General features: G+C 35.4%; 3 protein-coding genes across 4 annotated transcripts; 1 reads left to right on the forward strand and 2 right to left on the reverse strand.

Moving 5' to 3' along the window:
* Positions 1–2,683: 2,683 nt before the first annotated feature.
* Positions 2,684–17,386, reverse strand: LOC111640762 (protein snet-1-like). Its single transcript, XM_023386815.1, has 5 exons — positions 16,938–17,386; positions 14,895–14,969; positions 3,111–3,185; positions 2,945–3,038; positions 2,684–2,884 (listed from the first exon to the last, which is right to left on the reverse strand). The coding sequence occupies exons 2-5, from the start codon at positions 14,960–14,962 to the stop codon at positions 2,810–2,812; spliced, it is 312 nt and encodes a 103-aa protein (XP_023242583.1). The 5' UTR covers positions 14,963–14,969; positions 16,938–17,386; the 3' UTR covers positions 2,684–2,809.
* A 1,474-nt stretch (positions 17,387–18,860) lies between these two features.
* LOC111640761 (tetraspanin-3-like) lies at positions 18,861–20,797 on the reverse strand. 2 transcript variants are annotated; one of them, XM_023386814.1, is made up of 6 exons: positions 20,663–20,797; positions 20,402–20,593; positions 20,258–20,332; positions 19,845–19,949; positions 19,573–19,758; positions 18,861–19,514 (listed from the first exon to the last, which is right to left on the reverse strand). In XM_023386814.1, exons 1-6 carry the CDS (start codon positions 20,720–20,722, stop codon positions 19,383–19,385), a joined length of 750 nt encoding a protein of 249 aa, XP_023242582.1. In that variant the 5' UTR covers positions 20,723–20,797; the 3' UTR covers positions 18,861–19,382. The 2 variants fall into 2 exon arrangements, with proteins under 2 accessions (XP_023242582.1, XP_023242581.1); XM_023386813.1 differs by having other exon boundaries at positions 18,861–19,758.
* Positions 20,798–21,037: 240 nt separating this feature from the next.
* LOC111640760 (HORMA domain-containing protein 1-like) lies at positions 21,038–55,525 on the forward strand. The gene is made up of 7 exons (XM_023386812.1): positions 21,038–21,178; positions 21,275–21,353; positions 31,106–31,250; positions 46,280–46,380; positions 46,598–46,618; positions 55,008–55,034; positions 55,402–55,525. The coding sequence occupies exons 2-7, from the start codon at positions 21,309–21,311 to the stop codon at positions 55,465–55,467; spliced, it is 405 nt and encodes a 134-aa protein (XP_023242580.1). The 5' UTR covers positions 21,038–21,178; positions 21,275–21,308; the 3' UTR covers positions 55,468–55,525.
* Positions 55,526–64,768: the final 9,243 nt, after the last annotated feature.

Below are 64,768 nucleotides of genomic sequence, written 5' to 3' on the forward strand. Positions count from 1 at the left end.
GGCGTTGTTGTCGTAATAAGTTCTCCGGAACAATGCGTGACCGGCAAAGATTTCGTCCACGTATTTTTATTCTTGTAAAGTACGGTCTTTGTTTTTTCGCCTGGCGTTTGAATTACTAATTTTATTTTTGTAATTAATAGTAAACGGACAGTTTTTCGTTCGCGAGGAAATTTTGCACCGCGACGTGTTTTATGACTTTTTCGTACTTTGGCAATTTAATGGCGTAACGATCCTTTAACGACTTAAAAAACATACGAAGGTTTTGCCATTTCGTTTTTTTTTTATTTTAATATTTTGCAAAAGAGATCGTAATTAATTTCTTCTAATCGTAAACGTTTTACGCTCAATAAAGACGGCGATAAAAAATTAAATCGGCAATTCCTACCTTAAAAATATAACCCGGTAATAAGAATTTTGTAAAATGAAACTGAAATTCCGGTGCGCAATTAGTTATTGAACGGTGCCACCGTCCGCCATATTTAATTAAAACAATCTTCCCGTTTTTATTGATTAACTATAGAAAAGAAACAATTGTTCGGTGGTCGGAATGAGGTTTACGCCTTTTCCGAGGAAACGAACGACGTCTGAGGCCATGGGTTGGAGATCCGTCTGTTCCGGTGTTGTCGTGTCTGTTAAAATTCGCGATAGTATGTACTCGAGAATTCTGGGAACGCCACTTCTGGATACTTTCTGGTCTTCGGAGGAACTTGCATATACTGTACGTAAATAGCGAACGAGTCGAATATCGCCTTCGCTTTTGAACGATAACTAACCGCCAAACCGGAAATACTTAACCGTCCGACGGCGAGTTTCCGCTTCCCAACGATCCGTAGCATCAATTAGCGTTTTAACAATTAACCTCCGTCCTCGTCAATATAACGCATTTAAGTCTCTTAAGTGTCTATTGTCTCGCTTTTTTCTTCGTTTAGATTTTAATTTTTATATTCGAATAAAAATTAATTAAAAATTTAGGCCACTTCCTCGTGTTTTCTTTTCTCTCTCTGCCGTTTTCCACGGACAAAAAATTTTTGGGTAGAATCGTTAAAAATCGAATTATTCGTTTATCGTCGAACGGCGGAAACTCGGTTATCCGAAACCGCTTTAAAAAATAAAAAACAATAGAACGTGTAGGTTGTGCCAACATGCCTCAAAGTATAACACGGAGATCACTCCACGTAACTGGAGATTACTACTTTATCCGTCGATTGCAGCGCCGCGAAACTAGATCATACAGGTAACACTACGTCAGATTTTGAGTAAATTAATTAAGGATACTTTCAAAAATTGCAAATTCTTGCGCGGGGCACGAGAATAGCTAATTACGGCACTGCCACAGCCTTTTCGGATTCCACAGCAAATCAGTAAAAGTTATATTGAGTCGAATGGAAAATTTTTGCCTATTTTAAACAGCCGTTGTTACTTAACACGGTCGTGTGACTTAATCGTAACGGTGGTGAAATTTAACACATTATTGCGAAAGAGAGATCGTATTCTTTGTTTAGAAGCTCATTTTAAACTTTTTACTTCATATTTTGTTTGAATAAAAAAGAATGGAAATATCTTAATAAAAAGTATATCTATGAACTTCGCAAAGGATATAACGACGCACAAACGGTAAAAAGGTTATGGGATGTAAGGGGAATATGCAAATGTAGTTCAGAAAGATCGGTGGGCAAATATCCAACTAACGGATAAGCAATGTAAGGTTTTAATTCGAAAGACGTCTACCAAGAAAAATTGCGGCAAGAAGTTGTTAAAAATCGACGAAAGACACAATAGAGAGGTTGCGGCCGACGTTTTCATGGCGAAAACGTGTACGTCGGACGTTCGGCGCCGCCTTCCTGTAAGCCTAGAAGTTTGACAATGGCGTTTGGAACGTCAGTGGAATCATGCTCGACGTTCCAAACGCCATTGTCAAACTTTTAAGCTTACAGGAATGCGGCGCCGAACGTCCGACGTTCACGTTTTCGCCATGAAAACGTCGGCCGCAACCTCTCTAATATAGATAACTAAACGTGCCGAAAGCGTGCGCATTTTCTCGGTGCGTGCACGGTTCGAACTCCGAAGCATCGTTCGAAATCCCAGGCAAATTTATGCCGAATTTAGCGTTGGAAGTTCTAGGTACCACTGTAATTAAGTAAAAGTGTATTGATGTAATTAATTATGTCAAGCTTTGCCTCCCGAAAAATTTTCTGCGGACTCTTACAACAGTATCATAAAGTGCGTTTTTGCTTTCGTCACGTAAACTTAAGCTACCGTTAGGTTTACTACACTCGAACTGTAACTAACGGGCCCGGTGCTGGCTGGAAAAGAGAAAAATAGCAGTCGGAAGTCTTTTACTTCGCTCCTAAAGCGCCTCTCTATGATTTATTCCCGGCTACCGGGCTGCTTTCAAATAAAGTATTCGTACGCGCGGTGCTCGTACCCAAAACACAAAAACAAGCGAATTTCTAGATTATCCGGAATTTCGTCCGCGAAAGCCCGGATCCATCGAGATCGGATAATCGAGTTTTCGCCTCGTCTGTCGGGGATGCCAAACGACTCGGTATCTATTTCGCTAAGGGGTTTCGAGGATTTACGTAGTGTGACGTAAGTGGCCTTTTTCCGGTCCGAAAGCCAGACGGATCGGTAAATTCCGTTCGGGTGGAGAACCGAATGTTTCGTCCGACGCGAAAGTTATGGACTGAGACCGATCACCTTGAGCAGATTTACTGGAGACCGTTTATTAATATCGGAAAGCTTAATGATCGACGAGCAGGGTGGCGGGGAAGGAGGGGTGGAATCGGACTAGCGGGTGGGGGACGCGTCCTCAATAGTCCGCCACCATTCCTCCGCGCATCCAATTCTCGGCCGACGGCTCCCGCATCTGTCTCATCCGTCCGTCCTGCAAGAAAGATACCGGTCAGGGGTCGTCTCGGCACTTCCGCCCCCCGTCCTCACTCACCGTTCTTTCGTCCGCTGCCGCATCCGCGTACATTTCCGGCGGAGCCGGACGCCAGGGCTCCACCGATCGGTCCGGGTCCTGGATGGGGCGGTGCCTGGAGGAAAACGGACGAAGTCAATCCAAAGTAGAAAGAGACCTCTAGCGGAGGAAAATCGGCGGTACTTACCTGGAGATTTCTCTGGGGTACGGTAGGGATCTTTTGGCGCTTATCCCTCGGCACAAAGGTGCGAAGACGAATTTTCTGGAATAGAAAGAGAGTTAATCGTCGTCTAATATAGAGTACGCGCGCGTTTCTGCCACGGCCCGGCTAAGCTTCGACGTTTTCTTCTAACAAACTGGACTTACGAATAGAAAATTCTGCGCACCGTGGGTTACAACGCCGAAAAATTCGGAATCCGACTGTCGAAAATAAAACGTTTGTCCGTGTTTCGTTTACGGTCTACGCACAAAATATTGCAGTTAATATAAACTAGGATTAAAATAAACATTTATTTCTCGAAAATCAAGAACAAAACAGCGGCGTTTGTAAAATAAATTAAGAACCCAGTGCGGTTAGAATAAAATAGATAAGAAAAATTTAGTCCATCCGCTCTGTAGCGTCATAATTTGCTCGTCCGTTATCTATTAAATTCATTGTAGTCGGTTTATCGCGTAAAAACGCGGTTCCTGGTATGGCTTGTCGGGTTCACCGAGTCCCGCAGATAGCGAACCGGACAGGTTACACATTTTATTTAACTTTAAAGGAAAAACCAAAGAAAGGACGTACTGTACGGAAGATCTCTCCTTCTCCACTTCTCTCTGTCTAGACCATAAAAACAACTCAACTGTATTTTATTTAAAATGTTACAGTAACAAAATGCCGGCCATATTTAGCCGTTTTTAACTTTTTTCGCTTGACGGGCGCAAAGAGGACCTCTTCGGGCAGCCCATTACGGGTCGGGCCCAGCCGGTAACGGAGAGACGAAAGAAATTTTTTTTTTTTGAAAATGAATGGTAAAACAGATTTCACATCCTGGCGCCGCGGCGCAAGAATTTCTTTCTATTATTTAAATATCTGTGAAAAAATAATAGAAGAATAGGTCGCAGTGTAATTACGCTGGAAATCGTTTAGAATAAAAACGGGAGCGGCGAGCAGACAGCGCGTTTAGGCAAATCGAACGTCGACGCGTATTAAAAATCACTTCCGTTCGTCGCATCGATCCGCTCGGCCGTTTCAAATTATCTGAATAATTCGTTGGAAATAAAGCGACGAGTTCGGACGCTCCACACCTCTTCGCCTTTCCATTATTTGTTACAATTTACGTTCTCTATTTTAAAATGTCGCCACGTATGCACCGATCTGCCAGAGACGACTTTACGTAGCAACTAACGTTTCCGGTCCCGGACTCTGGCTTTTAAATTTTACATTTACGCGGCGGAGACAGGATATTTAAACGTTATAGTCCACCGGATATTCGACGTAAGAGTGGCAAAATCGTAGGATCGCGCGCGTAATTTTCAGTCGCGATTTTTCGCCAAAGGATGGACGGGCCCGTCTAATCGCGAATCCATTGGCCGAGTCGCGGGCGAGGTTGCCGAAAATGCCGCGTTTCCTCCGAATATCCGAAGAATCGCGCCGTGGCCCGGCCCGGAAACGAGGGCTCGGCGTATTGTATAAAAACGCCTAAGCGACGGGACGATGCGGGTAATTATCGATCGATTTTCACTGGAGACGGGGGAGAAGCCGAAGAGGAAGAGAAGGAAAAAGCGCCAGTTTATTTGTTTATTTATCCGAAACGTTCGACGTATTATTAACCACTTTGGCTGCTCTGGGTGTTCCGAATAAACAAACGAATTGGTTTATATATCGATCTCGTCGATAAGAACCGACTAATTATTTAAATCATTAGCGAAGTTCTAAGTGGCGGGTATCCGCGCACTCTTTAATTACAATTAACGAAGCCAATCGCCGAGACTTAAGGGACATTCTCGAACGGACGAGTCGAAAACCATTCGAAGGAGTATACGTAATATCGGACACGCGTTGCCGGCGTAGACTACTACGTAGCCAAGCGAACGGAGACTGGGTTCACTCCGATAGAGGCACGATACCAAAGTCGAGCGTTTACTTTATTCTAAGTACAGAAATTATCCGCCGTATACGATTTTATCGTATAAGCGATTTAATGTCGCGGCCGGGACCGACGATAATTCGAGTTGGTTTCTGTTGCCACGCTCCTACTTTTATCACTTTTTAAATTAAATTTGATTATTTTTCGATCGGTGTTACCTGGCCCGGACCGCACCACCCCGTTTCGTAACCGAAGACCGTCTGGCGAAATGCGGAGGGTGGATAAATCTTCCGTTATTTCTTCGTCGATAAAGGAAGATTTCGCGGATAAAGAATAACAAATAATTAGCCAAGGAATATTTTAAGTTATGTTTAATTTTAAAATATTAAGCGTCTTTTTAAATCGTCGCGGCCGAAGGACCCGCGATATCGCGACTTAAACTGGCGAGTGTTGTTGTTCGGTATCGATTTCTTCTCTTTCGGTGTATTAAAAATGTAAGGAATACACGAGGCACCTTCCTTTGACTTATTTACCCTCGATCTTCCGTCCGTTTTAAGTTCGTTTCGAAGGAAGCGGGTAATTCGTTACTCCAAAAATTCGATTTCCAATCCAAATGTTTCGTAGAAAGTAAACAGATATTTCTTTATTTATCGAACGCTAAATGAATAATTCCTTATTTTTCCATAATATTTGCCGAGATCTTAACAATCAAAACACTTTTTACCCAATTAAATTTCGAAAATATGTAAAGAGAAAAACAAACGAAGGTTGTTTACTTACTTCGGATACGGCACTGTACATAATAAGGTATTATAAATAGAACGATATCCATCCAATTGCGCGTTAACGCGTAACGAGTCTCGAGAAAGTTTCGAACGGCAAAATCTCGCCAAACGATCGTTCCCCGGTGAAGTTTGTCCTTTTATTTTTCGCCTTCTTCGTTTTCGAAGGTAGAAACAAACATTAAATCCACCAAAATATTATTTTAAGCTGGATCTAACCGTTTACAATTTGTATCTTTTCCTTCGTTTCTCAATTGGCGCAATATCCAGAGCCGACTCGTCTCGTTATAACGCGTTATTTTCGTTTGGCCAGTACAATTCTTTAAACGGGACCTGGCGGAATGCCGTTTACCACGCGATTAATAATGTAAATCGTTTGGAAATATCGTTTTCCCTCGTCTTCCGGATATTTTTAACGCGACGGGATTCCATCCCGGCATTCGTCGATGCAATTTCGCGGTGACGGACGGTGTCGTAATATATTAATGAGGCGTAAAAGTTGTCGGTCGAGTATGTTTCCCGAGTACATACGCGTCAAAAATATCCACTAATGGCCGCGCCGCTTAAATCAATATAACGCTCGGATGAATAGAACATGATCATAAATACTGCAAAATCTGGATACAAAAGTTCTCCATAAATGCCATTTAACCCAATATTTTTGGAGAAGGAAAGATGGATTCTCCTTCCCCATCTGGCAATCTCCGATAGATACTCCTCTGGTAGAAAGGGGTTTTTTTGTAGGATACAATCTTTCCCCGATGGAAACCTCTCTCGTAGGAGGCCATCTTCTTCCGTAAGATGGAATTTTTCCTAAATTCCCAGTGTCGATATTAAATTAATTAAATTTTGGCCAAAAACCGCATTTTCCGTCGGAAGGATCCTCCGAGTTAACTGCAATAGAGGCGAATTTCGGTAATTCGTTGCCACAAAAATCGGCGTAAAAAAAATGGAAATTTAACTGGAAAACACCTCATTCTACTTTATTATTTTAAACTAAATTAAAAAATACTATAATTACTTTAATTTATTAATTACGTATCGGGGAAAGAATCCAAAAAGTAGAGATTAAATCGAGGCTTTCGGCGGACGAAATACGAAAAGAAAATGAATTTACATGGGTTAAATTAAAGAAACGTTGATAAATTTGTATTAATTTTCGACGTAACGCCATGTGAAAACGTTTTGTTGACTTAACCTAACTAATTGCCGTAATTAAGGGCAATAAAACGGTATAATGTCAAAGTTCATCCCGCCAGGATCTCCTATTCCTCGCCAAGATAATTGGATGTCGAATGACGATAAAAACGCTTCTTTCGTCGTCTTCTCTACGGTTGTTTTAAGTAAAAGTTTTGTAAAGTGAGGCGATAAAATTTGTCATCGATTTATTAAACGAAGAGACGGAAGAGGAGAATAGAATCGGCATTTATAAAATGGAAATCCCCTCCGTATCGAGTTTGGAAACATTTTTCAGAAATAACTACGCTCAAACCTGGATTTAGACACTAAATAGCCAGTGGACAAAAATTATGGTAGGCGTAGTAACGAAATCTACGTACGAGGAAGCCGCAAAGAGCGTAAAGTTTAAACGTCCGAAGGGAGCGCCCGACATCGAACGCGTTAACACGTATTTATATGCGCATGTAGTCGACTAATAAGTAACTAAGGCCGAGCCATCCTTTGCTTATGCATGAAGATTTCGAATCCTCCGAGAATCCTTTCTATACGATATATTATATTAAAATCGGTACGTCCTCTTTCTTCCTTCCGATAAAATTAGATAATCCTCGCATTTGGAAAAAGTTCTTTCGCCCGAGACTCTGTAGGCTGGTCGACAATTGTTTTTATAGACGTTTTATTATTAATTCTACTAAAATATTAAGCTCGTGTAACGTAAAGAGAGGTCTCGTCCCTTACCCGCGACAGAGAAGCGCATACATAATGCACGTTGCGCATTATTTACCATTGCAAACGGGTTTCCGACGCTTTCGGTCTTCGCCTATCGACTGACAAAACGAAGCTGTAAATTAGTCAAAGTGTCTTCTACTTTATCGACTACACCAGTCCGTTCTGTAGTATACCGGAAGAAAATTCCAGAAACACTTTATTATAGATTTACGAGTAAACTAAAACGAATATTTTCTTCTTTCTTCCATCGCCTCGTAGCGTTAACGTTGGTGTTTACGAACGACTTTGTGTGAAATGCCGATAAACTAGGAAAAGATTTCGAGTTTTATTTCCTGGTAAATTAATTCTTTTAGGTGTAAATTTCTAATTCCTCTTCGCCCCACGGTGGATTCTTCCTTTCGCTTAATGTATGGCGTGGACCAGGAACACTAAAAGACGGGACGAGGAATCTTCCGGCCAAGGAATGTGGCCGTAGACTCGACACCACTTATTTCTTTTCGATTTTAATTTAATTAACACTGGCTCGACATAAAAACCGCTTAGGTAAGTGTTCCGTTCGTTCGTACGTCTTCTAAAGAGCTGGCCAATCCCGAGTTAACTAGGAGCGGGTTGCGAAGAAGGAGAAAGGAAAGGAGCGAAAGAAAAAAAAAGGAAAGAGCCAGGAGTGGAAGATGAGAACGTAAATACGTTGTTTCTCATTTATTTATTTCCAATCGCGCGTAATATTAAAAATATACGCAAATTCGAGAGAGAACATCCATAAAACATCACCAAAACTACCGGTCGGACACATCGACCCTCGGGCACTCTTTTTTAATACGAGAGAAAAATTGATCGATGTTTTCGAAATACTTTTCTATACACTGAAATTAAAAATTTCCGCGGGTAGAATATTTGAATTTCTTAATTATTTGTTTATTTTGCGCCTCTTTCTTCGCCCGCCCTCTCTCGTTTCCGGTTCTTCCGGCTCGAAAATAAATCGAGAAGAGAGTAAAATTACGGAAAGTGTGGTCCAAGTCTCTTCTAAATCTGTCATTCTCTTCATTATTTATCCTCGATTCAAACCGTTGGAGCGTCAAAAAGTCTTATTAATTATTCGAGACAAATGGAAGAACAGAAGACCTCTTCCGTCCCTATCTACCCACCACGCATTAATTATCCATTCGCACTTACAAAAAATTAATTAATTATAGAGAACACCGGTAAAGTAGTTACACGCGGGGGGGGGAGAATTGTAAGTTTTCTCCTAGTATGTGGGGGGAGGGAGAGCGTCGACGGGAGGCTAAACATCCCGACTATCGATCTAATGGCAACGAATCTGGGTCTTGGGAGTGTCGACAACTTCCAAATATATTGTGTCAATCGTGTCTTTTTACCGCGTGGATCGGCGAGAAAAACGACACAATACGCTCTGGCAGAAGTTTATTTACGGAGTGTCCAGCGGCGCGAAGTCTGGCTTTTGTGTATAAACCGAAGAAGTTTAGCCATGTTTAATTTGCGGGAAGGCCAAGCCCAGTCGAAAACACGGAAATTTTTCCGTACACAAAACTCTTTCGGCGCAATATCTGTGGATAGAGAAAGAAGTCGCCCCTTCGAGAATAAAAGGAGCGACTTCTTCCACCGGCTTCTCTTTAAATCGACTGTAAATTCTTAAATGTCACTCCGAAGTCCTAACACAAATTCTATTATTCCAAGTAGGTAAACGCTTCTTATAGGAGCGACGTTCGGTTAATCCGGCGAGTGACGCAATTTATATTTCTTCACATTTCTCCTCCCACGTAACGAAAGTAACGAACATTCAATATTTCTTCTATAATAACCGGTTATTTTCTTCGTTTTATATAATAACTTTCCATTCTTCTGTTTACGAAATGCGTTAATTGTCTTTAAAGGACGTATCTAAATTTAGTTTCTACAATTAACGGAGCGGCTACTTTAAAGTACAGATCGGGCCAGAAGTCGGTCGACCGCCGTAAATACTAAATCGCCATTAAATATTCCCGTACAGACCGTAAATTTTTAAATCCGTTCCCACCCAATTAATCGTTCGAATGTAAGGAAAAAGTGACGACAAATAGGGAATTTTTCGAATCAAAGTTTTAAACGGTAATTACATTAAACTGGAAGAAAGGCGGCATTTATTACAGACTTAATACTCGGACTATCGACGTTGCCGAAAACAATCGATAAATATTCGGCAAACATTTGTAATTCTGTCAACAATTCTGTATATTTAATGGCTTCGGGAGAAAGAGAGGCGATTACTGGCAATTTCCATTTTTATTTTTTTATTTGTAAACATTTCGAATGCCAAAACACCGGATTCCCTCGGCCCCCCGTCTCGTGTGATAAACAATCGCGTAATCACTAGCGAAATTAGCAATCGCTTCCATCGATATCCGACGAATCGCCATCCGTCGACGTAATCGGATCGTTTATCCGGTTAAATTCGAACTAATTTAAAGGATAAAGGTGGTAAAATTAGTTTATAAAAGTGTTTCCCGGCCGACATTCTTCCACCGCGGCCTACGCCAGAAGTCGAAAATGCCGGAGATGGAACGAGATAGAATGCGGTCCCCTCCCGGAATACGTAATGGGAGATAGTTCGAGTCCGTTTCCGGATGGTTTAAAAACAATTTATGACGAAATTACGGACGCTTCGGCCTTTATTAGTAAGTCGGCGGAATGTACGGAAGCGTCCGACCTCCTATAGATTACGAATAAAGTATCAAATATTAATGTCCGAGTCGGAAGTAGGTCTGGCAGTTAATTGGGACGTTGGATAAAATATTCAGAATATTTTAAGTAGGAGAAAAGCTTTAGATTGGTCGAGAAACTTCCTTCCCGAGAGCCTCTATTCTCGGGGATACGAGTCGAGAGATCCTAACCCCTTATTCTCGAAGGCGAAGGCTTGGTGCATTCGTAGGCGAGTAACGGCCATTTACTGGGTCGTATTTAACCCCCGTTTACCGTTTCTCGCATTTAACCGTGCACCGAGTAAAGCGGCGGTCGGCTTACGTCACGCGCCTCGACTCTAGCCGATTTAACTAGTTACGAACATTTTGCTTAATGCATTAAATCGGTATTCATTAATACATTTACGAGTAGGGATCGAAGGAGAAAGTGTTCCAATTAATCGAGCAATTACGGAAAATGATATAACCAGGGAAAGACCGGTGGAAAAGGAAAGAAATAAATGGCGTTTTACTCGACAAAACCGGTCATAAATTAGTGTTCGATGCCGGTGTTAGGTAAGATTTTCATCGTCACGCGTCTACCAATAGGTACCGCCTACGTGGAAGTATTGCCCGGGCCAATATCTGCTCCGGGCGAAATTGGTGGAGCGTTCGAAAATTCGGAAGAGAAAGTCTGGAAACGTATTTATTGCATTCCGGAATCCGGATACAATCCGAACGGAAACGCGCGAGGGATGTCGACGCCTCTCGCCTCCAAATGCCGGGCCAAATTGTTCCTACTCCCAAAATTATATCGAGAACGCGGAATAAATAATAAAATAGTAAACGCGTAATTGGAATTAGAAGCCAGAAAAAGTGGCAAAATTACTAAGTTTTATTTGCCAGCCGTAAATTTCTTACGTAAAACGATGGAAAAACTATATTTAATACGCCAACGAATTCGATTCATCGACGCTATTTAAACAGAGGGCCCGTTACAAATTATTGGCTTCCTTCCGTTTATTGCGTATTATTACTACTAGAGATTTAAAAGAGTAAAGATGCCAAACGCGGGAAGGAAGGGTCGATTTAGAACCGGCGAAACGTCTTCCGTCCAAGGAGAGGTTAAGCGCTTCCCGGCCATATTTTTTGGCACCCTTGGCTTTCCGCGTCTAAACGCAAAAATAAGACTCCGGTTCGAACCCGCGTTAAGCCAAGAGCCAGACGATCTAACGGACTAATTAAAATACGCACCCTTTTAAGTCGGTTAACCGAGGTTTTAGGAGAAAGGCGTGGTAAAGATCGAAACGAAGAATACAAATTTGTAAATTATAAAGTAAAAGGCAAAAGGAAGAAACCGATCGAAACAATTAACTAAATTAAGCTTTATTATTATTTTTTCTGAAGATTTCCCGGAAAACAATCGAAGCGGCGGAAGATTCGTTTTCCTTTTTGTCCCCCGTTTTATCGACTCTTTCTAAACCCTAATGATTACGTTACGCCACTCGATCCTATTTGTCGTCGGTGAAGCTCACCACCCGTAAAATGCCGCCGTCCACGCCAGTACACGTTTCTGTATCGTTTTCGGATGGCGGGTTAAGTAATTCACCTTTATTTTAGTTGTCTCCGATTAATAACGGCCGAGTCGTCGATTACTAATCGACGGTTTACCTATTCCGATTGGAACGACCCGCCAGCTTCTTGGCCGGAAAGACGAAGAAGACGGGTGAAACCTCGAAGAGCGGAAGATAAGAAAGGAACTTCCGAGGTTCCTATCCGAAAACTGCCAAGAAGCTATCGGGTTTCTTTTATTGTTTTTCGTTCTCCAAAGTTCTCGCAGCCGTCGCCTAAAACGCCCCTCTTACAAATACGATACAACGGAATAAATGCAGTATGTTATTGTTAACGAGGTTCTCGCATTTATACTTCTTTCCGGGTCCCCGAAGAGCTCCACGCCTAGGCCCTCTATAAAGAGATTTTATGTAACTCCTATTATCCATTTAATATACGGCTTTATCCTACCAATAAGGTACAATTTCGATTATTCCACGTTTCGTTTCTACCCAGTCCGACAGCCTACAAATGAGGCGGGATCCGCGCTGTCGACGGCGCATTTTTATTAATGATAAGCCAAAATCGAATACGATGTTCTGTAAATCTATTCATTTTCGCCTGTTCCGCACGGGCGGACAACCGGACTTATCCGATAAATTATTATAATTCGATAGGAGAATGGTAATATGTTTCTAAAAGGTGTATTGTCGAATGGTGCCTGCGTTAACGCCTCAACCACGCCATTCTAACACATGCGGTGCGTAGGAGCGACGAGTAAATTTCAGCACGCGATTGTTTGAGGTATTCTGGCAGACCCTTGGAAGTAGGGATCCTTACTAAAAACTTTGAGAGACCCTCTCTAGCCAGGGATTTATTCGGAAACGGATCGAAGGGCTTCTCGGAATTCTCTATCGAAGAGGCCCCAAATTGTTCCGCGAATCTATAGCGGCCACGTATAATTATTCGGCTCTAAACTCCTTAAAGCTTCCAAATGTTCTATTTGGGGTTCCCGATTCTTTAAATCCGCCCCTCCGAGTAAGCTAATTAAAAGTAAGAAAACGAGAAAGTAGATAGCAAAATCATTTAGAAAATATAAAATATTAGAACTTAGAGTGGCTTAAAAGTCGGTTAATCCGTCTTATTAAATCGTCGTCTAGTGGGGATGAAAATGTCGAGAATTACGGAAGAGTGGCCAGGATCGAATTATGTCTACGAAAGATTAGAAGGTCCCGGAGCTGCGAGATCTCTTTTGCGTTTAACACTTCGTAAACAATCGATATTATAATTAAATCCGGGACCGGTTCTAACTGTAACGCGTGTCGTCACACAGCCATTAAGTGTCCAGATGTTCCGTTACCGAACATTACCAAACCGTTGCGTATTATATCCTAAATACGAAATTTCGCGCAAATGAACATTCGGTACGGGAGAACTAGTTACGTGTCACCAATACATTCTTGTATTAGTGACGATATTCCCATTTATATTTAAATTTTGTTATAATACGCGAAGACAAAGCAGTTACCAGCACTAACCGGCAATTCCGAAATCACGTGATACGTTATTTATGATTTCGGAATCATAAATAACGTAATTGCCGTTACCCCATAACGTTAACGTTACCCCATTCGTATCTTATAATTAACCAAATAACGTTACCCCATTCGTATCTTTCCGGGCATCGGAACTGGCTAGAAGACACCCGAAACCAGCGCGTTATCGCCAGCCTTCGATTCCGCCAGTAAACCATGTATTATTCACGGACCTGTAACGAAAGTTTCACCCCACTCTAACGCGTAATTCGATTGGCCCGCTCGAAATTCGGAAAAATGAAATACGGCTCCGCCTTTTCTGGATCGGAACCCTCCCGAATTTCGGGTAGGGTCTACCTCTTCCGCCCGCGCCACGCCGCGGGTGACGATGAATGTTTGATGGAGACCGGAGTTAAGTGGTTGTCTCTTGTATTATTCATCCTCTCCCACTCGCTTATGTTTTCTGTCGCTTACTCCCGTCTTCTTCTTCCCTCCCCCTGTCCGAAGGATGCCAGAAAGTATCTTAGCACCCACCACCGGCGTTAATTACGCGCCGTCGAATGGGATCTACCTTTAATGAAAACGAATGACCCGGGTTGAGTGATTTTCAAAAAAAGGGGGCTCTTTATTAACGAAGGAGGATTTACATTCTGCCACCTCCCCGCGTTTCTCGGGAGTTTTGTCTTAATAGTTGGATCGAAAGCGAAAGTATCTTTTTTTGAAACCTAACCGCTTTAGCGCCTTCGAAAATCTTTGGCATCCGAGGGTCAAAGGTGAACTGTGGAAAGGACGAGCGTTGTTTTCTGTTTAAAGAGAAAGATGTGGCAGAACGGGGTCCTTGGTAAATCCTTTAATCCATAGACACGTGTTTCTCGTTTAGGGCCTTGTATTCTTAAGTTCATTTCTACGCGGTGCCCTACTTTAGACCCGCTTCTTTCGCCGATGAATTTAACAAAAAAGAATTACGAAATACCTCCACGTAGTGTTGGGGTATAGGTTTTAATTCTGACAAACGCGTGTAATTTTTACTACAATATGAGAAAGAGAACTGGCGCGAAACTGCCCAAGTTATTTAAATTTGCATATTAATTCCTCAATTACTAACAGCACTTTAAAGTTTCGTCTGTGTAATTATAGTCCGCAAGTAAAATACGGTACTGTACAACGCGTGTATGTATTTTACTCACGATTGCTTATAAACACGAGACGGCGCTCTTCTAATAGACCCTTAATTGCGAATGTGAAGGAATTGAATTACGGTAGTGAAGAAGAGCGAACTTTTCAAACATCCCCAAATATTTTCCGGTGTTAAAAGTCCAAATTTCAACTCGGAGAACAGTGATTTTCAGTTCGAAAGGTGCCGTCGTAGTTCTTTCTTTTGAGGGCGCGCATCGAACGGTCCGTAATGACGGAGCGCGAGGGTGGAAAAGGAGCGGAACGTGACTTACCTGCAGTCGAGAGCGTGCACGGTGACGACGTAACAGAGCAGCAAGCACATCCGCCCGGTCCACCTCATGTCTAGGCTGCAAAGACAAAGGCCCTTTTATACGTTTCTATCTCTTCCAGGCCCGCGTGATGGGGCGGGCCCGACGCGCGTAGCTCGGGTTTCCGACGGGGAGGCCCGCCGCAGAATTTTAATTAAAGACGATCTCCTCACTCTTCGGCGCCTCTTCTTTATTAACCGGCTTTTGTTTCCGGATTTGCGTCTAAATTACGATAAATGGACGTTCTTTGTCTTGCCAACGACGTCGGATTACCGCGCCTCACTCCTCCCCTCACTCCGTTCGTTATTAAAAGTCGTTTCGGCCCAGCGGGCCCCCGCCACGCGCGAACCCTCGGATGTACTCTCCACTTTCCCCCAAAAGACTGGCGTCTGCTAAGAAAAAAGGGCCTCTTCTTTAGACCAGGCCCTTTCGTCCGATGGGGACAAAAGACAGGGATTAACCCGACTTCCATTTATCATCTCCGTCGGAATTAATCGACCTCTTTCGTCGAATCCGAAGAGACTGGTTTTTATTTCGTTTCGGCGCTCCCCCTCCGCAAAATACACTCGACCCTTGCTGGAAAGAACACAAACGAGACCCTCTCCATTTTTGTCTTTGGAGCCGATCCGCCTGTCCCAGGCCTCCCGATTCCGCCCACTTCTTTAACGCGGGGTCGCGTAAAAGGAGTGATTCCCAATTATTCGGAAAAATGAATTCCCAGAGACAAACACAGAGTATTTATGTCGAAATTACAAGAAAAATAACCGCTTTGTCTCTAATTGCGTCTCTGTTCTTCATCTTCTCTCGGATGCCCCCGAGTAGAGTCGAAAGAAGACGTTGACTTTTTAATCTCCGTTTTTCCAATTAAACGGAAGGGGTCGTCCGCTTCTTAATCGGGCCCTTTCCGATTTACAACTCCCATCTGTTTCCCTCCCGGGGAGAAGGAAAGGGGAGGGCCATTACCGACTTCCATTCGTCCGATTGAATGAGACGGAAATTCGTTTCCAGTAATAATCGAGAGCCGCGGGTGATGATGTCACCGGAAAGACCGCTTCCTTCCCCTTCCGGTACGTCACTCGTACGCGTCCGATTGGGCGGGGGCCGCCACCCCGTCGTAAAATGACTAAACGAGAAGCCGGGATTATCTTCGAAATCTTTCTTAGGGAGATCCCGGCGGCAAAGGGTGGGGTTCGAATTCGAAGACGGTTAAAATCTCCCCCCCCCTCTCGTCATTCCGATTCGTCCTAATTGAAGTCCGAACGGGGATTAATGCGTGCGCCTCTTTGTGTGTTTGGGAATTTATCGTCCCGATAAACAGGCTTCGAAAATATATTTGTTTATCTTTTGCAATCGATGCGGCTCTGCCGTTAGTTGCAGTTTCTAATGTCTTTCTAAGTCTCCTACGGATCTCCAACCAAAGGATGAGGACGAAGGGATCCGAGTTCGAATCTCGTCCCAACTAACGCCATTTCCCGCGAATGTGTTAGGAGTTTCGTCCCCATTTATTCATCAGTTTCTTCAGAAACATGGCGAAACACCGCAAGTAGCACATCCAATCATCGGATGGATCGAAACGAACTTCCAAAGAACCTATCTTAAGAATTCGTTAGTCGATTTCTTCGACGTTAATCGTAATCGGGGCCCGTGTTCCTCTACAGTACACTCTTACTAAAGGGGAATACATCCCGCACGTCTTGTCTCTCGGATTTTCCTAACGTTCTTTAAAGATTACCTTTCGGATTCGATTTCTATGCGATCCACGTAAGAGGAGTGGGTTCGAACCCTCATCCGTAACTCGTATTTACCATTCCTGACAGCGTTTCGCGTGTTCGTAGCGAAACTATTAACACAGTTGGCTTTGATTCGGTGTAGAAGTAACTTCGAACGGAGAAGAGTCGGAGTTTTCGGCAGAATATAGGACGCGACCCTGAAACGAGACCCGCATGATACCCGCATGGTCGAACGTGTCGCGAGATCCACCCCCTTATAACGATTACAAATTCTTACCTGATTCCAAACGAAAGGTGAGTCCGGTATAGCGCGACTGGGCCGCTTCGACAGTATCGGGGTGGCACCCGCACTCTTTATATATATCTATATTCGGATCACGTGCGCCACGCGCTCCTCTGTCTATTGGAGTGCGCCCGTGACGTAACCGTCTTTAGCCTATCGATGTCCCATCTTTTTTATGTTAATTCGAGACCGTGAAGATTGCGTGAAGTGTACGCGCGGCGCCGATCGTAATAATTAATAATGTACGTGTAGGAGGAAGACTCGTTCTCGGTAATTCGGTAGGGGAACCTCTTCTCCGATTATCCACCCTTTCTCGCACTTTCCGTTTTACAGAAATATCCCCGCGTTTTATAGAAGGGGCGAAAATTAGCTATTACCGGATTAGAAGTTTGAAGAGAAAATTTTAGAAACTTTCAGAAAGGAAAAACAAAGCATTTTCGTAGCTCTCGATGCTCTTAAAGTGAGCGAAATTCGGAGGAAATAGAGGGGATGGATGATCGCACGCGCGCTCCACGTAACAAAGCATTCCGAGAGCAAATGGCAAATTTTGAAAGGTAGAAACTTAAAGCCACGTTCTTCACCTTTCAAACGATTTTGTAAACTTCCCGTCTTTACGCTTTATTTAACCATTGTTAAAGGTTACGAGTGCAACGTCGACGATTCTCCGCACGCGCATTTTGGTTTACGGGCAATTACGATGACGAAAATAGACGGGGAAAGATTAGAAATTAATTAGATTCCCAGGAAACTTGGTCCGTGACGAAGGGGGGTGACCGTTCTCAATATTCCAGGACACGGGTTCGAAGTGTCTCGTAGTTTACTCGCCTCGAGCGAGCGATTCCCTTATTCCGAGTCGTAAGTAAAAGGGTGACGTTTTAGGTACGACCAGACGGAAATGACGTCTGTGAATTTTCTTCGTTTTTATTAATGGAGAATCAAAATTTGCCGAAGTGGTTTGTGTTTTAAGTAGTAAAATGAAAAATAATCCAATAATTATTCATCCCGAATTAATAGCTAAAATGTATTTTCAGAGGATTACCGGGTTCAAAGGATTAACAGAACTTTTCTCTCGTTTCTAGTCAACAAAATTTCCTAACGACCGAGTAAACACCGTTTCTCGCTCGCCCGAACGCGTTACGCAACTTCCGGTTCCTTTCCAATTCCTCCCGGAAAGGGGAATGGGGGAAAGTCTTCTGTTGCGGAGGGTGGGAAAGGGGTGAGGAGGACCGTGGCGGTAGCCGTTTTGTCTCCTCGCTCTCGGCCCTTTCGACGCCCGCGGGTTTTAAAGAAAGAATCTATTAAAGGTAAAGTAAATCACGCAAACAATAACGGGACGGACGAGAGCCTATTTAATAAGCCGAAGCGGGAGGGAAACCAAACACTTAATCTTCCTTTTTTAAAAGTGAAAAATTGTTTAATATTGGGTCAGAGACGTAAACACGAGCGGCCAATATTCACACGCATTCATCATCTCGGCGTATAATTACCGCGCGCGGGAAGTGCCCGACGGTATTGTGACCGCATCTCCGCCTTATCTCCCTTCTCCACCCACTTCGATTTTCGCCCATGGGCTTCTCGTCGTCGACAATCGCGCTTCCTCCCTCGCTTTCTCGTCTCCCGGGTGCGCGAGGCACGAATTCGAATGAGTGTTTACTCGTATTCGATATTAAAAAACATCGAATTCCGAAAATTGGGCATTAATAAAATATGGCGGGCGAGTGCCAGCGCGGGTTGCGCTTTAATAATGCATTCGCTTCCATAAATCATTTCGCTTAAGTGCATCTCGCGTCCTTCTCGGACCGGAAGAGGAATCGCGAGTTCCCTCCCTAACACCCCGCTTGTCGTGACGTCACGGTTACTTTACCCCGGGCATTAATTTACTTTATCCTTAATTTATTTATGAAGTCCGAATCTGTATTCCGGTTTGAAATTCAATTACACTTTAATTTTTAGCTATTTGTTTACAAAGACTAACAAATTGAAAAAGAAGAGGAAAAAACAAGGTGGAGAGGGCATTTCCCAGCTCCCATCGACGAGAAACGCCTCGTTACTTATAGCAGAATCGAACAAAATGAAATTTCAATTATAAATTAGAGATCCGGACTCGAAGACACTAAAAACGGCCATTTCGGTAGTGAAAGGTGTGTATTTCGTTATAAACCCCTGCACAGTACGTATTTGACTCGACGCCTGTTTACGAGACACACTAATTGTAAAATCAAACGGCGAGGTTTGTGTAGGGAGAATAAAGGAAACAAGTCCGTCGATGACGTAACTAGTGTTTCCGTTGATCTCGTTAGGCTAACTTTGGAGCGAGTTATCGATCGTCCGGAGCGAGAAGCAACAGGCTTTGATCTCTGCGTTTCGCTAAAAGTAGCATTCTGATTAACCCGGAGGACGTAACACAAATAAAAAGACGAAACGTTTAATTGCGAATACTCAGCGCACCATCCACATGAGATAAATTGTGCAGACGATTCCTCCAGAAAACAAAATGACAAAGGTACTGCTCAGCAGCACGAATAGAGTCTGTTTGATTTCTGCCCATTTGATCAGCAGGGGCGAACATCCCTGTAAAGTGTAACGAAGTAAGCCAAAGCGGAAGAACGGCGGAATACCGAACACTTACGTAAATGTATATTTCTAATTTGAAGAAGACGTCTCTGTAAGGAGGCAATCCCGTGTTACACGCGTCGAAGTTATCTCTGACGCAACAACTAAGGGGTACTACCGCCGTGCCGTTTCTTCTTCTTTCTTCTCTCCACCACTTCGATCCCACCCAGTCCAGGTAGTCCCGTTCTCCGCAACATTCGAACTGAAATTGAAAAATCCGTGTCATTTTTCCCGGTTAATTCACCATCCGGCGCCATTTTTTCCCGACTAATTCGCTTCTCGACTTACGTTTCTTTGGGTCACGTCCATAGCTTTAGACGAGACTGTACTTTTTTCTTCGGAGTAATAGCGAGTTACCGTCGCTCTGGTGAAGTTTTTTATGTCACCTTCTAACTGAAACAAAGTACCGAGTTTGACATCCTCATTTTTCTCCTTATCTGGAGGAAAATAAAAGCTGAGGCCGTCTCGTAAGAGCTTTAGGACTTAACGATCTTGGAATATTTAGAATTTATTGTCAATTTTACCAATTATTGTCGCGACGAATAGCGGAAGGAGAACCCCGATTGCCGACGAAGTTTGCTTCTCCTCATACTCGCGCGTTACGAAGAGGGGCGGAATTTCACCGCTCGACGCATCGTAACACTAAGCAAAATGCTACTAACTTACTCATTACCGTAATATTTGCCACTAAAATTACTCACTGTTTTCTTCCAATCGAAGAGTAAAATCAACGTCAAAATCTGCAAAGCGATTATAAGAATGGAGGCGACGGTGTACTGTAAGAAACCGTATAAAATGTCCAGTTTTAAGAGTTTCGCCACTCGAATTTCGAATATTATACCCACCAAGCAGAGAGCGACGCGTTCGATATCCAAAGCGCCCCAGCAACCGATCACTCCGAAAAAAGTCACGAGAATGGAGCAGGACAGCAAGAGTACGAAAGAATGGCGATACGAAATGTTGTTCACCATAACTTCTATAATATCGTCGTCCGATTGTGTTAGGGCGTAGTAGAATAGAACCACGATGGAGACCGACTGCAAATAAGTAAATTTTTAAACCGTTCTCCGCCGTTACGTCTATAAATTCGAGTTACTCTTTCGTACCCAATTGACGGCGCTAAACAGAAACACGCAAATTCTCAAACATTGCGTTTGATTCACCATTATCGCTCCGAAATCGAGTTCGATCGATCGAAGTTTAACTCGTTTTAAAGTAAAGAACGGAATAAGAAATAAATTTTCAAATTTGCTTACGTCACGGGATAAGGCGGCCGCGGCCAACTATTTTAGATATCTATGAAAATATTTAAAAATTGTTTTCTCGCTAGTTTGCCTTATTTAATAAATTTAAATTATTCCTCGATTCGATCATTATAATAATTTAAATTGTAATTGAAAAGAATCGTTCGATCAAATCTCAAAGCTACGGAATATAAGGCGAAGAAGACAAAAGGGTTATTTTAACGTCCAGAAAAATATATAAAAGCGTAAATTATAAATAGCGAGATAATTAAAGTAGCAATAAAATATTATTATCTAGTAAGTACTATACCGTAATATCTCGCCAATATATTGGCCAACAGATGGCGGTTTAAAAAGAACAGACGACTTTGGAATAAGGTTAGTTGTATTTTCGAATTGACAATTATCGGAAGTTTTAAACTTAGGCTTTAAATTAATAGGCTTTTTTTTTCTATTTAATTTTGCTATTTGTAGGAAAATTAAGCGTTTATACGAAGTTAGTTGCGACATGAGCTGCGTCGCTCAGAAGATGAAGCCCGCGGCCGCTTCCGACGTAAATATATTTCTTATTTATTTATATAATAATAAGAATTTAATCGCTTAAAATGGAATATTTCCATTCAAATTCGATCTAACTAGGGAAAAGTAAATAAAAAAACCACACACTCTTTTACTCGCTTTACGACGACGAAAAGTAATCGATGGTAAATTGAACTTATGTTTCCCAATACAAGTCGACCCCCCTATAACAGTGTTGATTATTCCGTTTTATATGAATTCCATGTTGTATGAATAAATTAGATTTTACAAATACATCAGCCGGACTGTGAACGGCTCACGTATTTGTAAAATCTAAGTGACTCGTACAACATGGAATTCATATAAAACGAAATAATCAACACTGTTATGGGGAGTCGACTGGTATATACTTTAAATTACACAATATGGCAAGCGGATGCCCGACTAAAACATCTTCCGCTTAAATTTGCTATTTACCGCAACTTTAGAAATTCCTACCCGTCGTTAAAACGGGAATAGTGAAACCGACCGTCGTAAAACGAGACCTACGGCGTAATTCGTTCCGATATTTATTCCGGTCCAAAAAATCGAATCAAAATTTAATTAAATTAGAAAGAGTGGGTTTGGAAATTGCGCTTTCTCGTATCCATTAAAATATGAGAATTACGAGTTTGTTTCGAGAATGTAACTGCGGATAAATCCATATACAGTGGGTGATCGATCAACGAACATAATCCCGTTCCAAGACTTTGTTCGTTATCCGAATTGTTCGTTAACCGATTATCGATTTACCATAGGTTTTTATGGGAATTTCATTAATTCGTTCTAGACCCCGAAAAATAAAAAAAATATATACTTTTTTACTACGTTTATTTATATGTAATAGTTAAAATCTAAATATATAAAATTACTTGACTGAGTGAGTCACTGATTCATCATGCCCACAGCAAACCGCTAAACCTAAAGAGGTGAAATTTGGTATACAGTTAGGGTACGTCGCGAAAACGCGCGCTAAGAAGGGATTTTTCGAAATTCTTCCGCGGGGGAAGAGGGGGAGCGTTAAGGCTTAACCGGAAGAACGGCTTCTACTTTACTATTTTAGATGGGATTTTTATTTTTGGTGGTAATAACGTAATTTCCAAACGTACAATATTTACGTGTTACGATTTTTTATCAAATGTTCGAACCGTTTTAAATTCGAATTTGTTATTGCGTATTGGTTCGATTATAGAACGATTGGAAACGTTCTACAGAATTGATCAAATTGAAAACGTTCGATTGCGTTAGAAGATTCTCAGCAATAAAGGGTATGCGTAACGCGAGTAATTTTATAAATTTGGGGCTCGAGTGAGGGCTATTTCTATCAAATTGCAAAATTCTCGCGGGCAAAGCCGCGGGTAACAGCTAGTACATATATATGCAGTCTTACATTTTTTTAGTCATGTTTTTTCCGTTTATGGGGGTTAAAGAATCTGTCCAATGTCGATTGCTTTTCTCTTTTCTTCGGGATTTTTCAGAAGTAATTAATAGTATTGTAATTGTAGAGATCCCCAACCCCGTTAACCTTATTCTGGTTTGGATGCCACTTGGATGATTGGATGAATACTATCTGATTGTTCTGATATCCTCCCATTTCTTCAAAAGATCTTTAGTAGCAGATGTCGACATTGGTCCTCTTTCGTCTTCCTCTTTTTCAAAAGAAAACACATCTCGCGAGTTTCTTGGTATTCTTCATTTGAGAGTTCTCGGAGTTCTTCTGTCATCAGATCAATTTCGGGTTCCATTATGAGCTCTAAAATGCTCTTTATTTCTCAGATGTGATTTTCATTACTCCATTAGCAGCTCAAGACTTCTCGATATATCTTTCATAGCTAAGATTGTGACTAGTGTAGACCCGTTCGAGCCATACTACCTAGCAGCATCAGACATCTCGCGCCCACGTTCTACCTCGGCTATTATCTCTTACTCGGTTTCTACAGTGAGCGCAGTTCTCGACATTCCTCCTTTTAGGCTCCACAATATTATCAGTTTCTTTTTTAAATAAAAAGTTCAGAAAAACACTTACAAAAATTCAGAGAACAGAAATCGACTAGCCCACAAAAACGATTTAAATGCGAGGCCCGGATGAAATTCGAAATTTGGTATTAAAACGTTAACGAATATCCGATGAGACACTTAAACTTTCACCTGTCGTAAATAAACCCCGACGCAAACTTAACGAGTGCCCGTCCGACAGTCTCTCGAATACTATAAAAAATTATTTGTCAGAAAGATAAACAAAACGCTGGAATTACAAGGGAGAGTTTCAAAATTATAAGGAATACTATCCGATCAGTATCGGGTTGAGCGTCGATGTTGACGTCTCACGCGCTCCGAAGGGTTTCGAATTGTTACCCGAAGACGACGGAAAATCAATCGGTATTCGTTATTTTCCGTCGCTTGTTTTTATGTTTGTTCAGTAAAGCGTTCGTTGTCCGATCATAAAAATCTTTCGCGAAAGTGTTCGTTATCCGAACTGTTCGTTAACCGATCACCCACTGTATAAGTTAATAAAAATATATTCATTTTATTTAAAGAATTTTCATCATTTTCGTTACTTTTCTCACATTTTTTTAAAATTAAAATTCGCACCATAAAAAAACTCCAGCAATACAGTATAAGTTTTAATTAATAAGACCTAAGGGTTATCGAACCATCAAAAATTTGAAGAAAAAATAATATAAATGAATTTAGAATATAGAATAGAACATATAAAATTTAAATCGAAATTACTAAATTAAAATAAAAAAATAATCGATAATAAACATTGAATTAATAAATGAAAGTTGTGCCATATCGAAAACGTCGTAAAGTGACTTCCACGTGTCCGCATTAAGGTCGTTGACGGATCTAACAATTTCAGCTTCGTCCCACTTGAGTTGTACAGTACCTAATTCCTTTAAACTTGGAAGTGTCAGAGATATAGAAAGTTGACAGAAACAACTGTGTTAATTAAATTAACTACGCGATGAAAACATTTTAGCAACCGAACGGCCTAGAAGTCACTTTACCAGGACTAACTTGGACAAATTTTCGATACGGCACAACTTTCATTTATTAATTTAATGTTTATTGTCGATTATTTTTTATTTTAATTTAGATTTTATGTGTGCTGTTTTTTACTTTAAATTCAATTACGTTCTTTTTTGTTCAAATTTTGCTGCTTGGATAATCGTTAGGTCTTCCTCGGTTGTCGAATATGTATGAAATTAGGTCGAAAACGTCTTAAATTATTAACTATACTGCTGGATTTACAAGATGCAGTCTTTCTTTTGTTTCTTATTCTCCAGTTAGATCTTATTTATCTATTAATTAAAGATTACGTAGTCTTAAAAAACTTGTATCAATCTAAACACGCATCTTATGCAATATATCTTTTTAGATTTATCATTTATTATGAAGGTTTAAAGTATATAAATTTAATGCAGTATATGAAATTATTCAATATACATTTACTAAAATTAATTAATTTGTTTTAAATATAAACTTATAAGAAACAGTTTTTTAATGGTGGAAAGGATAGAAAGTTTTTGCAACAGTTGGGTTCTATTATTAAATTTTTAATTATCTGAACAAATTTATCAACTGTTGAATGGCTTAATTCTCCCATTCTGTTCCAGTATGGTAATAATATGGTAATCGCTGAAACATATAGTGCGAGTGACTTGCTATTTGCATTTTCAGTTAGAAATTTGTATTTGAGAACGAGTTTTAAAATATTAATTAATAAAGTAATACATTCAGTTTTAATAGAAATGAACAAAATCGCTTAAATATATTTGTTCAGTATTTTCTTTAATTCTAAAGAGTAAAAATTTTCATAATTAAATGACATTAATTATTTAATTGTATGATGTTAATTGTATATCTTTAACATTTAACCAAATCTCATTACTTAATGTTTAATTATGCAGGAATTCAAACTTTAATAGTTCGATTTTTTATAATTGTTAGAAAAATATAAAAACAAATAAAAGCATATATTTATCATTTGTTTATAATATGATCAAAATAAAAAAATGAATCAAATTTATTCACATATACAAAATTTTATTCTAGTTTTCTATACCATTACTTAGTTACTCATTCTCTGAATAAAACTGTCTAAAGTAAATATACCATAATTGAATTTAAGTGAATTAAACTTCATTTGTTCATATATTATAAAATTTATTCCAGATTAAAGTATGAAGTGGATGTAATATTTTTTTATTTTTTTATTTGTATTGGGAAGCATATATATATATATAAAGTCAAAGTAACCATTGCAATTAATTTAATAAATTAAGCAGTACACTATTAACAGTTGTAACAGTTTTGGAAAGCATTTTTAACCTGGTTACTGGGTCATCTACAGGCATAAAAGGATATAAGCTTTACAAATGAAGAGAGTTAAGATCAAAAATGCTTGCATTTCCTCAAACTGTTACCCATAGTTAAATGTGTATTGTTTGCGGTATTATACCGGTATATACAGTATATTAAAAATTTGTTTTTTGGTTTATATATAGATACTTAAATTTTTTTGCAAAAAAATTTAAGTACTTTTATCACAAACATTGTCTATAAACCAAAGTCATCAGCCTGATGCTATGAGGGATCTGGATTAGAGTCTGGGTCAGAAACCCAACGAAATTTTATAGGTGTCCTTTCCTAGCTACGCTGGCCGTTACTACCTTGCTGCTCCCACTGTTGGCTGGCCAATTTCATTATGGGTCTTGAAGAAAGGCTCTCTTAGTACTCACAGGGCAGAAAAAGTAAACAAAATCTCATTGATAGAATGAAAGTTTACTAATGTAACAAAAATGATAGTTTCTAGATGGTCTTTGTAAAAATACTGGATTTTTATAAGTATGAAATAGAAGATAAATTTTAGAACTATAAATAATAGGATATTTTACTTAAAGCTGGATACCTGCCATATCTAAATTTTAGTAAAGTGATTTGTTTAATCTAATCTACCTGATTTATTGAAAAAGTATATTTATGTTAAATATTTTAAACTTTAGTAAAATATATAGTAATAAAATTCTTGAGCTTTGAGAAATATAGAGGGTTGAGTCAGTTAATTTTAGACATTTTCTAAGCTCTGTGGATGTTCCTGTGCTGTTTGTTCTTCCACCATTAGCTATGTTGTCAATTCAGAACTATCTGTAATGAAGTTTCTACTGCAGTTTCCAGAATCTCTGTTGCAGAGGTGCCAACCTCCTGGTATGATTTATACAGAGCTGTAACAGTCATGGGACATCTTTTTGAGAGTTCCTTTTTAGCATACAAAGCTGCAGAAATTCATTAGTGAGGAATCTGGAGATTTAACAAAGATGGGTGAAAAACAGATCATACTGATGTCAGTCTCAACTGCTTTCCTAGTGTAGATTTTATAGCATGACTAGATGCTTTGTCTATAAAGATCCATATTTTTAATGCTTCCATCCCATAAATGTGTGGAATTTCCAGGTTGGATAGTGGGTTCATAATATTGTTCTGAAAGCAGGCTATGTTTATCTTCATATTTTATCCAATGAATGATGTTCAGTTTGCTATGGACACAATAATCAGCTGCTATTATAAATTCCTTTAGAACAGTGTTTTTCAACCTTCTTCAATAAGCGACCCCTTTACAAGTTAAAAAATCCTGGCGACCCCCCAGGGCTATATTAAAATTATATCAGTGATTTTAAAAACTACGTATTTAAGTTTTTCTGTTGAGACCTAAATATCGATCAAAAAACCAATTGTATTGTAAAATAAACAGGCACAGCCTTCTCACTGAGATTGTAGTTTTTTTTTATTGTAGTGTAGGATCTACAAACACTTGCTTTTTTCTTTTACCCGCGACCTCCTGTGTAAGGCTTTGCGACCCCCCTGGGGGTCGCGACCCACAGGTTGAAAAACACTGCTTTAGAAAATGCTCTCTGTACTGACCAGTGCTGTAACTAGACAGGTGGAACAGGTGCACTCGCACAGGGCCCACTTGGAAGGGGGACCGAAAATGCTTGTATTTGTTTTACTATTTTCCTAGACGTAATTAATTAAGGGGCCTAAATGCAAATTCTTGCACAGGGCACAGGAATGGCTAGTTTCGGCACTGGTACTGATTGACAAAATTAGAATGATTCATTGTCATTTTTCCCTGTAGTAAATTGATTGTTACTTGTTTCTGTCACACATGTACAACCAAGATTTATATGGTGTGACTACCCAGTGTCACCTCAGCTACCAGATATTCTTTGTACAACTTTCTTGCATTGGTAAAGTGTTCTCTGACACGGTCAACTTGAAATAGTGTTTGGTATACTTTGTGCCTATGCGCAATCTCAAGATTCTCATGAATGATCTGTCCCACAATAGCTTGTGATATTTTCAACCTTTGGAACAAACTTTGTATAATAGGATTCTTATTGAGGACAGATTCAGATTTGTCAGATCTTTTCTAATGAATGAAATGGCTGGGTATGATTTCTTTGCTTTTTCTCAGGATGCCAACAAGCTTCAAAAGGTAGCTGGTTATGTGAATACCTTTTTTCAAATGTTATTTTACTATCATGGGAAAAGCTATATTTGGCATCAATTATGAAAGTTTACACCTCAATATTCTGTTATTTTTGTTGTCATAATTATGGTATTTTTCAGCAATACTACCAACAGAAAATTCTAGAATGTTGACTGATTCTAACAAGTGCATGTAATTTGATTGATATTTGCATTACAAATTGTTCAATATTAACTGACTCAACCCTCTGTACAAAAAAATCATATTGTTTCCAAAGGAAAATATATTTTATTAGTTTTTGAATGAAATAATTGTTTATTTCAGGTTATAGCTTTTGAATATTTAGATTGTGTGTGTATAAATCCAGTGGCATAGCTAGGGTTTGTGCTGCCCAGAGTGATGCTTGAGTTTCCTGTTCCATGAAAAATACATAATAATACAGTAGACGCTTGCTAATCTGGTCTCTCAATTATCCAGTCTCTGGTTGTGATATAAATGGAGAGTGTTATGTGGATGGCCATCCAGTGTGATGCCACTTATCAAAACTAAAACTGATATTTTACATCTGATGATTGGTTTTGATTTTGAAGTGTGGAAAGTGGTTGACTACTTGGCATGGTAACCTTCAGTTATGGCTTCAAAAAGAAAATATGTTATGTTAGCACTCGTGCAGAAATTGGAAATATTGGAGGTGTTAAAACAGGATTGTTCCCAAAAATCCATTGCTACCGAGTACAACAGTCATGTCACTGTTTATGACATAATGATGAAAGAGAATTAAATTCAACAGTACACCAACCATATGGACAGTGAATTGGAAAACAAAAAGATATGCAAAAGGATGAGAATGATAAACTTTTGCAGTTGTTTACAAATGGTTCATATATAACATAGTAAAGAACTACTTGTCAATGGTCCAATAATCAAAGAAAAAGCAGTGCCATTTAACCAAGAAGTTGGCAGCAGTTAACTGTTTATAGCATGTGATGGCTGCTATCAAACTGGAAGAAAAGACATGGTGTGTGGCAGTTGACAGTCACTACGGAGAGTCAGTCAGCAAATGAAAAAAGATATGGAAGTTTTAAAAAGAAGCTGGTGAACATGGTAAAGGAAGAACTAACTCCTCCTGCAGTGTACAATGCTGATGCGACTGGTCTCTTTTTCAAAATTCTCCCTTCTTTTTGAAGGGAGCATTTTTCTTGTCAACCCTTGCTGACAAGAATGAAAAGGAAACTTGTGGGTATAAACAACAAAAACAACACATCACACTGATGACATGTTGTAATGCCAATGAGAGCCATAAACTTCATTTCCTGATGATTTGAAAAGTCCAACAGCCATGATGTTTTTAGCACAATGAGATGAGTACACCAACAGTAGATTATTGTGTTCAAAAGAAAATGTGAAAGGACTCAGAAATTTTCTTTGCATTTCCATGATAAATTTGTATCAGCTGTGAAGTAAGAACTGAAGGAAAAGAAACTTCTGTTAAAAGCCATCCTCCTAATTGATAATGCTCTCAGTCATTCTTCTGACTTGTCTCTGAAATTAGGTAATATATGAGCTGTTTGTGGCACCCATGTACACCCAAGATTTATATAGTGTGACTACCCAGTGTCACCTCAGCTACCAGATATTCTTTGTACAACTTTCTTGCATTGGTAAAGTGTTCTTTGACACAGTCAACTTGAAATAATCTCCGTATACTTTGTGCCTGTGCTCAATCTCAAGATTCTCATGAATGATCTGTCCCACAATAGCTTGTGATATTTTCAACCTTTGGAACAAACTTTGTATAATAGGATTCTTATTGAGGACAGATTCAGATTTGTCAGATCTTTTCTAATGAATGAAATGGCTGGGTATGATTTCTTTGCTTTTTCTCAGGATGCCAACAAGCTTCAGGAGTAGCTGGTTACATGAATACCTTTTTTTCAAACATTATTCCATCAAATGTAGCAGCTTAATCTAACCTATGGATCAGGGAATTTTGGAATCAGTTAAGCGTTGCTATCAACATGCAATTCTTGTCTCCCTATTGGATGAATGTGAAAATGATTCTACCGAAGCTTTGCCAAAGGTGTGGAAAGTGATCAACATGCATAATGTTGTTTTCTAAACAACAGAAGCATAGGACATTGTTGAAAGTGCTACAATAGTGAAGTGTTGGAAAAAAACATGACCTTCAATTGACACTGAGTTGGAGTCCGCATCAAGTGATAGTGAGTCAGTCAATTCAGAATCATTTCCAGATGCTGTGTTCATTGATATGTTCCACAAGCTTCTAGGAGAAGAAGTTGATGAAGAGGACATTACTAATTGGTTAAATGAGGAATATTATGAATTAGACCAGGCTTTAACAGATGACAAAATAAAAAGTTTGCAGGATTAAAGTGATGAGGAAGAAGACATCACAAGCAGAGGGAATGAAGATTTCTCACATTGCTAGCACCAAAACCAACATTTTCTTACAGCACAATACAACAACCAGACACATGCAGTACCGATGTAATGCCTGTAAAGTGATTCTGTAACAAAGCATGCCATGGACGAGCATCTTTAGTAAAGCAAATAAAAGTTTGTGACATTTTTTGAAGTGATTACACTGAGTAGAAGATGTAACGTTTCAATTGTGCTGTATAATATTTTAAATTTTTTTTACTGTGCACAAATACTTGTCTCTTATTGTTTTTTAGACATGTGTACTAGAGATATTAAGTTTAATTAATAAAAAATTAAACATATCTTTTATAGCTCAGTAATCTGGCACTTTCAATAATCCAGCATTCCTTCATGCAAGGAATGGCCACTTTAGCAAGAGTCTACTGTACATATTAAACATAGAAAGTGAAAACAGTGTATAGCCATATGAGAGAAAAACCTCAGAAAAAATTAGGACATGGACTGTTACCAGTGTTCTTATTAATTAAGCAAAACTAGGTGCTTAAATAGGTATTATGGTCAATAAGGCAGTTTTCAATGGTACAAAGTCCTTATTGTTGTTGGAAATTTTTGACAATAAGCAGTGTTTTTATGGAAAAACAAAACTGTGTGTGTGTCTTATATCTTTCTAGTACCCTGATTAACAAAAATTTTATTTTTGTTGCAGTAGACCAAAAGTGTCATCTGTGGTGGACCACTCTCCCCTAGTTATGCTGCGCTGTATACTGCACACTAATCTAACCTAGCCTAACCTATCTGTGAATCTCTTTAAAATAATGATTTAATCATAGTAAATTAATACTCTATTTCAGTGGACTGCTACATTTCCTAATGAAATTCAAACTGAAACTCAATCAACTGTATTTGTAAAGAAGCTGATTGCACTTACAGTATCTAGTATTACTTATTTACGAGCAATATTTCCGGAAAGTGCTTTTGGCAATAGAAGTATTGAAGGTGAGTTTAACTTTAAATGAAATTTACTGTTTACACATTTAATAATAATCAAACCTAAATCTATAATTTTTAAATTGTTAATATTTGTAATACATTAATGTATGGTACATTTAGTAAAGTGAAAACAAACTTCAGTAAAAATTAATCTAATTTGAAAATGATAGTTTTATTGATAGGGGTTATACAGTACTGTACATAACTTAAATAATACAGATTTGGATGGGTGGGTATGCAGGTAATAATATGTTACGAGGGAATGGAGATATTTACAGAAATTTACATTAATTAATACTAGAGTTTCTCAACCCTTGGTTAACAGAGTGATTCATTTTTGTTTCTAAAATGTTACATATCAAACCATTGTAAGTTTTTATTTTCTCAACACAAAGTTGAGTTAACGTTAAGTTGAACATACACAATATTCAGAGGGTATTCAAATATTACAATGCTTTAGGTTCTTGTTACACTCAGACATTTTGTCTTTTTATATTATGTATTACATATTAGTCTAATCCACGAATTTTCTTACATGACAATCCTACCATCAATAAACAATTAAAAATACAAGGGAGAGGAGGTGCTAGTATGTGAGTGTTTACTCAATTCATGTTGCAGTTTTCTCCTGGTCAGGAAAACTTCATTGTTTGGAGCAGAGTCCATTATTCCATAGGCTTTCATAACTTTTCCTTTGCACAGTCTCATTGCTGGTCACCTTCACGTTCTTCCCATAATAGCACTGAAAATAAAAGAAATACTCTCTCAACCATGAGTCACTATATACTCTCTCTTGCTTCCCCTCTGGGTTTATTGTCCCTCCAGGCAATAACGGGTGATGGAATATTCTAGAAGCTTATAAACAAAGGCTTCATAACTGACAATTTAATTTTATATACAGAAATGACAAGCGATTACTACACCATAATGCTTGTCATCACTTTATACATTACACGTGTAATTAATATAATAATGTAATGTTTGTTTAGTATCCTGTATTTTTCCTTAGTACAATTAAAAGAGTTGATCAAGAATATGCATTACGTACTTTTGGGGATGGGTATGTGTGATGGCATTATAGAGGCTGGGATAGTAGTTAAAAAGTTTAAAAATTGCATTATATAATTTACAGACAATCCTATAATGGAAACAATCAATATCAATGAAAAATATTGCAAAATTGATATTGCCAAAAAATAAAGTATAAATTTCTTGCCAAAAAATAAAGTACAGAAAAACATTAATGACATTTTGAAAGAGAAAGGTAGAACATGTGGTCTCTAAAAGGATACCATTTGACAACTGACACTAAACAAATCTTAAACAAAAGGTAGGAAAGTACAAATTGAGATAAATAAAACATTTGGAAAATAATACAAATGCTACAATACTACTATTTATCTATTTTTTCGTTATAAGTACATGCATTTATAAAGAAAAAATAAATAATAGTATTAAATACTGTTTTTTTTTTTTTTAGCTATTGTTACATTTTTCCTAAAAGGTAACTTTATTTCTTAGTCATCCTCTATGCATACTAGCAGTAATTTGTTTTAGAAAAAGGTCTCTAACTATATGTTACAAGTAGGGATTGTATACCGGTTTACCGATTTACCGGTTAACCGATAAATTGGCAAAAACACATTCGGTAAACTTACCGGTAAATTTCACCAGTAATTCGGTAAATAAAAAATCCATACTAGAAATTTCTATGTAGAAAATATTGTGTTTATAGATATTTAAATGGGCTAAAGACACATTAAAAAAAAACAAAAACATGTAAGTACAGTAGATCCCCCTATAAGACGGGTTCTTTTAATTACAATTCTATAAGACGGCGAAAAAATTGTGGCGGTATCCGTAAACAACGGTAAAAAAAAAAACTCCTATAATTATGTATAACGTCATCGGGCAGCCGAACTACTTTCCGCCGTCCAGCGCCACGCTACGGACAGTTTAGGCGGGTAAATTGAGTTTAGTATCGTCTGTACATAAAATTATATATAAATTATATATAAATTAGGTACTGTATATATAATTATATATTAACTTAATTTATTGTAACTTTATTATAATTATATATATNTCAAATTGGAAATTAGCAATTCTGCATAAAAAAATACATTTTTATTCCAGAAAATTGACAAAATTGTTTTACTGTATTGGTTATTATTGCTAAATTTTATTTTTACATTAATTTTATTTTCATTATGCTTGTTGTGGTTATTTTCTTGTTCTTTTTCTTCATCATTTATTTCGAATAGCATTTCAAAATTGCACTCATTCTATTAGAATGAAGTACTGTACCATGGTTTGAATTATGAATCAGTTCCACCAAAAAAATGCATATTCCAAAAATGGTTATACTTTATATATTCTTTTTTGAAATTTGTTCCAAGATATAATTCTAAGATCTTTTACTCCATATTGTCAGTCATAATTCAATTTCTGTTTAAAAATTCTTCTGTTTCCTTCTTCCATAAGCTGTTAATGTCAGATGTTCTCAGATATAACTTCAATTTAATTATTGAGATGGACATTCTTATTTTATGGCTCATTATCAGTTCTGCTAGTGAGAATCTGTTTATCATTGGCATTACTCTATAACTTTGTATTGCCTTGTAACTATTGTTTCTTCTCTTTAAACTTCATTTTATAATTTTACCACTGCTTTGACATATTCATTATTTTGAAAGAATTTGGATTTGATGTGTGTTGAAATACCTATTCATTCAAAAAGTTTGTAAAAGTAGATGTAAATTTGTTTCAAGATGTGTGCTGTTGTTACTATATATGATTTCTGTAATACTGTGATGTCTGAAGATGGATTTCAGTTAAAAAATTATTTTTTCATTTTAGACTTTTCAAAAGTGCTAACTCTGGGTACCTCTAATTAATAGATACCACTTTATTTCTAGTAGGAGCAAGTTCATGATTTTCTACCATGGTTTATAAGGGAAGCATTAACCTTGGTAGAAAATGGGTTGATAAGACATTAGCATTCATGTCTGTTCTTTCTTTCTTGATTGCATAGTTGACATTATGTTACAACAGTTTCAATATGTTTTAATATTCTGGGCCACCATGTAAATTCTTCAGTTCATGCTATGCATTTTATCATTCTCAGATAACCTTCATGAATTTTAAAAGTTCTTTACATAAATCATAACAGATATCAAATCATATGTATTAAAATCAAACAGCTTAACCAAATTCTGTGTGCAAATATAACAAAAAATAATAATAATAAAATACAAAAATTAAAGAAAACATTAAAGTAGTATTATTAAATTGCTGAACTACACCAAAAGAAACAGTTTTGCCAATATACTGATGAACTAATAAATATCATATTTATTAATTATCAAAATAGTTACTTTTAGTTTTATTATTTTCTGTTTAAAGTGTTTTTTTTTTTAATATTAGACATTTTTCTCATCTATTCTTTTTTGTATTCTTTTAAAATGTAGCTGCACTTAGCAATTAAATTTTCCTGTCTAATTTAGAAAATTAATTTATCATTTTAAATGTTGAAATTATTAGATACTTTATTTTCATGTAAATGATTTTTATCTGAAGTTATATTAATGGTTCCAATCTATTTTAAGAATAGTTTTCCATTTATTGCAATTGATTATAATTTTGTTAAGAGGATAAGTTACAGCATTAACTTGATGATAGGCCTAATGCTTAAAATAAAGTTTTAATTACAGTGGATGCCATTTGTTATGATCATCATAATTGATGATTACAATAACTGAAAAAAAACAATAAAAGTAGAAAATTAAACAATACATTCTTTACAGTATGAAGTGGTAAAAAATTTATTTAGTTTTGATTTTCTACAGTTTTTATGTAATAAATCATCAATAAAGTGTTTGTAATAAAATTTAAATAATTATACATGCCAAATACAGTAAGACCCCACTTAATGCTGCCTCGATTAATGTTGATTCAATATAATGCGGCCTGCTTGAAGCTTAAAAAAAGCTCAAAATTTACACCAATTTAAATTATGGCGGCATTTCATTGATTCATATATAATATGATTATTTATGAACACAAACTAATCAGCAAAAGGTGGCAATTCGTCGTAGTGCCATACTTTCCTTAAACTTTGGAAAAAAATATAATATCATGGATGCCATAGGCAATATTGACTTCTCTTGGCAAGAAATAACTAATAAATGCATGAACAAAGTGTGGAAGAAGTTATGGCTGAAGGTATCCAAGAACTCTCAATAAGAAAAACCTATCTCTGTATCGTTAATTTGACCAAATTGTCAACCTAATCAATACAGCGGGACTAGGAGATGTAGACAAGCAGGATATTGAGGAGTTACTGCAGGTTTCTGACGAGAGCCTTGCCACTGACAACCTTTAAGAACTGGCAGAACAAGGAATTTGTGTAGAACTGGAAAACATTGATTCTGAAAACAAAGAATCCTAAAAATTTCTTTACAGATTTCCTCAGTAAAAGTTTGGTAATGATTACCGAAATCATTGATCAAATTGTAGCGAACAATCCAGATTTTGAAAGGAGTGCAAAAGCAAGACAACGTGTTTTGGATGTGATCTTCTGCTATTGACATTTCCTTAAGGGGGGAAAAGTGACAAAGGAAACTACACGACTTTATCTGAAAACACAAGAATTTCAGAAAAACCAGGACCTTCATCACAAAAAATGAACTTTACATTTCTGTGTGCATATGTTTGTTTATTTAACATTTATTTTTATGCAAATTAATATGAAAATGACTTAAAATTAAAGTAAAATTTGTTTATTATGGTTGCCTGTTTTCCTTTCTCTATTTACTCTGTGTTAAAATGACCTCGATTAACACTGTTTCATTTAGTGCTTTGTCATCTAGGAACATGTTCCCGTGTTAAGTGTGTCTTACTGCACTATTAGAAAATATGATGTACCAAACTGTCTGTTGGTGTTACACAAAAAGAATTTATTACTTTCAACAGTATACAGCTGTTCTCTTCAGGCAAATTGTTCATAGAGAACACAACATTTAAATTCAAGTGATGGAATCTGAATAGGAACTAACATTTTTTTAAATTCCTTGTCCCACACATGCATGGAATATAAATTACATAAAAATAAAATTGGATTAAAATATAAAATATATAATTAATAACAAATTAAATAGTCAATAAACAAATAATAAACATGTGAGGGTGCTAATGATGCTGTGAGATGTTTTATTGCAAACCATGTGGTTTACAACCTTGGGAGGTTAAATATTCATAATTTTGATATGTCTAACATACTTCATAAAGAGATTCCCATAAGAATAACATTTTTTGATCCCCACAGCATTTCAGAAGGGAAGTTTGTGATCAAAGTGGCTCAAAGTTACACTCTGTTACTTTTTTAGTTCTGTTGTACTGTACATTTGCCACGTACAATGTTATCACAATGTTCTGAGGAGATGGAGCATTCTAATAGTGGCTCTAATATATACCCAGTTAGTGTTTTTGTAAGGGTATAGCATATACTCCAGAGTTTTCATAGATTGTAACTTCATCTCTATTATTACAAAGCATCCTACGCAATGTGGTTTGGTGTGCTAATGGCAAAATATAGCCAACGTTTTTGAAAACTTAACAAATACATAATGAAGGAGGACTTAAGTATGGAATGGCCAGTGTTATGAAAGCCAAATCCTTCTTATGATATAAAGTGGAAATAACATGCCTTTGACCCGGTTGACTAGATATTTGAACTTGGCCAAAGAATATCTAGCATTGCAAACTGCTGATTTAAGAAGGGAAAGTCCCTCATCTACAAGCAATTGGTTGAAAGGATATAAGAATTCCCTGTGTATCAGTATTATGATGATAGAGTATTTATACCTGGATGGTTGAAAGCTATAGAAGGAATGATGTAAGTAGGTTCACCAAATTTATGATACACAGAAAATAAGCTGTTTGGATCTATATTTAAATAGATCCAAAAAAGAAATTTTTGCATCTTTCTTTTCCTGGTTCAGAAATTTTCTTCTGAACCACTGAAATATTGTCACAGTTAGGCCATACAAATGCACAAGTTCCTTGGCACTTTCCTCATAAATTTTATATCAGATGCATTTTCTATACTAATTATGAATCCAACATAATGTTTTTCAGTATTCTTCACAGTTGAAAGCTCTGTTAACATCTGCATTGCCAACCTGAAGACTGGTTTATTTTGAGAAAAATCTGGTTTCTAGCTTCCATTTCTTATACAAGATCATGAAAACAGATTTTTCTGCTGCTGTTATGAAATGTCATCTTTGAATCTGAACTTAAAACATCATTTGGAGTTGGAGGCCTAGACCAAATCTGGGGCATAGAGAAAGAATTTTTAATGTTTTCTTCTCGGGAAATAATATTAACTAAGCTTACAGTTTTCTTTAATTTGTGTTAGTTAATTTTCTATCTTTAGGAATTAGAATTGCTACTGTTTACTTATTTGTAATAATGTCTAGTCAACAGCTCAATATTGTTATTATAATTTTAGAAAAAGATAACTTTCTCTCCATGTTCTACGGAGATGTTTTATATTTAGGTTGAAGCCATAATACATCTCAGTTCATTAAAATATGTTTTTGATTGGCAATCTTGTTGTTTAACATGTCTGTCTGTGATGATGTAAACTGCTTCAATTATTGGGGAAATGTATCAATCTTAATTCTTAAGTGTAAGTTACTGAAAAAATATAGTTGGTTGTTTATTATTTTTTTTTGCAGAAAAATAATTATGGCTTTTTAATTTGTATTTCCTAACTATGGCATAACTTCATGTATTGTTAGGGTGGAACTTATTTTCACAATTTATAAATGTAAACCTCCTACCCTCTATTTCTGTTCCAATACATATAGAAAACATTCATGCCAAAAATCTACTCCATTGGTGAATATTTACTGGTAGCTCAATGTCACTGAAGTTTTATAGGTTCCAAAAGTAAGGATAAGCATATGGGAATCACAAGCTTCAACCACAATGTATCCATTTTAGTGCAACAGTTTGTTAAACTGTAGTTGGTCATCTCAATAAATAAACCATTAAATTAATCACACATTAGTTTCAGACAAGATTAGATCAAAAATTGGAAGAAAAAAGAATATGATAATACTATAGAATTATATGAAAATATAAAAACAGCACTACATGAAGCAGCAAATGAAGCTCTAGGGCAAATCAAAGAACATGAAAAAACTTTTAAAAAATTTTGGTGGTCAAAGAGGTAGAAAACACGATACAACAAAAAAAATAACTTACTTAAAATGGATGAACACTAAAAAAAAAGAGGAGGATAGAATGAGATATAAAGAACTTAGAAAATCAGCAAAAAATTCTGGAAAAGAAAAGATTAGGTTGGGATAGAAATTGTAGAGAAATAGAAACATATATATGTGGTGTGTTCAAAAAGTATCGGACCTTTGGTCGGCAAAAATAAATTTATTGACTTTGAGGTACAAAACCCTAATTCCCTTCAAAGTAGTCTCCTTGGTAATGTATACACTTCTCCCAGCATTCCTGCCATTGCTGGAAACACTGCTGGAAAGCATCTTTTGGAATGGCCATCAGCCAGTCCGTCGGATTCCGCACGATGTCTTCTCTCGACTAAATTCGGGTTCCTTTCAGCGGCATTTTCAGCTTGGGAAATAGCCAAAGGTCACACGGAGCCATGTGGGGAGAGTACGGAGCGTGACGAACCACAGGAGTATCGTGTTTGGTGACGAAGGCCCGAATCAGATGCGCAGAATGGGCGGATGCGTTATCACGATGGAGCTGCCAAGTTTTGATCGACCACAGATCTGGTCGTTTGCATCGCACTGTATCGGAAAGACGACGAAGGACCTCCTGGTAGTACTCCTTTGCGATGGTTTGGCCTTGTGGTGCGTACTCACGACACACCACCCCACGAGAGTCGAAAAAACTGTCAACATGACCTTTGATATTGCTGCGGACCTGCCGCGCTTTTTTTGGCCTCGAGGATCGTCCCCGAAAGCCTGCTGAATCTTGCGAATGGTTTACACTTGGGTATCGCCAAGGTTTTTGGCAAAATTTGATGTAATATCGCTGCTCACGTTGTTCAGTCATTTTCCAGCTTAGTGGAATCGACAAGAGCACACTACATGACCTCACTCATAGGCCGATTGCCAACGACTGACGCTTCCTGCAGGCGGGAAAAAATTCAGGGCTGTGCATGACTGTCCCCTCCACAACTCCACCGAAGGAGGCCTCTCGCGCATCATTGGTTTACGCAGAAAAAAAAAGGTCCGATACTTTTTGAACAGACCACGTAGGAAGAAGAAAATGCACTAAAGCATGGAAATTCCTAAAAAAGTTAGAAATGAAAATAATAATAATAAAGGACAGTTTATCTCAGTTAAACAATGCAAAGAATATTATAAAAATCTATTAACAGAAGATAGAATTCAATTTATGACAGAAGATACAAACATAGAAAGGGATATAACAATTCATTTAGAGACAAAACAGATTAAACAAGCATGTAAAAAACTGAAGAATAATAGAGTTAGTGGTTCTGAAGGAATACTGGCAGAACTGATAAAAAATGGAACAGAAAAATTATTTAAATTGACAAGAAATTATTCGAAAGGTGTCTTAATGGAGAAGACATCCCAAAAGAATGGAAAATTGGCTTTTTGACATCTGTCTATAAAAAAGGAGACAAACAAAAATGTAAGAAGTATCGAGGAATTACAGTAACAGCAACATTTAGTTATTCTCGAAGAAGAATATCAAACAAAAGAAAAAGAAGAGCAGAGTGGATTCAGAACAGGAAGATCATGTATGGGCAATATTTTCTGTATAAAACAAATTATGGAAAAAAGATTAGTGTGAGATAAACCGTGGGTCAGGGATCAATCTCCCACTGACCACTTACTCGGCAACAGGTTGATAAAACCCGATCTCGCCATCGTCGGATGGCTAGGAGGGCAGTTCGAGTGGGGAGGGAGGTGAGCAAGTTGATAGGCATCCTTAAATGACAAGAAACAGGTTTAAAACTAAACAAGCATTTATTATATACTCAACTAAGCACTACAAGAGGTTAAAAGTGGTTATCTCTACTATTTACATAAATTCGAGCACGAATTTTCGAGTTCGAGAGAGAGCGCTTACAAATCCTATATACCCCAAAATACCTGTCGGTGGCAGGGCGAATTGGCAAACGTTCAGGGTGTGGTGTCTTCCGTGTCTTCTATTCGAGGTCCTCTCTCTATAGCAGGATCGGGTCCGCTGAATGGAGGCTCGGGAGTTTCGGTGACACTATTACTAAGTACAACTTCCTATGACGAATTGCCCTGAAGTTACGGAGATTCGAGCTTTTATTCTTTTTCGTGTGAGAGCTGACACGTCATCGATTCTTGTTGACGATGACGGTGCATTTTTCACACCTAACTGTAAACTTCCTTAGCGAGTTATGATACAATCGGAGAAATCCGATCTAGTACAAAATCTTTGGGTTTTTTTCCGAAGTTAATTAACAAGAAAATTTAAACTTTTAAAAGACCCGCAAAAATCCGCGGGCTCACATTAGCAACAGGACAGGAAACTCATTTTTTGTTTATAGACTTAAAGAAAACATATGATAATGTCCCAACATCAAAATTATGGGAGACATTAAAAGAGATAAATATTAATAATGTACTTATTAAAGTAGTTAATGAATTGTATAGAGCAGTGATGGGCAAACTACGGCCCGCGGGCCAGATGCGGCCCGCGCGACATTATTCCTAATCTGATGAGTAAAAAAGAATACAGGCTGTGGTGGTTGATGCACCACTTAACTTGAGTGTTCGTTGATTATATAAAATAACCGAAGCTTTATATCTCACCATGAAAGTTTATTTACAATCATGTACAAAATTTTGTTTTACACTTATTGAGTAAAAGCTCGATCGGTTACAAGTATGCTTCGGTACAGAACATCCACTCGTCGTGCGTAGCGTAGCCGAAAGAGAGAAAAAGAAATATGGCAGACGGCCTGCACATGTTTTTATAGCGCCACCTGGATTTTCAGATGCAGCGCTAGGTTACCATTATATTGGCCTGGCTAAAGTTTTCTTCTTTTCCTTTGGCCCGCTCTTTAAAAAGTTTGCCCATCACTGGTATAGAGAATCCATAACAAAAATAAAAATTGGAAAAAAATATCAGAAGGATTTACGGTATCAAAAGGACGGGTGCTGTATCTCACCAACTCTATTTAAAATCTATGTAGAAGGAGTATTGAAAATATGGAAAAAGAAATGTTGTAATATGGGAATAGATATTAATGGTAAACCAATGTTTGCATTGCAATTTGCAGATGATCATGTGGTAATGGCAGAAGGTAAAGATGATCTGGAATACGTGACAAGAAAAATAAACGAGAACTATTTTAAAGGAGGTTTATATTTAAATACGACTAAAACAAAATATTTATGCATAGGAGGGGCTAAAACAGACATGGAACTGGATAAAGGAGAAAAGATTGAGGGATGTGAGCATTACAATTATCTTGGAATACAAATTCATCAAGATGGAAGAGATACATCAGAAATTAATAAAAGATTAGCACAAGGTAAGAGAGCAGTAAAAAGATTAAATGGAATATGGTGGAGTGAAGAAATGACTAGATCAAGAAAAAAGAAGAATATATAATGTAATTGTCAAAAGCATTCTGTTATGTGGGGTGGAGGCATGAAGAATGACTGGGGAAGAGAAGAGAAAAAAGTAACAACGGTTGAAATGGATGCATTGAGAAGATTGTGCAGAATATCAAAAAGAGAAAGAATAACTAATGAGAGAATCAAAGACCTAATGGGATTGAAGGAGACAGTCTTGGAAGAAATAAAGATGAAACAACTTATTTGGTTTGGACACATGAAAAGAATGATTGATGAGAGACTCCCGAAAATGTCAATGGAATACATTCCACAGAAAAAGAAAGAGAGGAAGACCCAGGCAAACCTGGTACAACGGAGTAAAGTTAGCATGTAGTGAAAATGGGATTAAAGAGGAATGGTGTATGGATAGAGATGGAGAGAGTTCCTGGAGGTTGGAAGGTGACATCAGGTGCCATAAACTGAAATATATATATATAGTTACATGATATTCCCACAGAATTAATTTCTGTCATGACTCATGATCTTTATTTTGCTGACATCATCAAGTCTTGCAAATGTTTTTCCGTTTCTGGTTGAGGTTGACTCAGTGACTCATACTGCTTACATCAGCACATATTGGCTATTTGGCTTGTATGGACAAGTTCAGGCATGCTGCTGAAGGACTGCTGATATCATCAGATGCATAGACTATATAATCCAGAAACTGCTCAAGCAATCACATAATACATTTTTGTTCATTTCGGTAAAGTTATTAAATAATAAATATGGCGACAGCAGCAAATAGATCTAAAACTGAAGTGTACAGTACCTCCTTGGTTCAACAGTAACTGAATTAACTGGCAACAAGTTGCCATCCTTATGTCAGGCTCTTGGTTTGTTTTTGCATCACCATTTTCAACTGAAACAAACTATCAGACAGTCATAGCTGTTACAGTTGAAAAGCTGGGAATATTTTATGAAATGGCATTTGCTAATGTAAAATAGGTTTTGAACTTACAGCAAATACAATGGTTCAAAACCTTTTTTTACATCTATGTTTAACATTTTTGATTTTATAAATCATTTCCATCTTAATTATTGTCTTAGCAAATACCAGTTAATCAATAATCATCATCCATATTGTATTCATCCTTCTCATAATTGTGTAAGTTTCAAAATCTTTTACATATTTTGTAACATTGCAAAGTTTTTATGCTAACTTGTATGCATTATTCCCTATTCCCTAAACAGTTATATCACATGGTATTGAAAAGAGACTTACGAAATGCATACTCCTCAGGGAAATAAAGATATGATTTTCTAAAGTTTGTCCTCTTTCTGACTGATGGTGTAATAAGTCTGACGAAAAAGGAAAAGCTGTCAAAGTGATAGTACAATTGAGTGTTTCAACAGTTTGAGTGTGTACACATAATCTAAAAGATAAAGTATTTTGCATATTCTAGTATGTTTTTGTTTAATAAAGTCAAGTTGTTGCGTAATTATCATATATAATTGTGAGAAAAAGGTTATAATTTGTTGTTATAAATTACTGTCACTTTCCAAATGTTTTATTTGTGTGAATTATTTGTGTGGATAATCTTTTATAATGTATATCCTATGGAAACTTTGAGACTGAAATTAAAATCTTTATATAACCAGCCAATTGAATACTTTGTTCCTCCAAGGTGGCTGCTGAAAGTAAGATAATTATTGATATGCAGTTTAGAAGTTGACTCACACATTAAAACATTGTTTTTTCTGTTTCATAGCTGTTAACAAATCATTGTAGATATACATAAACAACTAAGTTCAAATATCCTATAATAAACATATTAATTTCAGGATTATTCAGAATATAGTTTGGATAAATATTAATTGGTCTTGCATGTTTCAGCACAAGAAAATTTTTTCCATTAATTCATTGTTATCATTTGATACCAATGTTATTTAATGTCAGGATATGTCAGGATATAAAAGTTATGTATGACAGTGTGTCATTTCACCACATTTATAGCATTTGCTATTAATGATTTTGCATACTAATGATCATTAATAGCAAATGCTATTAATGATGATGAAAAAATTTCAGAATTGCTGAATTATTAAATGTAAAATAAGACATTTTATTATATAAAAATAATTGTGAAGTCTTGAGTGAGACCTGAGCTTGTGTTGGAATTTTAAGTGTTATAGTGAAGAGATGAACTTTGACTCTAGTTCTTGTAGAGATGACAAAATTAAGACAAAACAGAAAAATGAAGTAATTTTTGATGAAAGAAAATGTCACATGAAAGTAACTAAAATTCCTAGTGTTGGGGAAAACAACAGGCTAAAATCTAAATGAAAGTCTCAGTTCACCAACATCACTTGATCAGTGTCATGATGTGGTGTCAAGTTGAATACCAAAGATCAACCTTTCTGGTAACTTGATCTGGTTCAATTTCACCTGGATACAGAGAAGGGACTATGCAGATAATGATGAGAAAAATTGGGACCAATTAGCATGCATAATTTGGAAACAAATCCTTTTAAAAACCCAGATTTTAAGGACACAAACAGATTACTTCTCCTAAAACTTGGTGGTACAAAGATTTGTCTCTTCTTGTGTGCTTGCTCTCCTATTGCTGACTTCATCTTTAATTCTCCATTCATCACTGCCTCAGGGCAAACAAATTATTGAGTGAATGTAACCAACAAACTGACACCACTACTCAGGACTTATAAAACAAAATGCCATNGTGGAACCACAGGAGAGGAAGACCCAGCGACCGCAGCCGACGTAGAACTTCCAAGATTGCAGTAATCTTGTAAGCTTCTTTCGTGTTTAATAAACGGTTGTGTTGTTTATAAACGAAGCATCTATCTCTGACTCAAGTGCTTCCACATGGCGTTGATTGTTACCGCTCGGCAATCCAAACGGCAAGGGAGACGATGACGGTACGTATCAACTATTAACGTTCGTCGAAAGTTTTTAAATTTCTCCCCCCTCCTCGGCCCCCACACAAATTATTGAGTGAATGTAACCAACAAACTGACACCACTACTCAGGACTTATAAAACAAAATGCCATCCTGAGGGCAAACTTTGTCTTTAAGCAACTTTTAAGCCTTTGACTTTTTCATAATAAATGTATTCAATCATAAAATTGTAATGTCCATAAAATAAACGATTATTTGTTAACGTATATAATTAACTTTATTACAACAGCTAACGCACAACTGACCGGAGAAAAAAGGAACACAACAAAGGTCAGCAGTGTGGGGTTGCCTAACTAGGTCAAGGTGCAATTTGGTGTTGGTTATGCCTGGAGGTTTACATACATACCACTTTAAGCAACTTTTAAGCCTTTGACTTTTTTATAATAAATGTATTCAATCATAAAATTGACTTGTCTCAGTGTCTACTATTATCACATGTCACAGTGTTATCATGTAAAAACATGATATGTTGATTGAAACTTGTAATGGACACCGTTGAAGAAACAGTCGGTGAGATTTCGAATTTGTGGTGCATGCATCTCAAGTTACAGACGGTTGGCGAACAATCATGCCATGTGGCAGATCTCTGATAAAGCTATGACCAGTGTATTCACTGATTGGTCGGCCAGCCCACTGTCCACAGCTATATAAGGTCAATGTGAAAGCGAGAAATTCAAGTTCGGTTTGGAACTTCAGGTTGGCATAAAGTTCTCTTCAGAGCTTCAGGTTGACATCAAGTTTGTCGTAGATCTTCAAGTGTGCATTAAAGTTCGAGTCAAGTCTGGATTCGTCTTTCTGTCTGTTCTTCAACAGCTGGAAGAAGGTTACTTCTAGCCAACAACTCGTCGATTTGTTGTAAGGTGTCTTCTCAACGGACAAGGACTGAAAATATGAACTATCTGAACTTTGCATAGTGTTATTGGTGTACGGAGGTGGTAGTCAATTGTGAAAATACTGTACATTTTTAAACTTTACTCCACATATCTCCCCTCACCCTGCTTCTCATCCTGAAATTGATTTCTTGATTGACAACCTTATATAATTTATCCAGTTATTAATCTGCAACAGTAAAACTGTATGACTCCCCAAGGAGAAAAAAAATCAATTATTTTTGGTTACTATTCATTAATAAATCTTGTGATCTGTTAATCTGTTTATATCTGTTACAAAAATATAAATTTATTATAATTCTTCCTTTATAAATTTTCTGAATTTTTCCACTGGTTATCTGTACTAAATTACAATATGAATATTAATCTGATTCACTGGTGTACTTTTTGTACTGTAGAGGCTCAAATATTCTTGATTTATGAAAACATTTGAAAACGATTGTGCGCTTTTAAATATATTATTATACATTGCACTTTAAAAACTTTAAAGATGATTAACTATTTATAATTATTTAATAAGTATTAAATATATTTATTTACTTATTTTATTCATTTAGATTTACGTTTAAAAATTTTAAGTGAAAATAGTGGATGCCATGGTGCTTCTCAGCTTATCAGTTGGATCAAAGGAAGTTTTGATGCACTTGAAAAAAAATATGTAAGATTTAAATTGTATATTTTATAAACAGTTATAAAAATAATGTGGAATTATCCTTTGAATAATTTAGTAATAAGTAGTAAAATGTAACAAAATGTTATTTAGTTTTAATGTTAAAAATACAAGTAATGTTCTTACAATTATAATTTTGGTTTTATGTAAATTTATCTTATAACTGATTAAAATAACTGATCGTTTTCTTATTTTATATTTTCAGCTTCGACAGTTAATGATTGGAGTAAGTATATAATTTTTATTTTAATGATTTATATGATTATTTATTTTAAATTTAATTCAGTTTATAGAAATGTAGGAAATTGATATAAACATAAATAACCAAATGTATAAAAATTGATAATTTATAGTCTAAATATTAACCACAGAATTATATCTGTAATCTTTTTATAAATGTGATGGTATATCTTCATCTATCTAATTTTTTTCTTTTATATGCTCTTCATTAATTGTTGTGATTTTGAATATGGTTGTGATCTTTTTTAATCTTTAAGGCATATAATTATTAACTTTTTATTAATAAATTGATAGGATAATACAAAATTATAAAATCATATCACATGAATATTCAAAACAAAACATTATAAATAAATGATTATGATAAAAGTGAACAAAAATGCCATTACACTAATTATTAACGTCCACTTTATCATCAGTTATACTACTAATCTCTAAACTAGAATCCTATTTTTTTCAAAGTGATAACATTAGAATTTAAGTAAACATTGTTTCATATATATTTGATGCCATTCAAACTCTTTGTAATTGGAAATCATCATCTATTGTGTGAAACTAAAACTTAATAATAAGAGTTTGATTTAGGTCCAAGATATTGCCATATTTGAATTTGAGAGCCTTAATTTCAGGATATACATAGTAATAATAATACTCATTAAATTTCATCATTTCAGTGCATTCATTTACAATAAATTTGTGCAGATAAACTGCAGCGACAAATACCTCACAGAAAATTGCAAGAATAAAAATGAGACCTTTGTATATGTGCCCTATCATATACGCTAATGCTTCAGGGGCAGTAGTTGAAAGCAAGATTAATTACCAATATGCAGTTTAGAAGTTACCATCTCAAGCATTAAAATATTGTTTTTTCTGTTTCATTTCTGTTAACAAATTATTATAGATACACATGTCTACAGAAAATTTTCTAGGGGAAAAAGCTCGAAAACCAATAATGTCATCAATAAATATGTGACTAAAGGATCAGCCCTGCATCAGCATTAGGATTGACACCATTGTGACCGTTAGTTTTGTTTTGCTAATGCAAGCAATCATATATGTAAGTGGTTGGATTTAGGATGGAGGAGGTCTAGAGAGTGTGCCAGAAATAATGCACTCCGCTACACATTTAACAAATCTAATACCCATTTATTTAACCAAAAGACCATACAATGTTACAGTTTACAGCCGCAGATCATGATGGGATAGTCTATTCAGTCATGAGAGAGTTTACAAAATTGGGCACATGTTGATAAATACCTTGATTCTTGAGTCTAAGTCTTGAGATGGTGGATTGGCACTTGACAATCTGGATAACAAGTAGATGGGTGCTGGGCTGTCAGAATAGCAGTTATATTGGTGCTGGGCCAGTTGGATAACAGGTAGATTGGTGCTGACAATGAACAGCGATAACTGGGATGGGTGGCAGAGTGCAGCGAGATCACCTTTCACCAAGATAGGATTGACAAAAACCCTCTGCTGTCATCATTCATTTTCCTTTTTATTTGGGGGTCCTCTCCCTCAATTCTAATGCCCATTTTTGGTCATGTTTGCTACTCCAATACATGAATTTGGTGTTCAGTTCCCAATGAACAGCTATTTGGAAGATGTGTCACTTTTGTAAATGAAGCAGATCTGTGGAAAATATAGTGTGTCCCAAAAATATAGATAATCTATGTGTTCTTATTTTTTTTAAATATTAAGTATTTCTTAATGCAAGTGGTTATTATTGTTTATTTATAGCATAATACAATATTATATAATTGTTTTTTACAATATTTGACAGTTACATAAAGTGTGAAATTCAAAATACTTGTTTTATGATGTCCAAAAATATAGATAAATTTAAACTTTGAGCAATAGTTTATAATATAAATTGACGAAAATTGTTTTAATATGAAATACAACTGCCATTATGTTTAATGACTTTAAAAATGCAATTAGGCATTGATTTAAATAAATTGTGTGAGGTCGCCGATTAGGGGGGAGTTTATTCCCTACTGTTGGGATGGACTAACGTTAATTTGTATGTGGGTGGTAGTTTAAGGAGGTAGGAAGAGACAAGTATTTTACAAAGAAACCATTTATTTAGGTGACAGTGCTTACATAATTAGGTCAATGTCCAGAAGTCTGGAGTTTGGTTCACGTTGTCTTCAAAAGCTTTTTCCTTTCTCTTTTCATGTTGGCGAAGCCCCAGGGCATTGGCAAGTTGGTCTTCGTTGATGTTGAAATTAACCACATGAAATGTCAAAGGATTCACAAAGAACTGGGGACGTTGTGTGCACCTGATGATCTGGAGAGGATGAAGCCCTTCTGTCCTTTTCGAACTAGTTCTTATCAAAAACTCTTGGTTCATCGCTTATTGGCTAGACCTTTTTCTCCTTGTTTCTCAATTGGTCTCCACCTGTCTCCAGGTGTAAATGGAGCTCTGTTCAGGGTGCAGGAAAGGTCAACTAGAGATATCTATCTGACACCATCTCTTAGACTCTTATCACATTTTGTCGATGACTATGACACCCATGCTCATTCTAATATTTTTCTAGTTTCATTTTACTTTCTAAACTGTGTATTAAGTTTTAAATATTTTCCTTTTTAGTTTTCTTTATCTAAAATTTTGTTTCTTCTGCTATTCTTTATGAGCGTCGACGTCAAAGTCCAGTGTCACCAACTCGACACTTATATAATTTGTTTTCTTGACAGTTTAACTTAACAAATTGTACATTTTTCTTTTTTTGCTCTATTTCCAGGCCTCACAATTGTAAGATTTCTGGGTCCATTTGAAACAGGCACTCAATGATTTTTTGTTTAAGCTCTGAAACTGTCATAAAATGCCTGTTATTAGCATAAATTTTTTGAGCAAGAATGCACTCACAAGTTCTAAATTGGTTTTATGTCCCGGCATCTTGCTGGTCACTTAGTTGTCGAGTATGAACAATGAATACGATATCTGTCTATCAGTTTAAAATTACTAAATTTGATAAACCATTAAATCCAAAGCAGCCCCACATCATAACAGAATCATCACCTTTTTGCCTGAAAAATCACTCCTTTTTGCTAATTTCATACCAGTAATTAGGCTATCTAAATTAAATTTCTTTTCATCACTGAAAAGAATTGAGTTATTGGTTATTCCACAGTGCATCCCACTGCATTCTTGCTAATTTGTGTTATTTTGTTAGTTGTGGTTTTTTCATCATGGCAGAAATTTATGTGGAACTGTTGAACTTCTTTGATAAACAGTGCTTTTTGATATTTTTAATTCACTTTCAAACAGAATTTGACAAACTGATTTATCCTGTTATGATGCAAGGCACACAATTTGATTATCATTCCTTTGAGACGTAATTTTGGGTCTTCCTAATTGATGTTTAGAGGGTATTGGTGATGATTTTCCCAAAATTTTATAAATTCCAAGATTAGACCTGTTCATTAAAATAGCAATTTTCTTGACAAAACAGCCTTCTGCTTTTAATTTCCATATTCTTTCAATTTCTTCCATACTAAATACTTTTCCACGTGACATTTTGAAAAGTTTTATTCAATATTCAAATTGTTACTTGACAACTAAGTTAGTGTTAACTTGACATTATTTATTATTATTTTCATAATTGTAAGTTTCTTATGCTTGAAATTTTAAAACTGTTTTATTATCTATACCAGGTGTTGCCAAACTTTTATCCTTTAGGGGCTACTTTTTTGGTAAAATATAGTCTGCGGGCAACTATGAATATGGGCAATCAATTTTAGGATTTTTATATGCACATGCATTAACATTCATTTGCATTGTTCATCGGGATAAATACAAACAATGTGGGTATGTTGCACAGACAGTCTATTATTGTAAGAATAAATTATCGAATTAAGATTTTTAAACATCAATTTAAGTGAAAGCAAATTGTTCAACTTTAGCTTCGTGGGCTACTTTCAAAACCTTTGCAGTCGACCGGTCGAACGCGGTCTATGTGTTGGCCATCCCTGATCTATACTTTTGGGACAGCCCAAAAAAATATTTTTGTTGTTAAGTTATTAATGTTATATGATTTTTAATTTTAAAATTATCAATAATCAGTGTAATTGAATATACAAATGAAATCATTCTCATTTATCTTAAATTCCTAACAATTCTGAAAAGTAGTAAAATGTTGATTATCTATACTTTTGGGATGCACTGTATAATCACTTCCTGAATGGTATCTATGCTATATTTGTTGAGAGTTCAAAAAAAATTAATTTAACACTTACTTTTTTTTGAATAAATTTTTCTGTTTAGCCCAGGTTCTCACAAATATTTATTTAATTATTTAATTTTTTGGGATTTTAAGACAGGTAAAGCATACATAGGGTATAAAGATACATATCACAATCACTTTTACAATTATTATTTTTTGAATTTTTTATTTTATCCCAAGGAGGGAAAAGCGCCCCATTTTGCTTTCCTCTGCAGACTACCATATAGATATACATAAACAAACAAGGTTTAAATATTCTATAATAATCATATTAATTTCTTGATTATTCAGACAGAATTGTACATTTTAGTATAATAAAAACTTTCTCCATTAATTCATCATTATATAATAATTAAATAACTTTCAATTTAAATGCACATTAGCAAAGACAATACCTTACTACAGTGATGTACACACAAGCATACACTTATGTATTATCTTTGCAAATGTATGTTTGAAAATGTGTCATGTATGTTACTATATTTAGCCTTTACGGAGAAGTGGTTATTGTGAAATCTCTCTGAAATATTAACAGATGCTCATTGAGTAGAGGAATTCATTCTTTACTCAATGAGCATCTGTTAATTTGATTGCAAGTGTGAGATTAGCAGTGGGCCACGGGTTGATCCCAAACTGACCACTTACTCTACAATGAGTTGGGTAAACCTGCTCTCGGGGCTTAGGAGGGCTTTTTATCGAGTGGTGAGGGAGGTGAGCAAGTCAGCAGGTGTCCTTTTGAGACAGAAGACAGGTTTAATAAAATAACAAAGCATTTATTGAATAACTAAATCTAAGTTACAGGAATACTAAGGTTAAATGTGGTTATATTAAAATATTTACAGAATATGGCGACTAATTTCATAGCTATGTCGCTGACCTAATTTCTAGTTCGAGAGAGAGAGTGCTTTTACAAATTTTAAATCCCCTACATATATCTCGGCGTAATGGAGAGTTAGTGCATTGTTTATATGGAAGAGGTAGGAGTCCTCTGTATCTTCTATCCGATGTCTTCTCCCTGGTGCTGGATCGGGTCCACTGTTTGGAGGTTCGGGAGTCGAGGTGGCACTATCACCAAGTATAACTTCCTATGACGAATTGCCCGGAGCTTTTGGGGACTCGTGCTTTTATCCTTGTCGTGAGAGAGCTGACACGTCATCGACTTTTGTTGACGATGACGGTGCATTCTTCACACCTAAGTGTAAACTTTCCCAGTTAGTTGTTATACAATCGGTGAAATCCAATCTAGTTCAAATTCTTTGGGTTTTTTCCGAGGATATTTACAATTAACAGAAAATTTCGATTTTTAAGAGGCCTGTAAAAATCCGCGGGCTCACACAAGTGTTTATGAACTGCCCTAATTATGTAAATTAAGTGTAAAAATAGAAATGATTTTTTGTTTTTTATTTTATGACTAATTTTCTTTGTCCAGTAATAATAATAATAAAATAAACAGAAAATAGTTATAGTTTAAATCAAGTTTAATTTGTGATTGAAATTTAAACTTGTTACCTCATAACTCACCCAATGCATAATCTGCATCTTCTTTCAAACACAGATAACCTATTGGTTATCTACATAAAATTTCAGTAAATGCCATGTCTTACATGAATACAATCTGTTTCAACATGCTTCTAAAATTTCTATGTTGTTGTGAGATATATTATGTTAGAACTGACAAAAGGGATCTAGCCAAGGTTGTCGTGTAAAACAAAAGTTTAATTTGTGATTCCTGTTACAATCATAATTATTCACAAAAAACATTTAATGCATAAAGTTTATGCATTAAATGTTTTTTTGTGAATAATTATTGGTTTATGCCATAAACAAACAATGCCTTAACCTATATTAAAACAATCTTTTTTCTTGTCTCTATCTTACATAACTTGCACAATCTTTGGTCTGATTCAACAACAGTAATTTTCTCATCTTAAGTAATCTTGTAATTAATTTTAATTTTGACTTACATCTGAAACACATCTTTGTGTCATTCTAACTAGTGAAAAAATAATCAAGTAAAGTCAAAAATTAAAATTATAAAATAACTTTTAAATTATTTGAGAATATTTGCAAGTTTATTACAAAATCACCAGCAGGATGTTCTTTAATTAATAACAAAAATCTGTTTTATTGGAGCTTGTTTACAAAGTGAACTAATTTGATAGGGAATCTCTTGATGATGGATCGATTGTTCAAAAATAGTAGAGTTGTTATTTAATACAGATTTTTGTTATGGTATTTAAAAAAGTTTGAGTTGAGTTCATTATGAATGCTCTTTGTGATTAAATGACCAATGTCCTTTTGTTCATTCATTACTTTTAGACCACACACTCTTTGGATAGAGCAGTTACAATAGTGTCTTTTTAGGATCTCTCATTTGCTTTCAAATAGCCATTGTTGTTTAGTATAGATACTGTTAAGTTTCATTCTTTTGTTTGCTATTTTTTTAATTTGATCAATGTGGTTATGGCCATATATTTTTGGACATGTTTTGCTGACTTGCTGCAGACTACTTTGGACTTTCAGAGAGATCTCCACTAAAAAATAAAATACAAATTAACACAAGTAAAATGAATTCAGAATGAAAACAAATTTTAGTATAATAAAAACTAGGTGGAGATATTGAATGTTCTAGAATTATACAGAAATTCTAAAGGAAATGAAAGCAGTTTAAGCAGGAGCATAAAGAAATATCTTCTGATAACTGTCCTGTATATGTATGAGGTATGGTTGTCAGAAATGTATTCTTAATGCAAAAGATGACAACTTACTTTTGCCTGTTGAAACTACTTTAGAAGATTACAAGACGAATAAACAGAAACAATTGAACAAGAATAACAAATATATTGATTCAGTAGCATAACTATAATATTAAAGGGATCTGAATTAGAAAATACAAATCTACATTTACTCTGTACCTTTATGAATGTAACTGCTAACACTGTAGATAAAGAGTAAATTTTTAGATATTTTATATAGTGTACATGTGTATAAGTACAGATATTGCATGTAGCTTCTTTCTGTGATCCTACAAATGTTAAGGCAATAATCCATCTCACATAAGACTCAGAGTAGAGTTAGAAGTTTTATAAAAGAAACACTCCCAATAAAGGCTGAAACATGTTACATATAAAAATATTTTTAGAAAACAGAAGAGTATTTTTTATATATATTATTATATTCTTTTTCATACTTCAGGAACTAACAAAATCACACTGTGGAATTAACATTTTTTTTGAGACTCTTATCAGCCTCCATACATAAATCTTGCTAAAAGCATCCCTCCAGTATAGAGTGTAAATACCAGTTTTGTTGGTGGATGCGATAATTCTTGAGCATAATTCTAGTAAATTGCATGGCTTTGATGGCACAAAGACTCTAAATTGAGTCAGAAATCTGCACTAAACTATTAAAATGGAATTTGTCTTTGCAAACTCAAACATAGAATGCTTCTGTCTTTTGCCATTTTTTACTTGTGATTACTATCTTTCAAATAGTGAATTATTAAAATTTTTGTATAAGTTTTTTTGTTAAAATTTCTGTATAGTTTAGTGAATTATTCTTGGCTGAGGCTACTTCTGAACACTGCCATGTACAGTACTTAATAAATAAAATTAGGTCTGGCATTATGAATAGTTCTGTACATAAATAGTGTATACAGTAGAGTCTTGTACAACGTGCAAATAAAGCAAGCAACACCCTCAAATTTTGTCAGAGGTATATGTATTTTTTTCAACTTATAGGCCAAGGTTTAAACTGCCATAAATTGTGTGATAATGCAGGTTTCGATAATGCAATTTCCTATAATGCATAACGTTGTACGGGACTCTACTGTATGTGTGTGTTCAGTAGAATAGCAAAGGAAAGTTTATTAAATATCGTAATTATTTTGCATTAAAGTATGCAACTTATTTTTAAAGCAAATTGTCAAATTATACAATTTTTAAGTGTTTTGTAATTAATATTTATATTTTATTAAAGCATTTTGATTAAATTAAGTAAAATTTAAATTTAAAAGTAATATAATATTCTTTCAATTTACTATATTTTAATATTAATAGATGATTAATTTTAATTTAATGATTGTTGTTAGTTGTATTAATAAATTATAACCTTAAGTTGTTATTAATTTTTATATTTCTGTTTCAGATTTATGAAAGTCCAGATGAACCTGATGTGAGTGTCTTTTTCAAATGTAGAAATAAATTTTATGTATCAAATAATAAGATATAAAATTGTTTAATATTATTGAGTAACTATATGAAAAGTAGTTCACTTTGTAAATTAAAATATACAAAATTTATGTTTTTTTATAATGGATTTAATTTGATTACTGTAATTTCCTGTGTATAAACTGCAGGTTATCTGTGCTTTAAAGTCACTTTGAAAGCAGGCACAGGCTGTCTGTTCTAGAAATTTTTGTAGGTTATATACAAGAAATTATAGTAGTTTTATATAAAATTTTTAATCTAACTTTATGTAGACATTTATTTATTATGTATCAGTTAAGATTGAATTGATTTATAAATTTAATTTTATTTAGAATGTGATAGAATCATATACATTCCGATTTATTTATGAAAATGACAGTACTATGATTATGTGGTAAGTAACAGCAATTTAATTTTCATTTATATAATACAAGGCAAAAATAGATGTATTACAAGGCATCAATTAGTGTCACTATGAAAGCAATGTTATCAGATTTGAGACATTAAATCTCTTTTCTGTTCCAAAACAGTTGTTTTCATATTATTCATTTACATATAAAATTTTAATTTTTTTGTCTTAAATACTTAAACTATTAGATATTAAATGCAAGTTATTAGATATCTTCTAAATTATATTGTTTAAAATTAATTTCAATTATGAATTTTAAATCTGTTTATAAAATATTAATAGTTTGTTAAAATTATGCTAACTTCAATCAATTTTCATATATCCATCTATAACAAATGCTTATTAAAGTTACTTATTTCAAAATTTATGAAATTTAGAAAATAAGTTGCAATTATTCACAAAAAGTATTGTATTATTGATATTTTGAGTAATTTCCAAACAATTTAATACAGTACTTAATTTTTAATTGTTTATCTCTAGCAGTAGTAACCTTTTTCATTGCTTATATCCCTCAAATTTTCAAAATATGTTTTTGTATCTCTATAAAGATTCATTAAATTATTAATTTAAGGTGTTATGTGTTATTTACTCATTTCATTTTTTTGCATGTACTTTGTACATGCAAAAAGACATAAAAAACATTAAAAAAAATTACATTGTACCTTAACTTTGGTGCATCTTTGTGATTAAGAAAGAAAACTCATCTATAACTATTCATAGTTATAGAAACATTTAAATTGTAGCTTGATCAAACCATTTTTTTTTTCTTTTCTTTTTTCTAAAATTGGCTACTTCCTATCAAAAATAATAGTTTTGAGTTCTTTTATTGGTTGCTTCAGGAAGCACTTTAAGGAGAAGATTGTGTGATTGGTTTGTCCAAAAGGAGAGACCAATCACGTGACTTTCTCTGTGTCACTAGTCAGAATGAATGTTTTCAGGAGAGAGTGCAGACACATGGAGAGTGCTGACTATTGTCCAATCTTGGAAAGAGAGAACAATTCATCTCCATTAAGGACAGATTATATCAAATAATGACAACAATGTGTTATATGGGTGATACTGGATTCCAAATATTTCTCTAAAAAGTTAGACTTTTTTGTTCTTGTGTGTGTATGGCCTAGATAATCAATGATGTTAACCTGTGGGCAATAGAGAGAATACTTAGCATGTGGTCTCCAGGTACCATTCAAAGTTTTGGTGAAAAGTTTTTTGGAAAGGAGAAGAAAGCTCTGAAAAACTTCCTTTCGAGTCAAAGGTGGACAGGAAAAAAAAATGGAATTCTACCAACCACTCTTTCTCTTGCCCCCTTTTTAATTTTGAAATATATTCTAACTATCAGGTCAGTCCATAAGTTCGTGCGCATTTTTATCTACAAAAAAGCAACAAAAAATTTTAATTACATTTTATTTCAATCTATAATGTATTCACCATTATTTTGTACAATTTCTTGCCATCTTGATGGTAGCTTTTTAATCCCGTCTTTGTAAAATGATTTCGGTTTTGAATCAAAATATTCAGAAATAGCCTTTTTTACATTGTTCTCATCCTCAAANTATCACATGAATATTCAAAACAAAACATTATAAATAAATGATTATGATAAAAGTGAACAAAAATGCCATTACACTAATTATTAACGTCCACTTTATCATCAGTTATACTACTAATCTCTAAACTAGAATCCTATTTTTTTCAAAGTGATAACATTAGAATTTAAGTAAACATTGTTTCATATATATTTGATGCCATTCAAACTCTTTGTAATTGGAAATCATCATCTATTGTGTGAAACTAAAACTTAATAATAAGAGTTTGATTTAGGTCCAAGATATTGCCATATTTGAATTTGAGAGCCTTAATTTCAGGATATACATAGTAATAATAATACTCATTAAATTTCATCATTTCAGTGCATTCATTTACAATAAATTTGTGCAGATAAACTGCAGCGACAAATACCTCACAGAAAATTGCAAGAATAAAAATGAGACCTTTGTATATGTGCCCTATCATATACGCTAATGCTTCAGGGGCAGTAGTTGAAAGCAAGATTAATTACCAATATGCAGTTTAGAAGTTACCATCTCAAGCATTAAAATATTGTTTTTTCTGTTTCATTTCTGTTAACAAATTATTATAGATACACATGTCTACAGAAAATTTTCTAGGGGAAAAAGCTCGAAAACCAATAATGTCATCAATAAATATGTGACTAAAGGATCAGCCCTGCATCAGCATTAGGATTGACACCATTGTGACCGTTAGTTTTGTTTTGCTAATGCAAGCAATCATATATGTAAGTGGTTGGATTTAGGATGGAGGAGGTCTAGAGAGTGTGCCAGAAATAATGCACTCCGCTACACATTTAACAAATCTAATACCCATTTATTTAACCAAAAGACCATACAATGTTACAGTTTACAGCCGCAGATCATGATGGGATAGTCTATTCAGTCATGAGAGAGTTTACAAAATTGGGCACATGTTGATAAATACCTTGATTCTTGAGTCTAAGTCTTGAGATGGTGGATTGGCACTTGACAATCTGGATAACAAGTAGATGGGTGCTGGGCTGTCAGAATAGCAGTTATATTGGTGCTGGGCCAGTTGGATAACAGGTAGATTGGTGCTGACAATGAACAGCGATAACTGGGATGGGTGGCAGAGTGCAGCGAGATCACCTTTCACCAAGATAGGATTGACAAAAACCCTCTGCTGTCATCATTCATTTTCCTTTTTATTTGGGGGTCCTCTCCCTCAATTCTAATGCCCATTTTTGGTCATGTTTGCTACTCCAATACATGAATTTGGTGTTCAGTTCCCAATGAACAGCTATTTGGAAGATGTGTCACTTTTGTAAATGAAGCAGATCTGTGGAAAATATAGTGTGTCCCAAAAATATAGATAATCTATATGTTCTTATTTTTTTTAAATATTAAGTATTTCTTAATGCAAGTGGTTATTATTGTTTATTTATAGCATAATACAATATTATATAATTGTTTTTTACAATATTTGACAGTTACATAAAGTGTGAAATTCAAAATACTTGTTTTATGATGTCCAAAAATATAGATAAATTTAAACTTTGAGCAATAGTTTATAATATAAATTGACGAAAATTGTTTTAATATGAAATACAACTGCCATTATGTTTAATGACTTTAAAAATGCAATTAGGCATTGATTTAAATAAATTGTGTGAGGTCGCCGATTAGGGGGGAGTTTATTCCCTACTGTTGGGATGGACTAACGTTAATTTGTATGTGGGTGGTAGTTTAAGGAGGTAGGAAGAGACAAGTATTTTACAAAGAAACCATTTATTTAGGTGACAGTGCTTACATAATTAGGTCAATGTCCAGAAGTCTGGAGTTTGGTTCACGTTGTCTTCAAAAGCTTTTTCCTTTCTCTTTTCATGTTGGCGAAGCCCCAGGGCATTGGCAAGTTGGTCTTCGTTGATGTTGAAATTAACCACATGAAATGTCAAAGGATTCACAAAGAACTGGGGACGTTGTGTGCACCTGATGATCTGGAGAGGATGAAGCCCTTCTGTCCTTTTCGAACTAGTTCTTATCAAAAACTCTTGGTTCATCGCTTATTGGCTAGACCTTTTTCTCCTTGTTTCTCAATTGGTCTCCACCTGTCTCCAGGTGTAAATGGAGCTCTGTTCAGGGTGCAGGAAAGGTCAACTAGAGATATCTATCTGACACCATCTCTTAGACTCTTATCACATTTTGTCGATGACTATGACACCCATGCTCATTCTAATATTTTTCTAGTTTCATTTTACTTTCTAAACTGTGTATTAAGTTTTAAATATTTTCCTTTTTAATTTTCTTTATCTAAAATTTTGTTTCTTCTGCTATTCTTTATGAGCGTCGACGTCAAAGTCCAGTGTCACCAACTCGACACTTATATAATTTGTTTTCTTGACAGTTTAACTTAACAAATTGTACATTTTTCTTTTTTTGCTCTATTTCCAGGCCTCACAATTGTAAGATTTCTGGGTCCATTTGAAACAGGCACTCAATGATTTTTTGTTTAAGCTCTGAAACTGTCATAAAATGCCTGTTATTAGCATAAATTTTTTGAGCAAGAATGCACTCACAAGTTCTAAATTGGTTTTATGTCCCGGCATCTTGCTGGTCACTTAGTTGTCGAGTATGAACAATGAATACTGGCATTGTCCTGCTGGAAAATCCAGTCAGGTCCTCCAATTTTTTCTCCAGTAGGTATTAAATAATTTTTTAGGATTTCTTCATAACTTTTAGATATCTGTCTATCAGTTTAAAATTACTAAATTTGATAAACCATTAAATCCAAAGCAGCCCCACATCATAACAGAATCATCACCTTTTTGCCTGAAAAATCACTCCTTTTTGCTAATTTCATACCAGTAATTAGGCTATCTAAATTAAATTTCTTTTCATCACTGAAAAGAATTGAGTTATTGGTTATTCCACAGTGCATCCCACTGCATTCTTGCTAATTTGTGTTATTTTGTTAGTTGTGGTTTTTTCATCATAGCAGAAATTTATGTGGAACTGTTGAACTTCTTTGATAAACAGTGCTTTTTGATATTTTTAATTCACTTTCAAACAGAATTTGACAAACTGATTTATCCTGTTATGATGCAAGGCACACAATTTGATTATCATTCCTTTGAGACGTAATTTTGGGTCTTCCTAATTGATGTTTAGAGGGTATTGGTGATGATTTTCCCAAAATTTTATAAATTCCAAGATTAGACCTGTTCATTAAAATAGCAATTTTCTTGACAAAACAGCCTTCTGCTTTTAATTTCCATATTCTTTCAATTTCTTCCATACTAAATACTTTTCCACGTGACATTTTGAAAAGTTTTATTCAATATTCAAATTGTTACTTGACAACTAAGTTAGTGTTAACTTGACATTATTTATTATTATTTTCATAATTGTAAGTTTCTTATGCTTGAAATTTTAAAACTGTTTTATTATCTATACCAGGTGTTGCCAAACTTTTATCCTTTAGGGGCTACTTTTTTGGTAAAATATAGTCTGCGGGCAACTATGAATATGGGCAATCAATTTTAGGATTTTTATATGCACATGCATTAACATTCATTTGCATTGTTCATCGGGATAAATACAAACAATGTGGGTATGTTGCACAGACAGTCTATTATTGTAAGAATAAATTATCGAATTAAGATTTTTAAACATCAATTTAAGTGAAAGCAAATTGTTCAACTTTAGCTTCGTGGGCTACTTTCAAAACCTTTGCAGTCGACCGGTCGAACGCGGTCTATGTGTTGGCCATCCCTGATCTATACTTTTGGGACAGCCCAAAAAAATATTTTTGTTGTTAAGTTATTAATGTTATATGATTTTTAATTTTAAAATTATCAATAATCAGTGTAATTGAATATACAAATGAAATCATTCTCATTTATCTTAAATTCCTAACAATTCTGAAAAGTAGTAAAATGTTGATTATCTATACTTTTGGGATGCACTGTATAATCACTTCCTGAATGGTATCTATGCTATATTTGTTGAGAGTTCAAAAAAAATTAATTTAACACTTACTTTTTTTTGAATAAATTTTTCTGTTTAGCCCAGGTTCTCACAAATATTTATTTAATTATTTAATTTTTTGGGATTTTAAGACAGGTAAAGCATACATAGGGTATAAAGATACATATCACAATCACTTTTACAATTATTATTTTTTGAATTTTTTATTTTATCCCAAGGAGGGAAAAGCGCCCCATTTTGCTTTCCTCTGCAGACTACCATATAGATATACATAAACAAACAAGGTTTAAATATTCTATAATAATCATATTAATTTCTTGATTATTCAGACAGAATTGTACATTTTAGTATAATAAAAACTTTCTCCATTAATTCATCATTATATAATAATTAAATAACTTTCAATTTAAATGCACATTAGCAAAGACAATACCTTACTACAGTGATGTACACACAAGCATACACTTATGTATTATCTTTGCAAATGTATGTTTGAAAATGTGTCATGTATGTTACTATATTTAGCCTTTACGGAGAAGTGGTTATTGTGAAATCTCTCTGAAATATTAACAGATGCTCATTGAGTAGAGGAATTCATTCTTTACTCAATGAGCATCTGTTAATTTGATTGCAAGTGTGAGATTAGCAGTGGGCCACGGGTTGATCCCAAACTGACCACTTACTCTACAATGAGTTGGGTAAACCTGCTCTCGGGGTCTTAGGAGGGCTTTTTATCGAGTGGCGAGGGAGGTGAGCAAGTCAGCAGGTGTCCTTTTGAGACAGAAGACAGGTTTAATAAAATAACAAAGCATTTATTGAATAACTAAATCTAAGTTACAGGAATACTAAGGTTAAATGTGGTTATATTAAAATATTTACAGAATATGGCGACTAATTTCATAGCTATGTCGCTGACCTAATTTCTAGTTCGAGAGAGAGAGTGCTTTTACAAATTTTAAATCCCCTACATATATCTCGGCGTAATGGAGAGTTAGTGCATTGTTTATATGGAAGAGGTAGGAGTCCTCTGTATCTTCTATCCGATGTCTTCTCCCTGGTGCTGGATCGGGTCCACTGTTTGGAGGTTCGGGAGTCGAGGTGGCACTATCACCAAGTATAACTTCCTATGACGAATTGCCCGGAGCTTTTGGGGACTCGTGCTTTTATCCTTGTCGTGAGAGAGCTGACACGTCATCGACTTTTGTTGACGATGACGGTGCATTCTTCACACCTAAGTGTAAACTTTCCCAGTTAGTTGTTATACAATCGGTGAAATCCAATCTAGTTCAAATTCTTTGGGTTTTTTCCGAGGATATTTACAATTAACAGAAAATTTCGATTTTTAAGAGGCCTGTAAAAATCCGCGGGCTCACACAAGTGTTTATGAACTGCCCTAATTATGTAAATTAAGTGTAAAAATAGAAATGATTTTTTGTTTTTTATTTTATGACTAATTTTCTTTGTCCAGTAATAATAATAATAAAATAAACAGAAAATAGTTATAGTTTAAATCAAGTTTAATTTGTGATTGAAATTTAAACTTGTTACCTCATAACTCACCCAATGCATAATCTGCATCTTCTTTCAAACACAGATAACCTATTGGTTATCTACATAAAATTTCAGTAAATGCCATGTCTTACATGAATACAATCTGTTTCAACATGCTTCTAAAATTTCTATGTTGTTGTGAGATATATTATGTTAGAACTGACAAAAGGGATCTAGCCAAGGTTGTCGTGTAAAACAAAAGTTTAATTTGTGATTCCTGTTACAATCATAATTATTCACAAAAAACATTTAATGCATAAAGTTTATGCATTAAATGTTTTTTTGTGAATAATTATTGGTTTATGCCATAAACAAACAATGCCTTAACCTATATTAAAACAATCTTTTTTCTTGTCTCTATCTTACATAACTTGCACAATCTTTGGTCTGATTCAACAACAGTAATTTTCTCATCTTAAGTAATCTTGTAATTAATTTTAATTTTGACTTACATCTGAAACACATCTTTGTGTCATTCTAACTAGTGAAAAAATAATCAAGTAAAGTCAAAAATTAAAATTATAAAATAACTTTTAAATTATTTGAGAATATTTGCAAGTTTATTACAAAATCACCAGCAGGATGTTCTTTAATTAATAACAAAAATCTGTTTTATTGGAGCTTGTTTACAAAGTGAACTAATTTGATAGGGAATCTCTTGATGATGGATCGATTGTTCAAAAATAGTAGAGTTGTTATTTAATACAGATTTTTGTTATGGTATTTAAAAAAGTTTGAGTTGAGTTCATTATGAATGCTCTTTGTGATTAAATGACCAATGTCCTTTTGTTCATTCATTACTTTTAGACCACACACTCTTTGGATAGAGCAGTTACAATAGTGTCTTTTTAGGATCTCTCATTTGCTTTCAAATAGCCATTGTTGTTTAGTATAGATACTGTTAAGTTTCATTCTTTTGTTTGCTATTTTTTTAATTTGATCAATGTGGTTATGGCCATATATTTTTGTACATGTTTTGCTGACTTGCTGCAGACTACTTTGGACTTTCAGAGAGATCTCCACTAAAAAATAAAATACAAATTAACACAAGTAAAATGAATTCAGAATGAAAACAAATTTTAGTATAATAAAAACTAGGTGGAGATATTGAATGTTCTAGAATTATACAGAAATTCTAAAGGAAATGAAAGCAGTTTAAGCAGGAGCATAAAGAAATATCTTCTGATAACTGTCCTGTATATGTATGAGGTATGGTTGTCAGAAATGTATTCTTAATGCAAAAGATGACAACTTACTTTTGCCTGTTGAAACTACTTTAGAAGATTACAAGACGAATAAACAGAAACAATTGAACAAGAATAACAAATATATTGATTCAGTAGCATAACTATAATATTAAAGGGATCTGAATTAGAAAATACAAATCTACATTTACTCTGTACCTTTATGAATGTAACTGCTAACACTGTAGATAAAGAGTAAATTTTTAGATATTTTATATAGTGTACATGTGTATAAGTACAGATATTGCATGTAGCTTCTTTCTGTGATCCTACAAATGTTAAGGCAATAATCCATCTCACATAAGACTCAGAGTAGAGTTAGAAGTTTTATAAAAGAAACACTCCCAATAAAGGCTGAAACATGTTACATATAAAAATATTTTTAGAAAACAGAAGAGTATTTTTTATATATATTATTATATTCTTTTTCATACTTCAGGAACTAACAAAATCACACTGTGGAATTAACATTTTTTTTGAGACTCTTATCAGCCTCCATACATAAATCTTGCTAAAAGCATCCCTCCAGTATAGAGTGTAAATACCAGTTTTGTTGGTGGATGCGATAATTCTTGAGCATAATTCTAGTAAATTGCATGGCTTTGATGGCACAAAGACTCTAAATTGAGTCAGAAATCTGCACTAAACTATTAAAATGGAATTTGTCTTTGCAAACTCAAACATAGAATGCTTCTGTCTTTTGCCATTTTTTACTTGTGATTACTATCTTTCAAATAGTGAATTATTAAAATTTTTGTATAAGTTTTTTTGTTAAAATTTCTGTATAGTTTAGTGAATTATTCTTGGCTGAGGCTACTTCTGAACACTGCCATGTACAGTACTTAATAAATAAAATTAGGTCTGGCATTATGAATAGTTCTGTACATAAATAGTGTATACAGTAGAGTCTTGTACAACGTGCAAATAAAGCAAGCAACACCCTCAAATTTTGTCAGAGGTATATGTATTTTTTTCA

The sequence above is a fragment of the Centruroides sculpturatus genome, unplaced genomic scaffold, assembly GCF_000671375.1.
Source record: "Centruroides sculpturatus isolate CEXI.00-Female unplaced genomic scaffold, Cexi_2.0 scaffold1477, whole genome shotgun sequence".
Lineage (NCBI taxonomy): Eukaryota > Metazoa > Arthropoda > Arachnida > Scorpiones > Buthidae > Centruroides > Centruroides sculpturatus.

Excerpts from the sequence above, each read along its gene's own strand:
- LOC111640762 (XM_023386815.1), bottom strand. The coding sequence starts at position 14,962 with ATGAGGTGGACCGGGCGGATGTGCTTGCTGCTCTGTTACGTCGTCACC. Across the intron at positions 3,186-14,894 it reads GTGCACGCTCTCGACTGCAG|AAAATTCGTCTTCGCACCTT; the intron begins GTAAGTCACGTT and ends TTTCTATTCCAG. Across the intron at positions 2,885-2,944 it reads CGGCAGCGGACGAAAGAACG|GACGGACGGATGAGACAGAT; the intron begins GTGAGTGAGGAC and ends TCTTTCTTGCAG.
- LOC111640761 (XM_023386813.1), bottom strand. The coding sequence starts at position 20,722 with ATGGTGAATCAAACGCAATGTTTGAGAATTTGCGTGTTTCTGTTTAGC. Across the intron at positions 20,594-20,662 it reads TGTTTAGCGCCGTCAATTGG|TCGGTCTCCATCGTGGTTCT; the intron begins GTACGAAAGAGT and ends ACTTATTTGCAG. Across the intron at positions 19,759-19,844 it reads TGGACGTGACCCAAAGAAAC|TTCGAATGTTGCGGAGAACG; the intron begins GTAAGTCGAGAA and ends TTTCAATTTCAG.
- LOC111640760 (XM_023386812.1), top strand. The coding sequence starts at position 21,309 with ATGAGCTGCGTCGCTCAGAAGATGAAGCCCGCGGCCGCTTCCGAC. Across the intron at positions 21,354-31,105 it reads AGCCCGCGGCCGCTTCCGAC|TGGACTGCTACATTTCCTAA; the intron begins GTAAATATATTT and ends ACTCTATTTCAG. Across the intron at positions 46,619-55,007 it reads TTCGACAGTTAATGATTGGA|ATTTATGAAAGTCCAGATGA; the intron begins GTAAGTATATAA and ends TTTCTGTTTCAG.